Source organism: Lissotriton vulgaris, unplaced genomic scaffold, assembly GCF_964263255.1.
Source record: "Lissotriton vulgaris unplaced genomic scaffold, aLisVul1.2 SCAFFOLD_7927, whole genome shotgun sequence".
NCBI classification, from domain to species: Eukaryota; Metazoa; Chordata; class Amphibia; order Caudata; family Salamandridae; genus Lissotriton; species Lissotriton vulgaris.
Window position 1 is genome coordinate 1,021 of NW_028254615.1, and position 72,089 is coordinate 73,109.

General features: G+C 43.9%; 1 long non-coding RNA gene across 1 annotated transcript; it reads left to right on the top strand.

Annotated features, from left to right (window-relative positions):
* The first annotated feature begins 23,666 nt into the window (after positions 1-23,666).
* Positions 23,667-46,375, top strand: LOC147659492 (uncharacterized). Its single transcript, XR_015307227.1, has 2 exons — positions 23,667-23,912; positions 45,264-46,375. It is a non-coding gene; the product is annotated as an uncharacterized LOC147659492 (long non-coding RNA).
* The last annotated feature ends 25,714 nt before the right edge of the window (positions 46,376-72,089 follow it).

Below are 72,089 nucleotides of genomic sequence, written 5' to 3' on the forward strand. Positions count from 1 at the left end.
TGAGTACCACTATTGATAAATATTTGGGAGCATAGCATGAAAAGTCAAGATTCTTATCAACCTTTGAATGGAACACAGAATCAGTCATGGCTTGTGAATGGTAAGCCATACACACGTCACATATATCTTTGCAGTATGTAATTAGATCTATCTTACTCTTAATTATGGAAATCAAAATTGTTAAGCCTTTAAAGTTAGTACTTTGTGCACAGTTCCTGTTATTTTAAATTAGTTAGTTATTATTTGTTCTTTTGAAGATTCTAGCTCAGAGGACATAAGCAGTGCTGGCTATTTAGTGAGGCGAAGGCAGACAACAGGCAGAGAGTGCAGCAAAAATGTCAGACATCAAGTTGTGGTTGGGGCTAAAACTCCGCCGAATAATGCAGGAGAGAGTTCAGCAGGTGGGAAAAGGAAGTCATTAGAAGAAATCCACCAAAAGCAAAGGGAGTATGATCAAACAAAAAGATAGTGTTGTACAACAGAAACGGATTGAAGACTTTAAGTACAGTTAAGTGGGCAGTGATTGAAGAAAAGGAAACTAACGGAGCTGTCCTAGAAGAGACCAGTTTAAAAAAGTCTCAAGTTTTGTATTGTGGAGTTTGCAGGAGTTTCCTCATCTTGCAAGTCTTCCCTATATGTTGGTGTGACAGAAACATTCAAAAGGAAGACCTTAGAATGACACAACAAAAGCAAATCGCATGAAAATGCATATCCCATGTAGCTGCAATTCAAAACCCACATGTGACCTGCATAGTCAAATCGATCACAAAATGCATGAAAATACTATTGGGTACTTAAACACTAATTAATAAAGCCTAATATCGTGCAAAACAATGTGAGGCTTTTATTAAGTTCCCAAAACTCTGCACACTGCAGAAAAAGAACAATCCTGACTGGAATTTGGAAAATTATACCAATGATCATGCATGTCGTAACTTTGTAATAGCAATTTCAGAGATCATAAAAATGATAATCCGATGACAGATAGAAAATGCTAGGTTCCTCAGTGTTCTGCCAGACGGATCAACTGACAAATGAATACAGGAACTGATTTATCTACGATTAGTTTGTGAAGGCAACCTTATTACCCATCTGTGTGACATTGTCAGAATGAAAAGCTTCACTGCATCCGGAGTGAAATGTGCTATATTACTTGGCCTGTAAAGCATGGGCATATCTCTGGATATTCTGAGCCAGAAATGCATTGGTCTGAGTACAGATGGAGATGCTGTGAACCTTGGCAGTAAATCTAGTGCTGTGAAGGATGGAACAATTGCGATCACATTGCAGTTGTGCACTGTGTAGCTCACAATCCAAATTTGAAGAGGCGCTCAAAGGATGTTTCAAACTATATTATTATTCACCTAAGCAGAGAAGGGAACTTAAAGAGATAGCTGAGAATCTGGAAGAGCAGTTAAAACATGTTGGTGGCTTGTAGCAAATCAGATGGGTAGCAGGTCAGCACAGGGCAGTAACGGCACTTAAGACAAACTGGGAGTCTACAGTACTTCATCTTGAGCACCTTGCTACTGGTAGTGATGAATATTCAAACAAAGCCAAAGGGCTGCTTCATGACATGAAATCAGAGAAGTTTCTTTATTTCCTGCAATTCATGTTTGACTTCAAAGAGCTGCTTCTGCAAGTGTCTAAGGCATTTCAACAAGAAGACAGTATTATTTCTAGAGCTACAAGAAGGATCGAGGTGCTTCAACAGAAGCTAATACAGCTGCAAACAAAGCCAGGAAAAGCACTAACACATTTTCAATTGCTTTTTTTTTAAGAGAATAATTTTGCAGGATTCCCGTTAATAACACTGGCAAAACCTGCTAGAAAAGGCAGCTCTAATGAAACTAGTGTCAAGGAAGACACTACTGAGTTGATAAGAGTGCTGTTTCTTTTATAAATGGCGGGTTTCTGAAACATATCTCTGGCAAGCCGCATTCTTTGTAACATTTTTGATTTTACATTGTGGCCAGACTCTGTTGAAAAGATTAGAGGTTTTGGGGATCAAGAATTTGAGGAGCTTGTTACGTACTACAAAAAGGTACTTACTGATGATGAAATTCAGTCTGCCCTTGGAGAGGGGCTAGATTTCAAACTCTATGTCTTTCATCAGATGACGCATAAAATAAGACTGTATCCCTCTTCACTCACTATTGAAAAAACAGCGTGTTAGACCTGGCACTTCTTGGTGTGATTATCCCTGAATTTTGCCCCTACCTCCGCTATTTTTGACTGACTTAGATGCTTTGGACACTTTCCCACTGATAAACCGTGTCAAAGTGTAAGTGCTCCCTGTGTAAAGTGTAATGGTAATTGGTTGTCCATGATTGGTATGTTTGCCTTACTAAGTAAAGTCCCTAGTAAAGCGCACTATGTGTGCCAGGGCTGGTAATGCAACTGCTAGGCTTTGCAGTTCGGGCTGGACTGTTCCCATGAGGCACAGGGTCAAGGCTGATTTGCATATGGCCATGTCTGAACTGGGGTGGTGTGGTGAGCAAAAAAACGATGGATTTAGGCCAAGATTTCTGTACTGGGTTGAATGTATGACATTTTTCTGCATTCTGTCCATCAACTGTTGCCTTTGCACTAGTGGGCCTGCAGCACTATTTGTGCCACCCACACAAGTAGCCTTTAAAAGGGAACTCAGGCCTGCCATTGCAGGGCCTGTGCGCAGTTTGTTAAACTGCCATGTTATTCTGTCAAGTGCATTCACTTGCCAGACCTTACCCTTCCCTTTCTATGCCACTCTTTTAGAATTTTTCTGAGTTTTTGTACTCTTAACATTTTTGTGTGTCTCTGCCTGGCTGTGGATTGACTGTCTGGATTTGAAAGCGATAGGATCTGGGGAATGTCTTGATCCAGGGGAGGAGGTGAGACAGCAACAGGCTGACCTGCATCTGGAGTGTAGGGGGAGGAGAAGCCCTTAGAGTTGAAGAGACCTGGGTTGCTGCTATAAAACAATTGCCTCATCTCCTACTGAGTGATTGTCAATCCAGACCCCCCACTAATGAAAGGAAGAAAGGTGTCACTGGCAGGGAGGCTCCCAGAACTGGGTTGAACAGGGGTCAGTGCCCCCCAAAACACAAAAAATTCAAAGCCATTGAGGGGTATAACTATGAGAGCTGTAGCCCCTGAACTTTGGAGAATGGTTTGAGCAAGTGTGAACAAGACTGGAGCTACTTTGTGTTCAAGAGGACCTTTGCCAAGGAAGAAACAACTGAAGAGACTGTAGGATAGGACTGACCCTTGCTGTGTTTTCTGGGGCTGGCCTGCAGTTTGCTGCTTTAACCTAGGAAAGGTTAAAGGGACTTTGCTGTGTGTGTGTCCCTGCTTGAAGGACTTTACTGTGTACTGGGTCCTGAAGTAACTTATCCCTAAGGGCCTGAGGTGAGCTGGCTCCCTGTTTGGAAACACAGAATCACAAAGGTTTACAGGAGAGTCTCAGCGGTGCTGTGTGAGTGTGCCTGTTGCAGTCTAAGACCCTCGTACGAACTGCCCTGTGATCGTGGGCGCCTGGTGTCCAAGTGAGTCTCAGTGACGCTGTGTACTTTGTGCAGCCTGAGACCTTCATGAGGATCAGCCCATGATTGGGGGCATCTGGAATCCAATCAAGGATCAGAGACGCAGTGTGCGTGTGCTTTGTGCAACCTGAACCCCGTGGTGAGGATTTTCCAGTGATCGTGTGCACCGGAATTCAAGTGAGTCTCATTGCCGCTGTGTGCGGGTGCGTTGTGCACCAGGAGACCTTCGTGAGGATTTGCCTTGTTATCGTGTGCACCGGAATCCAAGTGAGTATCATCAACGCTGTGGGTGGAACCTTTGTGCAGCCTGAGACCTGTGTGTGGAGTGCCCAGTAATCGTGCACCCGGAGTGAAGGAAGACTCAGCGACACTGTGTGCATGAGCTTTGTGGCAGCCTGAGATCTTCGTAAGTGAAGCAGCCCATACCGGCAGTCCCGGAGGAGCTGAGTTGCCGGCTCGAGCCGCCGATGCCATTTCACAAAGCTGCATTGGAGTCCCAGCCACTGGACAAGGAGAGGAGAGTGGGTTCACGCCCCCCAGGTAATGTGTGTCAACTCGCGGGGCGCGGGCTCAGAGGGAGACGCACTCGGCCTCTCTCTCATGTTGGCAGCACGTACCTCTGCTTTCGCTCGTATCGCAGCCAATATTGCTGAGGGAGTGGTGTTACAGAGGCCGGAGTGCGAAGCTACACTTTGGGATTACATCGTACTGTGTTCAGGGCAACTGTGAGAGGCTGACTGAAGGTCAGAAGGAGAGGTGGAGAGACCGCCTAAGGCCCAGTGATCGGGCCTGAGTGTACAGCGAAGTATTCAATTTCTGCAGCACAGAGTACCTGACTGACGTATTACACATTGCATCATTTCCATATAACGAACTACCTGATTGTCGTATGACCCGTTGCCTAGTTTCTGCATAACGAACTATCTGATTAGCGTATTGTGCATTGCATTATTCCTGCATAACAAATTACCTGATTAGTGTATACTCATTGCCTTATTTTCGCAGAACAACATATCTGGTGGTTGTATTGCGCATTGCATTATTTTACCTTGCAAAGTACCTGATTGTTGCGTTACACATTGCATTCTTTTCATTGCAGAGTGTCTGATTTCTACGTTACGCATTACAGTATGTTTAAATTGCAACAGGGCATGATTCTAGCATTACGAACTGTATGATATGATATTAGAAGTACAGGAGAATGTTTAGAAGTGCTCATTGACATTGCCAGAACTTACAAGGGCTGGCTGGCCTAATAACCGGCCATGAGAAATATTACACAACCACATATGTTGGTTTTATATCGTGTGGTCATATTGTATATCTTTTTGCATACAGTTTATACTTGTTTTATAAAACTCATGTAGAGTCCATTTGTGGTGTCATCATTGGGTTATTGTGAGCGTGGTTGCGAATACTTTACACATTTGCCTTGAAGATAAACTGGCTGCTTTTGCCACGCTACCGAGGGGGTGAGCGGGGCTATCTAAGAAGGTGACCTTCCTTTCCCTGACGTTGAAACGCGGGTCCCTACTTGGCCTAAGGTACCAACCTCAGCCAACCAGGGATCCCGGAAGAAGTTAAACATGTCCTTCCAATTTTAGAAATCATGCTTTCAATCAGTCCAAAAACAGCAATATGTGAATGGGGGTTTAGCAGCATGAACCGAATAAAAGATTATCTCCGTACATCCCTCAAAAGTGACACCATATCTGCTTTAATGCGAATCCAAGCAGATGGGCTGGAGTTAGACACTTTTGATCCATCCTCAGCTGTTTTGCATTTCCTGTCAGCATGCCCAGGAAAGAGACATATTATGGGCCACAAACATCCTTGTCAAAAAAAGACTGTTACTGAGTCAGAAGATAGCAACTAGTTTATTGCTATACTCTTTGTTCAAATCAGCACCATTTTCCTTAACAGGTAAATGCTGTTGCGCTGTGTTATTTTACCATTCATTATTTGGTGTGTGATTTTGTGATACTTCTGACAATTTGCCTTAGTGGAGCTGTTTGTCTACTTTGGAGAGGACCACAACAGCTGTTTATTAATTCATACATAAGGAGATGATGGACGGGGCACTGAAACTTTTCAGACACTCACCCCCAGTCACAGATCTTGGTTGAATCCATCATCGTTCTTAAGCTCACTTCGCCACCCGAGTTCAAACCCTGCTATATGTAAATCAGTCTTGACTCTGTGCCTCATGGGAACAGTCCAGCCCGAACAGCCAAGCCATGTCTTCCCTGGACCGGAAACAACATACATTAAAAGTGGTTAATACCTGCCGCAAAAGTCATTCTTTTAGATTTAGGGGCCTGAAATAGTCGTCTGAATTGTCACACTGACTTGTAGGAGTGTGATGGTTAGTAGCTGTGTTGATACTGTAACTGCCAGTGCTGACAGTGGAAATGGACAGTGCAAGTTGAAGTGGACTCCTGACAAGGGCCCTGGTACTTCATTTTTTTTATTACAAATTAAGCCCTGCCACAGCTACAGCAATATAAAAGAAAACGTGAAGGACTTGGCAGCACAAACTGATTGATAAATTAACTACATCCTGCCTCAAAGCTGACATGTCAGCGTAATGCAAATACAAGTGGACAGCTCGAAAGTTGACACTTTCATCCAACCTGAGCTGTAGTGCTTTCGCTGAGAGCAAACCCAGGACAAAGACACATTACTGGACACAGCCTTCCAGGTACAATATGCAATACTGTCCTTATTTTGAAAGAACAAGGACTTGTTCTGGCTATACTGAAGTCTATTGGCTCAGTTTGTTTCAGCCTCTTCATTGATATGGTCCTGTTGCACAAAGACATTTCAAGACAGAAAGTATTCCAAAGACAGCAAGTATTGTTGCATCTGAAGAACGCAACCCTTACATCTATGGTTAGCTCAGAGCATCAACATCTTCACTAACAAGTAAGTGCCTGATATGTTGTTCATGGATGTTATTTCAGTGACATGTTGAAGTGTATGGGGTATTTCTTGCCATATTAAATATCTTCGCAAACATTCACCACCTCTAATACACGCATCTTAGGGAGGTATTTAAATGTGCTGTTTACAATTTGTTTGGCCAAAGTTTTCTTGGGTTGTTGGCGCTCCAAATGTTTTGAAGACAATGTGTATGCAACCAATTTGTGGGTCGAGTGCATTGATGTTAGTTCGAGTAGAAAATTCTAGTCACTAGACCTGCAGGTCAAGTAAGATTTTAGAGATTTGTCGAGCCCTGGTGATGTTCTCCCACTGCGCATAACTATTGCTGTATGGACAGCAGTGGTTCTGGCAATCTCAGACCATAGCTTCACCATGGGGACCATGTCAAAGGCTGCCCTCAGATCTACAAAAAACATGTACAGGTGCTCTTGCCTTAGCCAGACAGTCTTCCAAACGAATAAAGAGAAATGGAAGACTTGATCAGTCGTACTTGTATTCCCCCTACCCCCGCCTGCAAGTGGGATAAGACCCTGGCTTCTTGTATCCAGTCCTGTACTGTAATAATATTCTGCCCTCAAAAGATTTTTTGGGCAATGTCAATAAGACTGATCGGTCTATAGTTAGCTGGATTATCTCTAGTGCTTTTTTGAATATTGATATTATTTTGGTCCTACTCCAGTTGGTGGGAATATCTGAGTCAGCCGCAATCAAATTTGACAGTAAATTGATATAGGGCCCCATATCTAAGGCTCCAAATGATATAAATCTGCTGGAATGATATCCAACCTGTCCGCTTTTCTCACCTACATTGAATTGATGGCTGTCACCGTCTCTTCCAGAGTAAAAAAAACATGTAGTTTGGATTACGCCCCTCTCTAATCCATGGGACCCCCGGAATTCTATTGTGTTAATCAGATTCTTAATTGGTTGCCATCAAGGCCAGGCTGGGAACCAAAAGCAGACCTGGGAATTTGGTCAGACCACACCTCAGGTTGTATATGAAAATCCTGTATCTTGATGGGGCCTCTATTGCCATGAGCAAGGAGATGCCAAAATTAATTTTAACTTCTCTCACTCCCTCTTACTTATGGTTTGGACAAGATGTACTCTTTTCTGGTGGCTACTATTACATCTTTAGTACACCCCCCCCCAAACTGCCCTAATTAGTTTCAACTTAGCTTTCCTACACAAAGGATTGTATCAGCTGCTTTCTATGGCTGTGCATTTTTAGGACGATGTAAACCTAGTAAAATGGGCTTTTTAGCATTCAAATATAATACTAAGGATACATAATATAGGGGTCATGTCATGAAGACTGTTGGAGTAGAGTTCTAATATTTCAGCTACAGTTCCATATATGACAGCATGTTGTCTTGGGCAATCTATGATTCATAGCCATCTGACACTCATTCTGTTATTAAACTGAAATACCAGTGCAAGTGGTAGTTGATAAATTTTCTTGAAAGGGAATGCTTGTTAAGATTAGCAAATGGGCATTGTGGTCGCTATCTACTCTATCTACATCCCTCATTTCTCCCATGTTCGCCCAAGGATGTAAATCCAGCAGTTTGTAATCAATGTTGCTTGTTGTCGTGACCCTCTTAACCACGGCACACATTCTGCTGTGGTGCTGTGGAATTTGCCGCATGCGCAGATCGGACTGCCCCCGGCCATCTGACGCACACGCCCACCGTGACGTCGGATGTCCGGGGGCCGTCCGACGCATGGAATGGGTTCAAGTTGTCCTTGAGGATACGATCAGAGGGCTAGTAGCCTTTACAGGCCTGTAACCCGTGTCCAAGTACAAATGAAGTGAATTAGGAAGCAATCGGAGATATCTTCTTTATGTAAGGGGCTGTTATCGTCGGTATATTCCAAACTCCATATTCTTCTTTCATTAAATCATGTCTAGTCCTTTGGGGTTCAAAGGTTGTGTTAAAATCACCCGCTACTAACAAAAGATAACTAGCAACATCTTGATCTAAGTAATTCTCCAAAATGTGGATGATTTCAGAGTTCTTATTTATTTATAGAAGTTTTATATAGCGCAAACGTGAATCACAAGGGTATCAGAGCGCTTTACAGTACACAGTATAAAAACATAAATGGATGAGGTGGTATACAAGCATTCAAATGTGTCATTTCGTACAAAAGAGATATATGATATATGGATTACAAACATATGGGACCGGGAATCTGCAGGACATTGCCCAATATACAGTTATTGAGCATTAGGTGATTGTGCTAATAAACAAACATATAATATCCTCATTCGATTCAAAATGGGAATTAAGCATATAAATAATAAAGGGGACCCGGGTTCAACTAAGCTTTACACTACATTCAGTTATTGAGCATTAAGAGCTGTGGTATTAACCTTACATATAATAGTCTCGTACATTCCACCGTAGATAGGCAATGATATGCGGATCTTATAGGTGACTCGATGTCAGCCTAGAATTAAGACTTAGGACGTAAATGTATTCATCAGTAGTATTTTTACTTCTTTTTTGAATGCAGTAAAGGAAGAGATTCCACGCACGACTGGAGGTAAGGAGTTCCAAATCTTTGCTGCAATCCCTGAGAAAGCTCTGCAGCCAGTTCTCTTCTTATGAAAGGATTGAGGTTTCAGAAGGAAAGTACTCGCACTTCGAAGTTGTCTGCAACCTCCAGACCTTTCTGTATTGCTTTGTGGGCCATGCAGGCCACTGTTAGGTCTATTCTTGCCTCGTAAGGCAACCAGTTCAGGTCGATGTGACTATTTCTTTTGGTTCCTGATACCAGTCTAGCTGCAGCATTCAGTGATGCCCTCAGCAGAGCCAGCTTGTATTTGGGGAGACCCTAGAGAGTGGTGCTTCCGTAGTCTAATCTTAGCAGCACTAGGGCTTGCACTGCCATTTTTAGATCGGCCTGAGGGAGGAAGGGTTTGAGTTTCCTTAGTATACTCAACTTGTGATTATCTCCCTTGGTGGCATTATAGATGTGCGACTGCATGTTTAGATGTTTGTCTATGGTGATTCCTAGGGATTTTGCAGAGTCAATGATGAGGGGTACACAGTCAAAGGAGGTTAGGGGTTTTAACCATAGGTCTAAGTTAGGTGTGTGACTCGGTGGCGAGATGAGAATGAATTCCGTTTTTTGGGGTATTCAGCATGGGGTGGTTGTTAGTGAGCCAGCTTTGTGTGTTCAGTAGAATAGTGTTGAGGGCAATTAAGTCTTCTGGGGTGGAGATTTTCAGATACAGATGGGTGTCGTCCGCGTATAGGTGATATAGAATGTTCGCTGATTTCAGTGCATTCTTATTCCCTTTTGTGCAGCGATTGTATACATTAAAAAATGTCATATCTATTTACTTGGGATACTGACCAGGTAGCCTGGAATAGGCATATATGAAAGGAGTAGATAAAAGTGCCCCAACCTGGGTCCCCAAACTAGGATTTCAATCCTGTAACATTCCAAGAGAGTAGCCTAAATGCATTCAAATCCAATGTGTGCACAGTTGCAGTAATAGGATAAGAGTTCTGGGAAGCATACAATCTTGGGAAATGTACAATCTTGGCTCTATCAGCATAAGCCCATTGTAACTATTCTCCAAATTCCCAGGTTCCATACCCAACCTCCCAGGGAATAGGGAATCAACCTCACAATAATTGGCAAATGAAAAATCTGTAAATGGCTCTAGATATTTAGTAAGTCAATCTGCTGCCCTTAGTTCAGGATTTGAGAACCACCCCAACATTACATTCGAAGGCAGAGGCTCTGGAGGCCTGTTCCCCGACTGGGACACTCTAGGGGACTTAGTGAACCTCAAATCAGTTAACCAAACAGGTAGAGGTCCATGTTTGAATTGATTGCAGGAGCCATTACCGCATTACCGCTATTATTCCAGGACTTCCACATATTAGAGTTCAGGGCCGGCTAGCATTCTAAGGGCCGACTTAGGGCCCCGGTCGTCTCACGCTGTCCTCCCGGGTGCAAGCTTTTTAGGCGCCATCTTGGGGGTAGTTGGAGGCTCAGCGCTCTAGTGCTCGGGCTAATCTCGAACCGGCACTATAAATCCTTTCTGGTGCCTAACCTCCGGTTGACACTTATAGCTCCCTGGCACTCCCTCGGAGGCAGGAATCATTTTACACGCATATTTTAAAATTGTTTGTCTCGGATCTTTTATTGTTCGAAAATTGTGTGAATTATTGGTAAAATTGTTAGGCTTACTTTTGCACCGCTATTATTCCAGGACTTCCACATATTAGAGTTCAGGGCCGGCTAGCATTCTAAGGGCCGACTTAGGGCCCCGGTCGTCTCACGCTGTCCTCCCGGGTGCAAGCTTTTTAGGCGCCATCTTGGGGGTAGTTGGAGGCTCAGCGCTCTAGTGCTCGGGCTAATCTCGAACCGGCACTATAAATCCTTTCTGGTGCCTAACCTCCGGTTGACACTTATAGCTCCCTGGCACTCCCTCGGAGGCAGGAATCATTTTACACGCATATTTTAAAATTGTTTGTCTCGGATCTTTTATTGTTCGAAAATTGTGTGAATTATTGGTAAAATTGTTAGGCTTACTTTTGCACCGCTATTATTCCAGGACTTCCACATATTAGAGTTCAGGGCCGGCTAGCATTCTAAGGGCCGACTTAGGGCCCCGGTCGTCTCACGCTGTCCTCCCGGGTGCAAGCTTTTTAGGCGCCATCTTGGGGGTAGTTGGAGGCTCAGCGCTCTAGTGCTCGGGCTAATCTCGAACCGGCACTATAAATCCTTTCTGGTGCCTAACCTCCGGTTGACACTTATAGCTCCCTGGCACTCCCTCGGAGGCAGGAATCATTTTACACGCATATTTTAAAATTGTTTGTCTCGGATCTTTTATTGTTCGAAAATTGTGTGAATTATTGGTAAAATTGTTAGGCTTACTTTTGCACCGCTATTATTCCAGGACTTCCACATATTAGAGTTCAGGGCCGGCTAGCATTCTAAGGGCCGACTTAGGGCCCCGGTCGTCTCACGCTGTCCTCCCGGGTGCAAGCTTTTTAGGCGCCATCTTGGGGGTAGTTGGAGGCTCAGCGCTCTAGTGCTCGGGCTAATCTTGAACCGGCACTTCATTTATGGCAGCCAATTCCCGTCCGCGCAGCGGGCGGGCGCAGCGAGCGCGCCGATGGCGCGCCGGAGGCGCGCCAGAGGCAAGCCCGTCTGGGCCCGTCTGGGACAGTACGGACCTCGGGCCTACACCTCTGCCCGATTGTACCATATTAGCTACAGGTACATTGCTTCCTTCATCCTACTCTAGGGACGAGTTGCTGTCACTCCGTCCTGTTACCAATCAACACTGCCGGTACACAGTTATATCTGAGGCACCATACAAACGGTGTGCTCTCTGCCCCAAGCATGGTAATGGTGCCAAAAAGGGAGAGCTTATGACCTCTTCCCTGTCCTTTGCCCTATTGAACTGCCGTTCTCTGGTCAAGCATTCGGATGAAGTCAATCTAATGATCCAGGATCATAAAATTGATGTGCTGTTTCTTACAGAGACATGGCTCTCTGACAGCTCGGCGTTCGATATAGTGAATTCGATGCCCAAGGGCTATGCGATACAATGCCTGCATAGGCCTCGCGGCATAGGTGGAGGACTAGCTATAATTCATAAGGAGACACTAGCCTGTAGGATGGAAAATGGCAAGATCTCTGATGCAGAGAGCATTAGTTTTTCCATCCAACTCTCCCCTAATTATTCGCTGTCAGGGCTGCTGATCTATCGACCTCCAGGTGGGGTCAAGCAGTTCATTGGTTCCCTGATGGAGACAGCACTCACACAGGCAGCCTCAGCCCCCAACTTCCTTCTTTTAGGAGATTTGAATCTCCACTTGGAGGACCGGGGAGATAAGGTGGCTGCTGATTTGCTGGCTGACCTTGAAGCATGTAATCTGATCCTGCATAATAATGAACCCACGCATTTGAAGGGTCATTTATTGGACCCTTTGTTTTCCAATGTTTCACTCCTGAAGGCCTCACCGCCATGTCCCCTCCCCTGGTCAGACCACTTTCTTATTCCTTTTAATTTGACAATTAGGACGGATTCTAGATCTGAATGTAAAGGCTCTAGTCGTTCTTCCCATAGACCTTGGCCTAAACTGTCCTTTGACGATTTAACCACTGCCCTTGAACAATCTATTCCCGCCCCGATCTTGAACCCCCTTGAAGCAGACCGCAGTTTCCATAATTGGTTACTAAAAGCACTGGATTTGGTGCTTCCTAAGAAGTGTAGTACCAAGAAAAGTAATGGGTTTAAAAACCCCTGGTACACAACTGAACTGCGCAATCTTAGAAAAGTCTGCAAACGTCTGGAACGCGCTTGGCGGAAAGACTGGTCTACTAATAGTAAAACTACCTATCAGGAAGCCATGAGGGCATATAAGTTAGCCTGTAACCACACGAAAGCAACCTTCTATGAAGAGAGAATCAGGACTGCTTCCAGCTCCTCAAAAGAAACATTTATTATAGTTAAGGAACTCCTGAATACTCCCTCCCCTTCACTGCCACAAGCTACGAGCAAAGCTCGATGCAACGAGCTTGCACATTTCTTTGATGATAAGGTCAGGAAAATTTTACAAAGTATTCCTCTTAGTACTCCTCCCTCTGAGTCTCCCTCGCTGGTCGTGAGTGGTGTGAGCCCTTTGTGGGAAGTTATTACTCCCATAACTGAGGAAGACTTCCGTATAGAATTAGCTAATCTTAAAAGTGGTTCACCCTCTGACCCTATGCCCATCCATATTCTTAAGAGGATCGCACAGACCATCTCCTCACGGGCTACGGACCTCCTGAACGCCTCCTTCGGCGGTGGGGAAGTTCCCCCTAGCTGGAAGAAGGCGATGGTTAAGGCTCTCCCTAAAAAGCCGGGACTTGACCCTGACGACCTGGCAAATTTCCGCCCAATTTCTTTATTGCCTGGCCTGGGCAAAATTGCAGAAAAGGTTGTCAACCGCCAGCTGTCCACATTCCTAGAAGGTCATAACCTGCTCAAGCACTCGCAAACAGGCTTTCGCCCCGGGCAGGGTACTGACTCTGCCCTGATTGCAGTAGTGGAGGAAGCCAGACGCATTCTTGACGGAGGAGGTTCAGCAGCTGTGGTCCTCCTAGACCTCAGCGCGGCTTTTGATACCGTCAATCACGGTATCCTTATTCAGCGCCTTACTAGGGTGGGAATATCTGGCCAGGCTCTAAGCTGGATTACTTCCTTTCTGAACGACCGCTCTTACCAGGTCTGCGATGGCACCAACCTGTCTGAGCCGATCCCCCTCCAGTGTGGAGTCCCGCAGGGCTCCTCGTTGAGCCCTACGCTTTTTAATATCTATATGGCCCCACTGGAGGATGTGGTTTCACCCTTTGGGGTGAAAATAGTGACCTACGCGGATGACACCCAGCTTGTCGTCTCGCTATCCCATCATGAAAATGCGGCAGAAAGATTCGGGTGCTGTCTGACAGGTATCATGGCTTGGATGACAGAATCTCGGCTAAAACTCAATGGTTCCAAAACGGAACTTATGATGGTAGGCAACCTTTCCACCTCCCTTCCCAAAACCATGTGGCCCCCCTGTCTGGGTGAGGCGCCCCAACCCAAGAATGAGATTAAGAGCTTGGGAGTATGGTTAGAGCCCGACCTGACGTTCAGAGTACATACGAAGAAAGTGGCAGGGATCTGCTATGGTTTGTTACGCTCGGTCCGAAAGGTGCTGCCTCTCCTCCCTTTTAGTTCAAGGAAACTCCTGATTCAGGGGCTTATACTGTCAAGGCTGGACTACAGTAACGCCTTGCTGCTCGGTGCCCCTGAATCAGCCATCAACACCCTCCAGCGAGTACAAAATGCGGCGGCCAGGGTTTTGACAGGCACTGAAAAAAGAACTTCGGCCAAGCCTGCTCTTAGAGCTCTCCATTGGCTCCCCATCCGGGAGAGAGTTAAATTTAAGGCCCTTTCCATCGCCTTTAAGTCTCTCCAGGGAATGGGTCCCCCAATCCTCAGGGACCTTATATGCCCCTACAAGTCCTCTCGTCCCCTCCGCTCTGACGGGAGCAATTTACTGACTATTCCCAGAGTAAAGAGAGCTCGTTCAGGAGGCAGGAGGTTCTCTGTGAATGTAGCCAAGATCTGGAATGATCTTCCTGCTGCTCTCCGTCTGGAACCCTGTTTCCAGAGGTTTCGGAAATCCTTAAAGACATTCCTTTTTCCACGAGGAATATGAGTCCGCTGTCTGAGGATCTAGGAAGCTAGCTGTGTGTATCAGCGCTGGGACGCTCTCGGGCAGCCATGCGCTTAAGAAATCCAATTCATTCATTCATTCATTACTAGGATTATTTCATAAACCAAGGTCCACCAGCCACTCCACTATCTTGCCTCCCAAATTCTAATAACAATGTAGTCATATGGATCATTCTTGGGGAACACACACGCAACATAAAGATCTGACCTTATTACAGAGAGCCACTGACATAAATGTCTACTCCAATTGATTACTTTATTCTTCAAATAATCCTTATCCTCTCTTAAGGTAGAAGAAGTTCGTAGGACATTAATCTAACATGCATTGTGATGCAGTGGTATGGGACAGCACAGTTTGTTCGGCAGACCGTAAGTGGTTATCTTGAGGTGGCATCCCATTGCATTTCCCAGTCCCTTTGATAGGAACATGTACCAGACTATATATTTGAGTTTAGGACGACAACACCACTTTAGATAACCCAGTGACTCTGTAGACCCCATCAATTCCCACCTCACCGCAGGAGTTCCTCCCAACGGAGGTTTCCCCTCTCTTGCTAGCGATATTTTAAATTCCCTGACAAAATCAAAGATCACATGGTGTTCATCCTTATCCCCCTTCCATTTTGCATGATGTAATCTTAGATTCTAATAAGTCCACCTTCAAAGATAAATCCTGCACCTGAGCTCTTAAGCGTGTGATTTATTCCCTCAGCACATATAACATGTCCATGACTTCCTCTTTCCATATGGTGTCTTTACTATCAGTCGACCCAGGGGGCAGCAGTCCTGCAGAATTCTCCACCTCAGGAGGCCTAATGCTAGAAGCAATACAATAGGTGGTTCCAGTAACTCTTGTGGTTAGAATCTGTTATGACTCCACCAAAGCGACACTTCTTTTGGCTGAACATGCTGGGACTCCCTACAGAGGCTTTGCAGACTTTCCTGTTTATACAATCAGGGGTGCAACAAAGGCCCCGCAGCCCCAGCGGTGCAGGGGGCATCCAGGCTTACCCATACTAGAGAGGGCCCCCTCTGCCCCTACTGATGTGAGTTTGAGAGGCCCCTTCAGCACATCTTGCAGGGCGCAGTCCCACGTTTTGTTACACTACTGAGTACAATATTGTGTGAAACCCAACATGTAATGTTAGACAAGTGTACTATGCCAACGTCAGATCCTTGTACCTGAGTCTTCGTCAATGGGCCTTGGGGTTGCTTTCGGGCCACATTCTTAGGTTTCTCAGAAATTGCCAGGACCCTAGGACCAATGTGGGTAGTTAATACCTGCCTGGAAGGCTTTAAAAGTGATTCCACCTCTTCTATCAAATCTTCAATCGCATCACATGTACAATTGGACGCTGTGTGTCTCACAGATTTTTTTGATGTACCAGGCCGGGACTGTCAGCTGCTTTTCTTTCCCCATTATAAAAATACACTAGGGAGATTTAGCAGTTCAGTCAGTAAATCCTGAGATAAAATGCAATAATGTCTGTAAATGAAAGGAATAAATAGTAACCTTTACCAGAGAAACATAAAGGAGTTTTCAAACAGTACAACCAAGAGGGATGGTCCAGCCCAGACTCATCCGGGCGATGTTGGGTGAAAATTGTGCCTGCCCTTTGTCAGGGGTTTGTTTGCCCAGCTGCCAGGCAGATGGAGGTGCTTGCAGCATGGGATCCTGCATCCTCTCTCCGCCTCCAACAGGGATCCTGAGACTTGGGGTCCCCACCAACAAAGTTCTACTCCTGGGCTGCGGGGCATATGGTGGTGTTCTATATATCGCTTACAGTGTGGGGGCCTGCCTCCTTTCCACGCCTGCACCAACAGGGATCCTGGGACTTGGAGTCCCCACCAACAAAGATCCACTCCAGCGATGCAGGCCGATGGTGGCACTTTGTAGCGCCTACAGCGTGGGGGTCTGCCTCCATCAATAGGGATCCTGCCTCCATCAATAGGGATCCTGGGACTTGGAGTGCCCACCAACAAAGTCCCACTCTTGACGACTTTTGACTGTTTACGAGTGTAAAGTTACTTCAAAGTTTAGGCTTCAGGTCTCCATCGTAAGAAACAGAACGACAATGCCATATTTCTGAGTGTAAGTTGTTACTGCCTAAAAGGAGCAGTATTAAATCCAGCACAACACATGGCCAACAACTAATACTGCAACACCTTCTCATAGAAAATAATGAAGTAAGGGACTTACAGTAAATCCCCACAGGAGACAAATGAATTTAGATTAATTAATTTTGTTATTTCATATATATATATGTCACACACTCATATATATCTTGACAGCCTATAGAACGCTGGGGGTGCTCTGAGACTTTGCTGACACAGCACCTACATTGCTTCTCCTCTCCCCAACATCAAAGGAAAGAGCACAGCACTCCTGAAGCAGCTTGAGTCTTTTAATTTGCAAAAAGTGCAGAGGTACCGGCGCACAGCGTTAATGGTTTACCGTGAGATTCGCCTTGATCGTTTGAAACAAATAATATTTTTATTATGCATTTAAAATTATTGAAAGTGTTGTATATTTCAAAAAAACTAAAATGTTTCATTTTTAGATATTTTGTAAACGTTAAGATATATATAAGTATATGTTAAATAGTTTAAATAAGTTCCTACAGAGATTTGTTTTTAGCCCCTACCTCCATTATTTTTGCGGGCAGTCTGTTGCATTACAAGTGGTTAGCCATATATGGTTCTGCACTTACTACAACTCTGAACTAGAGCACAGTTTCTACTCTTTTGGGTGCTTTGGCCGTAGTAACTTTAGAAGTGCAGTTTGTGATTAGGAATCGAGTTACCTCTATTTGGGTGGCTGTCCTGTCCTAAATCCCTTCCTAAACCCCTCCTTGGCCACCCTAAACCCCTTCAATTTAGTGGCAAGTTTGCCCCTTTTTCCAGCTACTCCTCCTGCTCCCTTCCACATTTACTTCCACGTAGTAAACGTACAAGTGTGAGGATAGAAACGATAGGAGAGAAGGAGCTTGAATGGAAGTGGACATTTACACTCCTAGGATTGCATTTTATAGTACAGAAAGTAGTATTACAGTATTACTACAAACAGCAGTTGGTTAATCAGGCCCAGGAAAACAAACCAGCTATTATCAGATTCCAATATGGCTTCAGACCATACCGCAGCACAGAAATGGTATCCTAAACATCAGGGAATAAGTGCTTACGATCTGTGACAAAGGCTACACTACTTTTATTGGATCTTCCTGCAACCTTTGACACTGTTGACAACTTAATGCTAGCTTGAATGAATGAATGAATGATTACACATTTCTATAGCGCGTGGTTACCCTGAGGCATCTCAGCGCTTAAGTGGTCCATTCATCTCCGCTAATTTTAGCAAAACAGAAAGGTTTTCAATATTTTTCTGAACCTCAGGTGGTTCTCCTCCAAACGGATAGCATCCGGAAGATTGTTCCAAAGTTTTGCAGCATGTAAAGAAAAACGCCTGCCCCCGGTACGGATTCTCCTAGTCCTGGGGATTACCAGTAGGTTCTTATTACTGGATCTTAGGGTCCTACATGTTTGATAGGGACGGAACGGGGTAGAAGGAGGTCCGGTCCAGAATTAGACAGGGCTTTATGTACAATAGCCATTGCCTTAAATTAGATCCGTTGTTGTACAGGTAACCAGTGAAGTTGCCTCAGTGCTGGCTTGGCAGAGGTTCTTCGTGGGATGTCCATTAACATTCGGGCTGCACAATTTTGGATGGTCTGTAAGATCTCGATTGTCCCCTTGGGGGCCCCTAGATAGACTGCGTTGGAATAGTCTAGGCGTGATAAGATCAATGATTGTACTAAAATCCTCCTGGCCTCAAAGGGGAGTAGCCCTATAATTTTTCTAAGTGATCTCATTAGGGCATATCCAGTCCCTGCTACCTTCCGAGCTTGAACCTGAAAGTTAAGGGCTGGATCCATCCAAACTCCTAAGCTTTTAATTTGCTCTTTGGGGTGCGGGGGCTGTCCCAAAGAGTCCGGCCACCACTCATCCACAGAGGTAGGTGGTTTATGTCCCAGCATCATGACCTCTGTTTTAGCTCCATTCAGCTACAAAAAGGACTCATTCATCCACTCATGGACTTTGCTAAGACAGGAGGATAAGTTGTTCTGAGACGACCCCTGCCCGGACAGGGTGATGACTGGATGCTTGTTGTGGCATTCTTGACACCGCTCATGATTGGATATGGTCCCCTCTGGCAAACAGGAAACAAATTTTCAAACTAGTTCGATTCTCTTCCAAATATACAAAGTTCATTAATCGGGTCCCATAAGGCTTCTTCTCTTGTATACTGTTTAACATGTACATGCAACTCCTAGCTGATGTAATATTTTTTTTCATTCTGAGTTTTTCTGTATATACTGATGACACTCATATTCTAGTAAACCTCCACCAAAACATTCCCGATTCTTCAGCTGTTGGCTCTTGCCTAGTTTGCACTAAAACCTGGGTGAATAAAAATGCCCTTGGACAAACATGTACAAAACAGAAATACTGATGTTTTTGTTTAATATAAAACCCTCTGTGCTCCCTTTCAGTCGGCCAATAGAACTGGAACCATCTAGTGCTTCTGTTAAAAACAGCAAAAAATTGCGAATTACTTGCGACTCAAACCTCTTATTCACCCCGCAATTCCCAGAAAGTCAAATCATTGTCGCTATAAGATCGCTAAGCTCTTCCTTTTGCTGGGCATAGTTCAAAGGTCCTTCCACATTCAAACTGTAGCTGGATCCAGAGTACTGCTTGCCAGTCTTCCTCAACACACCAATGACCCTGACAAAACTGCAAATGACTCAAAACAAAGCAATAAGAATCATCTTTGTCCCAATAAAACACGTGAACGCATATCTTCCTACCGCTCCAAACTAAAGTGAGTGCCCATCATTCAACAAATCAGGCTAAAACCCTGTGGATTATCTAAAAAGCCACACACCTTAGCTCCCCCAAATATCTTGCAGATCTGTTCTCTCCAAAAGAAGCTTGAAAGTATTCTTGGGTCCGGGAAAGAATTGAAGCTCACCGCTGCCAAATAGAGAAGGAAATACCTCAAAGGGAAACAATTCTCACCATGGGTACTGAATTGAGGAACCCTGTCCTTCTTAAAAAGCCACGTCTCAGCACCTTCACACCTGAGCTTAAAACACACTTAACGACCTCAGCTTCATGTGCCTAGAAACACATCTTTTTCTGGTATGAGTTGCCACATAATACATAAATACAAATACTAATTGATTGTGTCCATTGAGTAAAAACTGTGTCTCTGTTTCACCTTAGACTGAAATGTAGGAATGTGGCTAGGAGCCTTAAAACCAGTCTGTCACTTTACAAACACAAATTAGTATATACCGGTTATAATACATACTCATGACAACTTTGCTTACCCTAACATTTAAGTGTTGACCCTAAAGAACATCCATTCTTGTGCATCATTTGCCAACATGTGTATGGCTACCTAAAAGAGTTTTAGACCCTACTTTAGTTGTGAAGTTGCACTTAATCTTTACCCCTCTCAGGAGAGATTATAGTGATTAAACTGTATCATTCCAGATCTGATTTAGGGGTGAATTAGGGGTGCCTATTGTGACCAAGTAGTGCAAACCAGAGGTGGTTGTACATCAGAATATCGTACAAAGAACGTTTGTTTGACATAATTATCATGTTCTAAATATCTTTTATAAAATACCATCTTATTGGATCTATTCTCTCTATTATTAACTCTAGTGGGGAATATTTTGGTTCATGGTACGTAGGACACCACAATAGTGAGGATCTCCTAGAGAGTGATGAAGTGGATGGTAGGAGTAACTAGAGTGAAACTTGATAGAAGACAATTGAAACCAGCCAAAGGTGCCCAGTAACATAAGCAGGAGCAGGCTGTTCACCGTTTAGAATACAGGGAGGGGGGGAAGAGAAGCATTGTAGAGATGGTACGCTCTAAGCAGAGCACAGATTAACAGTGGTAATCATGGCTGGGGAAGTTGTGCATGGTGCGATGGAAACAGAGTAAACAAAATGTGCGCAAATTTAGCAAAAAGAAATTGAGGCTCCATACTTGAGGCATAAAGAGATATAGGTAGGTGACTTCAGCAACGTACAGTTAAGTTCTTTCCACCAAAGACAGAAGTTCTACTGTGGGGTTTGCATACAAAGAAAATGTTATCTTCTTGGTCCCCCACATAATTCCTAGCTGAAACCTGTTACACAGATGTGCACTCCTATCAGCTCTGCCATTGGTTCTAGGACCAGTGTAGCGGTGAGAGAGGGCAACCCTGGCTGGTACCTTTTTATGTAGGACAGGAGGAACACAGCACACGGTTGAACCTGAGCTCAGTTCATAGTACTGTATATGGTATTTCAAACAGATGGAGAAAACGTGGGCCAAATTGCATCTTGCATTGGACTGCCAACATAAGAGAGCAGTGTACTTTATCAAAGGCATGTTCTAGATCCACCGACAGGAGGGCAGTGTTTTCCCTTAATTCCCCTGCATGAGCAAGAGCCACATGAAGGCAGCGTTGATTTAGCTGAATTCTTCCATTAGGCCATTAGACCATTTTGGTCTTTGTGGATCAGAAGGCACGTAACGTTTGCTGAGCGAGTGGCAAAACGTTATGTAAGAGTTTTTGAATCAATATTTATTAACACTTCTCAGGAGGTTTACCTGCTTTAAGGTTTACTGTACTAGTAGCCCCTCTCATCTCATGGGGTAGTGACATTTGATCTCTAAAAACGAGAGAGGGGCCCTTTACACACCAAAGAGGTGGGTCACCAATATAACAAAGGTCAAATAAATTCCTCTTTGGTTAACTCAATCAACCACCCACAATACATCCCATATCACCAAAATATAAAGGTAAAAAAAATTATATTCAATATTGCAGAAATAAGTCAATTTATTAAAACCAGTATATTATGTATGAAAAGTCTTGTATATGACATACAATACATAAATCAAGAATTCACACTTAAAAATATCAGTTCATAATTAAAAAATCCTTCCGGATAATCAAAAACAATTCATTACATACAAGTGAAACAATTCAACTTCATTAAAAATAACAATGAAAGACAACACAGTGGGAGAACAAATTGCACAACATATTGTGTCATTAAAACAGCACTAGTCAGTGTCGGATCATTTGTTGCTTGTTGAAAATTCGATATCTCTTTGCCTCACAAATGTCGCAAAGATCTAGCGTTCTAAAAAACAGTAGAGCATTGACGCGTTTCGGTGGGCCATACAAGATCACTACCATCTTCTTCAGGAAAAAGATATCTCCCAGCCACAGTTTGTTCACTTAGTAAAAGCATAAAGCAGCTTCAGCCAAATGTTGATAGGAATCTCCCTGATACGGGAATGGTACTGAAAATATACCTATTAATCGCCCTCAAATCTGTTTTAAATTTCTCCCTGACAGGGATCATGGTAAAAGATGGAATAAGAGCTGGATTAAAACCTCGATTAAAAAAACTCCAGTACCTTCTATTCGGGTTTATGATAATTCCTGCCGATATGTATACAATCCTGGAATTTGTGCAAATGTAGAGAAGGGATTTTCTCCTTCTAGGCGACCTCTCTTGCTTCACCTTCGAGTAACTTGTTGATAAAAAGTGGCTGGGAGATATCTTTTTCCTGAAGAAGGTGGCAGTGATATTGTATGACCCACCGAAACGCGTTATATGCTCTACTGTTTTTTTAGGATGCTAGATTCTGGCAGTGAGTGTACTCTGGAGCCAGACCTCCGTGTTGATAGAACATGGAGGTCTGGCCTCAGAGAACCCTGGATATCACACCGCAGCCCAAGAGTTTGAGAGGCAAACTTGGTAGCCATGATCCTGAAACCTGCATTAATGAGTACAGTATGGTGACATTCCAGCAACCCAGGCACATAGGACTAATATAAAATACAACTGAGACAACAAAGGGACCCTGAATCCTCAACTCCCCCAACCCACACTCCTGATAAAGAAACATCTGTCTCCCTAAACAAGTTAAACTTAGGACTCCGTCAGTTGGGAAAGGGAACCAAACTGTTGCCAACAACAGGAAAAAATAGTCAAAGAGGGAGGATAAAGCGGGCATAATTTAATGTCATTGTTCATCCAGTATCTACATAATAATATCCTCCACCCACAGGGCCGGACTAGCTGGAGCAGGCACCGGGCGTTCACCATAGCTGCAATATCAGCCCCCTGTAACAAAAGCATCTGCAGTATTTTCCACATCCCCCCTCCCCCCTCAGTGGCTAGTCAGACTCAATTGCCAGGACCAGTTTGCGTTCCCAGTCCAGCCATTGCCACTCACTATAGAAGATATTAGTCCACTGTCACCCACAAAGGCAACCAGCTTAAAATACAGACTGAAGTTCAAAGGAATGATGCATTAACTTCAAGGCGCTGCACTTCCAGGATTCAGCAATGCTGGTCCTGCCTCGCTCTGGCCTTCGGTCGGCGATGGGTCCTCTACTCCGGAGAGCAGAGGCCAATTCCATTTTTCTCTTGCTCATTCTCTGCCTTTCTGGAGAAGACACAGCCGTTCCTCAATACAAGACCAGGCCTGTTCAGGACATTCAAAGAAGTGGGATTTTTTTTCTTCAAAGAGTACCCACTCCCAGTTTCAAAACCTCTGATTGTGATAATTAGTTGTCAAAATCTTACCAGTAAGAGGGTAACCACATATACAGCATTGTACGAACGTTCTAGGCCAGTTGTGGGTAACCCTGCAACAGAATTTGTGATTGTATACGGTATATAAAAATTTAAAATCTAAAAAATAAAAAAAGAATGCCTTTTTAAGTTTTTGTTGTCTTTTCCACGAAAATAATGGTGAGTTGCTTTGAAGTAGAATCCAATGAGTGTTTTCTGTGTTCCATATTGTAATCAGAAATGACTTTTTATATTTGCAATGTACAGCTGTTTATAGTGATTCATATGTAGAATGCTAATACGACTAGTAAAGTGGAACATTTATCTACCCGTTGTAAATTGGATGTATCATGTAGTTTCCAGCACTGAGCCTACAGCTGTACCTGCCGGTGGTGCCAAGTCCAATTTGGGCAATTTCAATGCAGCCCTTTCCACGAGCACAAACAGTCTTGGAAGCGAGCGCTGTGGAACCATCAGTGCCACAGAGAGCCTCCCAGGGGATGCCCTTAATGAGGATTCTGACAGTGACATCAGCAAGAGTGCCCCCGGTGAGTGGATGGGTTCAGCCATTTTTAAACGCCGTCAATGTTACTTTATGTTAGAACATTTAGACATCAATTAACGTTTTCACTGCTAACATTTTCCATGATTTTCCACACAGAAAAAATGCATTGAGAGACGTTTTAAGAACAGCAGAGCATGAAGCACTTGATTATTTTAAACTGGTGTAAACTGAATTGCAAAAGTGTAAACTTGGTCATGAATTAAACAGGAAGTGAAATGGCCACTGGCAAAATCTGGCAGAAAAGCATATATACATGAAATTCAGATGATGCCAGTCAGTGCATTTCCCTCACTCACCACTGTAAACGTTCCTTCCATATTTACATTCTCATTTGAACTCCAAATGCCATCACATTTTAGCGTGACACAATTCACTAATATTGCAATTCACAATTTTGGCAAATGCGAGTAATCCGTATTTGCCGCATTAGCTTGTTTAATTTTGAATTCAAGGTAGGAAAGCGGAGGGAACACCTCGATTTTCAATGGGGGAGCACAGCCAGAGTTTCTACATTGGAAATATTTCCCCGAGGAGAACATAATATAAACAAGGACTCCCCGAATTTTTTGTGAATCCTTAAAGATGGAAAATTCTTCCAAACATATGAGTAACCCCATGGGAGAATATCTCTGAGTTTTCCACTTATTCTTTCTCAATAGGGCTGTATTAGAGCAGGAGAGACTTTTATTTAGCAGGTAAAGTAAATACAGTGTATGAATATATTTTGTGATCGATGCTCCGTGTTATTTACAAGCTCGACAGTTCTTTTTTGTTGAAACGTAGGCTTCTCTGGATTTAATAGTTTGTTGTTCAGCCTGAAGTTACTCTCTGAATCTACAGCAATTCTCTAAAGGTTGTGATCAAGTCTGTAAGGGCCCAATTCACAAAGGGTTTGTACACCACAGTGTCATTTAGAAGCACAAAAATACATGTCCAACTATAAATTACACACAGAATGTCTTATTGATTACTAAATAATACATGTAAAAGCACAATTATAAAACCGGTGCAGCCACCTACGCAACAATGGAGGGAGCTTCGCCAATGATCGACCAATTTTCAATTTAAAAAACTAGGATTTACAGTAACTTATACATTCCAAGCAGCTTTAGAAAGTGTTGTACTTAACATCTTTAGGAAATTAATTGCAGGTTTATGTTTTACATAGCTGTTATTCTCAAGAACATGTACTAAAACAGGTATTACAAATTTTCTGCCAAACTGTTTATAAAATGTGCAAAACAATGCAAAATACAAAGTGCAAAAGTAGTTTGGGGAGGATTGATCACATGGGCATATTGATATGGTTGTTGAGTCAAATTGTCCTAGGAGAAAGGAAAAAAGGCTACGGATAGAACCTAAATGAAATCTTGTACGCAGTGATCTCTCCCATGGGTTGTAACAAGATTCAAGTAGGGTTCCAAGCTCATTGTGATTTTGATAATGACATATTCCTGTATTTAAGCTTTCTTCATCTTCTCCGCCTCCTTGGATAGTATAGTGTGGGCACTGAACTTATCCCTAACCTCATTTTTTTCCCCCGTAACTTCCAGTGTGGCCTACCAAATAAATGCACTCGTCTGAGTATGTTGGCTAATGATTTTATATAGAGTAAACCCCTGGGTGGCATGCTTCATCATAGGGTTCATCCCTAACCTGCTACGGAAAGGGGCGTGCTACGACTGACGGATTCGTGGCAGCACTGATAGTATATTTTGCCTATACACCTACACTGATTGCAATGATATTTGGAGTGTTTTATTTTGTAAAAACTGGGTTAAAAATATCTGGATAGTGGGAAAAGGACTATTTTATTCAATCACCTAGTCTATATGATTAAAAAATGGGGATGACGAGAAACTTCTAGCTTAAATGACCTTAAGTTTCTCTGGTTAACTAGTTTCAAGCCCTACCCCAAGGTTTTTCATCAGGACCTAAGGGGTTTACTCCCTGTGTACCACTCCTACAGTCATCAAATCTCTTAATAGGTGAAAATATAGATATAATGAAAATAGAGGTATACTGCACCTATTTGGTCTGTTCTTATTTTTTCTACGAAGGTTGGGAAAGAAAAAGAGTAGTTAAAAATGTGCACGATCCGTAGGCCTCTTCATTGCATTGTGTTGTCCATCATGCACCAAAGTGAGTGGATGGTGATATATTTCTCATACTCTGAATATGTGAGCACACTGTGAAAAATTATTTCAATGCAAGGGCCAAGTTAGACACAAAATACAGACACACACACAGGACTTGCTCCTAAATAGAACAATACTGCACACAATACATTACATACATGTAAATATGCCTAGTTAGGCCTCATGAGCCCAAACAGGGAAGAAGGGACGCCTGTAGTCATACTCTGTTGATTTAAAACACAGTATTCCAAACCGGACAATCAGATGCAGCAAGCGATTTGGCAAACCTCCTATCGTTAAGAGGAGAGGTCCACTAAACCTTAAGTTCCGGAATTCTGATATTGTCATAGCAGGACTTACTTTCTCAAAGCTACTCCCTCTTTATGGGATTGCCTGTTCGCATGTGGCTCCGGAAATACTGGCGGGACATGGCTTGTCACGTAATATACAAGGAGGACGTGCTGCCGTCGGTGTCCCCGAGGCAGTGCGGCACTAGACGGCTAACTATCTTGAAGAGAAGAGCTGTCTCTTTGCCTAGACGAGGTGCATCCCATGTCCATGGGTTCATGTTTGGGCTACCCAGGGGAATTATTTTTTCTCTTCATGTTACTATATTAATAGTGCACAATGGGAAAGTACCAAACAATATGAAACAAACAAAGCATAACTTACTAAGATCATTTCCTTTTGAGCTTTAATAATCATCAGAAGTTATTGTCAAGAAATGACAGGGTAGCTGGGTGGTGGAGCGTCAACTTTGATGGGCTTACACCCAGATTCGTCTGGAGCAGAACCTGAAAAATTCGAATAAAATTCTAAAAGAAATTATGATGCAATACACCTTGTTTTTGTCTGGTGTCAGTTGGTGCTGGAGCCCCAATGCCGGATTATATGCAAGGTGGATGAATTTGTAGACATAGATGTGTCGATGTTTGTGCAGACATAAAAGCCTGATATATAGTTGCCCAGGTGGCCATCCATTGTTACTATCAGACTTATGAAAACACCATTGGGAAATGGTCACAATGCTAGAAAGCCTCTCAGGCGCTGAGGTGGTCACAAATGGATATAGGGTTAGTCATATAAACTGACCCCAGGCTTATGAAAGTATCATGGGTAAATGGTCACAATGCTAGAAAGCTTCTCAGGCGCTGAGGTGGTCATAGGTGTATTTAGGGTTAGTCATATAAACTGACTCCAGGAGATGTTTTTTTTCAGGCCTACCTCGTGTAATTTGAATCTATAGACCTATTGCTGTTCTTTTTCGCACAACTGGGACTCTTGGTTCACTTGTATGATTACTGCCCAACGTAAGATATGTTTCCGTGCCTTGAACTCTTTTTAAAAAAAAAAAATGTTAATACATTTTTTATTGCAGATTCACAGAAAGCTGCTAACAATCCATCGGGTATTCCAATTTTTCATCACAATGAGTACACCCCGCCGTGAATAGAAGGATACATGGCCGTTTAGCCCACATCCCGGAGGTTGGGCGGCAAGCATCGTGCGAGCTCTGTAGGTATAGACTCATACACAAATGTGAGCATAGAACAGGCATTCCGGACATCTGCTTTTTTCCTTTGTATTATATTTCTGAACCGTCCCCACCCCTCCTAACAAACAGTAAACACACTTAGCATATCTTCCTCAAAGCCTGAACGAAAAGTAGCAGCAATTACACATCTATCCCCTCCCTTTTCCCTCCAGCGCCAGCACAATCTTTCACAGTTCTGTGTCATGTGCCACTGGTGTCTCAGCGCATCACTCGAATTCCTTGTGTGTCATCATACCCTTCGTTCAAATGTCTCGTTCATCCCAGTACCCTGACCCATGCTCCCCCCCCCCAGGGGTCCCCCTCACAGCCCCCCATCCAACCCATGGTATCGTCGCCATTTGGACAAACTGCCATTGGCTGGTAGAACTTAGCAAACTACGAGGCTTCCAAAGGTGGGATGATATAGGCATCTCGACTATAGGAGATGTGATAGCCAAAGGGGAATTAAAATCCGTGGCTTGAACTCTTGAGTGTTTCAAGAATCAACCCTATGAGACAATGGAACATCCAAGTGGTAGGTGCAGACTTTTGAGTATTTTGGGAATAGTATAGAAATATGGGGTTACTGGATGTTTGTCGGTCAGGAAATCACTTTCTTTCCTGGAGATCAAGTCATTCACTAAGGTGAACAAAAGTGCCAGCAAACATTGGTGAATTCTGAATGGCAGCGATACGCCTGTACCGAAACAGATGTTCTCTCACTGGAGATGCCGAAGCCTTAGTGACATGTTGGTACACACCGAGCCACCCACACCTAGGGACAGGTCAGCGGGATAGAGTTTCATCACACCTCTCAGCGGACATGTGGCAACTGCAGTGTGTGCCATCTGACAAAAACCAGAAAACCATCACTTTCAATGATAACACAACATGGGAATTACAATGGTTCACCAAATTCAACACCAAATGGGTAATCTATATAATTACCTGCCCGTGTGACTTACACTATATAGGGATGACGTCATGTAAAATCAAGACCAGAATCTGTGAGCATCGTAGCAACCTCAGATGCCAACAAGCAACAACTAAAAAGGCCACTCATTACATGGAACACCACCATACTGCTATCGACTTACTTTAAGCAGTAATCTAACTAGTGAACCAAGAGTCCCAGTTGTTCGAGAAAGAACAGCGATGGGTTTGTAGACTCAAGTCACCCGACGTAGACCTGAATGAAAACATCCCCTGGGGTCAGTTTATATGACTAACCCTAGATCCACCTCAGCGCCAGAGAAGCTTTCTAGCAAAGCGACCATTTCCCAATGGTGTTTTCATAAGTCTGATCGTAACAATGGATGGCCCACCTGGGCGGCTATATATCAGGTTTTTATGTATGCACCAACATAATACACCTATGTCTACAAATTCATCCACCTTGTATATCCCGCCAGACAAAAACAAGGTGTATTGTATCATAATTCCTATTATAATTTATTCGAATTTTCCAGGTTATGCTCCAGATGAATCCCGGTGTGACCTCATTAAAGTGGATACTCCACCACCCAGCTACTCTCCCATTTATTGACTATAACTTCCGATGATTATTAAAACTCAAAAGGAAATGACCATATTAATTCCGCTGCTATGTTTTTTCTCATATTGTGTGGGTACTTTCCTATTGTGCATTAATAATATAGTAACACGAAAAAAATAATAATACCCCTAAGTACCCCAGATGCGAACCCATGGACCGGGGACGAAGAGAGAGCTCTTCTCTTCAAGATAGTTAGCGGTCTAGTGGCGCACCGCCCCAAAGACGCCGATGGCAGCACGTCCTCCCCGTATATTACAGGACACGCCATGCCCCTCCTGCATCTCTGGAGCCACGGGCGAACAGGCAATCCCATAACGAGGGAGTAGCCTTGACAAAGTAAGTCCTCCCATCACAATTTCAGAATTCCGGAACTTAATGTTTAGTGGACCTCTCCTTTTAACAATAGGAGGTTTTCCAAACCGCTTGCTGCATCTAATTGTCCCGTTTGGAATACTGTGTTTTATACCAACAGAGTATGTCTACAAGCATCCCTTCTTCCCCGTTTGCACTTATGAGGCCTAACTAGGTCATATTTACATGTATGTAATGTATTGTGTGCAGCATTGTTCTATTTGGGAGCAAGTCCTGTGTGTGTCTATGTATTGTGTGTCTAACTTAACCCTTGCATTGAAATACTTTTTCACAGTGTTCTCACGTATTCAGAGTATGAGAAATATATCACCATCCACTCACTTTAGTGCATGATGGACAACACATAATGCAATTACGAGGCCCACGTGCCGTGCATATTTTAAACAACTCTTTTTTTTCCCCAACCTTCGTAGAAAACATAACCGACCAAATAGATGCTGTATACCTTTATTTTCATGTATTTTCATTATATCTATATTTTTACTTTTTAAGAGATTTGATGACTGTATGAGTGGTAACAGAGAATAACCCCCTTCGGTCCTGATGAAAAGGCTTGAGGTAGGGCTTGTAACCAGTCAGCCAGAGTAATTAAGGGTAATTTACCCTAAAAGTTTCTCGTCATCTCAATTTTTCTATAATATCGGCTAGGGGATTGAATAAAATCGACCTTTTCCCACTAGCCAGATATTTTTAAACCAGTGTTTACAAAACAAAACACTCCAAATATCCTTGCAATCAGTGTAGGTGTATAGGCAAAACATACTATCAGTGCTCCCACGTATCCGTCGGTCGTAGCACTCCCCTTTCCGTAGCAGGGTGGGGATGAACCCTATGATGAAGCATGCCACCAAGGGGTAACCCTGGTGGGTGAGGGTTACTTAAAAGAAAGCGTTTTTCCTTTCACCTACGAGGTTGACATTGTTTCCGTTTTTCTAGTAGTGACTCCTTTTGGTTATTTGATAATAGTTTGGAGGAAGAGTCCTCTCCTTTTTCCTCTATCTCCCTTTTTTGTTGTTTAGATTTATATATAGTAACCATGGTATCTTAAGGCCATGGTTTCCAAGGTAAAAAGAGTAAGGATTTCAATTCTAAAAACAAAAATATATCCTAAAAATAAAGGACATGTTTACCCTTCTATCAGTATTTTCCCTTTTGCCATTTTGGTGTTTGGCTTCCTATCATCCCACATAGTGGCAGGACAGCATTGGTTTGTTTTGTCTTATCTAATATTGACTTCTAGAAGCAGAATCCTTACCTTAGAAATATCTCCAGACATCAGATGAGATCTAGAAATTTTTCGTGAGTAGTACCCCTGCTCGATGTTAGATGGCATCATTCAGCTCCAAGTGGCGTTTTTCAGTGTTGTCTTTACCAGAGGTGATATACGCGGTGCCTATATAAGCACCACCTCAACACACTGACGTCTGTTCTTTTCTTTTCACAGAAATCAGCGCAGATAGCTACCTGTGTAAATTTGTGACTGATCTTTTTCGAATTTTTGTTGAGTCTTTTGAGATTTTTTTCCTGTGTTGCAGGATGTCAAGTAAGAAGGGTGTCTTCAAACCCTGCGGTGCTTGTCACTGATAGATGTCGAAGACGTGCCTGCACCTTGTTAGCCTTTGGTGCCTCGAGCGCGACTGTGACACGAAGACATACGTCAAATGCTGTGCAGTGCACTCTCAAGCTTCTTGTTACCCCATGTGCTCCCCGTGATGGTCTGGACCCGGGTCGAGAATGAGGTCCCGGATTCGGTCGTGGAGCCCAAGATGCTCGCCCACTCTAAGTCATCCTTGGATAAGTCCCACAAGCGGAAGAAGAGTAAGAAATCAAAGAGGTCTTTGACTGCGCCCCGTCCATCGAAGTCCCCCGACGATATGAGGATGCGTAATCATTCAAGGTCCAGTGGCTAGGCTGGCGTCGCTTCTCAACAAGTTTCTGGGAGCCGGAGCGACCCCCTGCTGAACTTTGAGAGTTCTCTGAGGCCATGTACCCCCTATTTGAGTAGACTGTCCCCGCTGGTGCACCTTCAGGCCCCACAGGTTCTGGAGGGGCCTCCACTGGTTCTCCGCCTGCTTTTCGGCCCCGGCTCCAGTCTTGTTCCTTGGATCCATGGATGGATCCTGACCGGCTCTGGTCGGTAAACCTCAACCTTGCCCTCGGGCGGCCCATCCCCATTCTCAGCCCCGAGGCAGAGGGGCTTCTTCCGACGCGGACTCGAGCCATGTCCTCCAGGCCAGAGCCCTAGTCTTATGGACTGGGACTTGGAGGGGATTGGGATGGGTCTCTGGACCCTGAAGAATACCAGCCCCTAGACCCAAAAATTTACTGGTGCGAGAAATTGGCAGAATCCAGCGGACTGGACACCTCTCCAGATACTCTCCTCCCACCATGGCTACAGAGGAGGGGGCGTCTTCTGTGATGGTGGTGAGAAGAGCGACTGAGGTCCTGGACCTTGACCTACCCTCCGTGGCAGCCATGTCTATCATGTAGGTGACCACCTTAGAACCACTTCTCTCTTTTAATGAAGCCCTTACGGACGTCCTGTTGGGAATCGGTCCAAACCCTGCACAGGGACTCCTGTGAACAGGATGATTGTCCACCACCACCGCCCCACCCTAGGAGACCCTACCTTCCTCACCCAACACCCTACCCATGAGAGCTTAGTGATCCGAGCTTCCATCTCCTGTGTACATCCTGGTGCTACCCTTACCACTCCACCAGATAGGGAATTCAAGAGGTTGGACTCTTTAGAAAATATAATTTTTAGCACTGCGATCCGTGAACACCACATGACTTTTGGGCCATCACTCCCTTGCCCAGTGGGATTCGGTTGCGTAGTTGCTGCCCATGGTCCAGAGGGGTCCTGGGCCATATTTATTTTTTTATTTTATGAGTTTTATATAGCGCTGCCCTGACCTGGGGGCATCGGAGCGCTTTACAACAGTGTTTTATAAAAGATACTTAATGAAGCAATATTAAACGTTCAGTCCACGGGTGCTGCGTGTTCTTGAGATAGTAGTAGAGTCTTGAGGTGTCCTCGTTGTATGCTTAGTTGAGGTAGTTCAAAGGACCTGAGGAAACCTCGGTTATTGGCTGAGGTGAATCAGTCGGTTGGGAGCCAGAGCGTAACGGGGATAGGGTTTGGCTTAGGGGCGGGGGTTATCCCTTCGGGATGGAGCGGTTGAGGAGGCGGGCTTTAAGGTACTGAATTTTGTGAAGGACGGGATCGTTCTGATGACTGCTGAAATGGAGTTCCAGATTTTGGGCACTTTTCCCATGAATGACCTGGCCATGGTTGATTGTTTGCGTGTTCTCGTGGGGATGAGAAGGAGGGAGTTGGAGCTCCTGAGGTTCCTTGTCTGACCTGCCCTCTTGAGCTTGGTGGCCAGGTAGTCCAGTTTCCCTGTGTGTAAGGCTTTGTGCGTGAGGCAGGCTGTTCTGAAGTACGCACGCTGATCAATTGGGAGCCATTTTAGTTCTTTTAGTGCAGGAGAAATGTGATCATATTTCCTGATTCCAGTGACCATTATGGCTGCTGTGTTGCGAATTGTTTTGAGGGGAGCTAGGTGGGTTTTAGCGGTACCGGTTAAGGTTGCGGTACCGTAGTCGAGTATGGGTAGCGCCAGTGCTTGGGTGGCTTGTTTGAGGTCTTTGTTAGGAATGAATGGTTTAATCTTGTAGAGAAGCTTCAGGTTGAGGAAGGCGGTCTTTGCAGAATTTTTGATGTGTTTGGTCATGTCCAGTTTGGGGTACTTTTCCAAGCTATTTCTGATGGGAGAGATGCAGCAAAGTTCATGATTCGATGTGGGCTGGACATGACTGACTTTCCATGGCCCCTCGCCAACCCCAGTCCACCTTTCGTTCCTTTCCATGGCCCCTCGCCAACCCTATTTTGCCTTTCACTCCTTTCAGGGCCACGGAAGGAGCTTCCTGCCACATCTTTACCCCATCCCCCCCAGCCACCACAAAGCACAAGCTTTCCAGCCTCTGTGCGGCCGAGTGGGTCGAGAAGCTAGAGGTCAGGCCAGTTCACCATTCCCCCAGCAGCCATAGCTTCGAAACCCCTTTAGTTTGCCCTCTTACCATAATAGTCGCCCAGTGAGAGGCAGGATACCCCATCACCTTTCCTACTGTAGGTCTATAACATCAGAACAATGGGTTCTTCAGATTGCTTAAAGGGACTACTCCCTCCCGTTCCTAATCACCCCTCTACCTATGCCACCCACTTGTGACAGTCTGAGGGAGGACAATCTCACTTTGACAGGACGTGATGTGTCTCTTAGCTTAGGAAGCCATAGAGAGGGTACCAGTCTCAGAAGTAGGTATTGGTTGTTATTTCTACCACTTTCTGTTGCTCAGGATGGACTGAAGCCTTCATCCTAGCCTAGACTTGCAGAGAACTTCAAAATGGTCACGCACCCTCAAGTCCTGTCTGCCCTGGACCCGGGAGACTGGATGGTGCTGTTGGACTTGCAGGGTGCATGCTTCTACATTCCCCTCCTGGCTGCTTACAGGCATTAGCTGTGGATCCAGCAGGCTATGAGCACTTTCAGTTCACCATGTTCAATTTAGGAATGACCAGCGCCCATTGGGTTTTCTCCAAGGGGATGATGGTGGCAGCCCATCCATGGAGACCAGGGGTGCCAGTTTTCCCCTATCTCGACGACTGGGTGTGGAAGGCGGACTCGTCCCAGGATGTCATCTCCCTCCTCCAGACTTCTGCTTGTCGGGAGCCCCACAAGACTCACCTGGGCTTGTGAAGCTATTCCGCAGAGACGACAAGGACCACCGCCCCTGTACCCACCTAACCCGTGCAGGAGTGGTCCCAGCAAGGACGAGATGGAACCAGGGAAGGAAGCCAACAGGGAACGGAGGAGCCTTGGTGGAAGAGGAGTAGGTTTAGGGTCTGGGCACGTCTGAGGAAACAAGAAAAAGACCCAATTAGAATAAACCCCTACTCCTATTACAGAGAACAACCACGAAACACATGCAGGAATGAGCCCCTGTTCTCTGACTCACTATGGCGTGCTGCACGGGCAGGACCAATGAGAAGGTCGTCAAGTTAAGTGTCCATGCGCTTCTGCAACCCACCAAAAGAAAGCGCTCCTGCGCAAAGCAAAGAAAGCAAGAAAAACCACCAATGTTCAAAGGCTCCTGTGAGTAAAAAGAAAAACCAAGGGATAGTGCTCCTGCGCGGTGAATGTAAACCAATGTGAAAGCGCTCCTGCGCTGTGTGTCCCTAATAACAGGCTCCAGGGTAAGCGCTATAGCGCGGCCCAGTCTCTAGTCAATAGTGCTCCTGTGCACCATAAACATGAGCAGCAGCGCTCCTGCGCGGCTGCAAGAACAAAGGATCATCTGGCCAATAGTGCTCCTGTGCACTAGAAACATGAGAAGCAGCGCTCCTGTGCGGCTGCGAGAAGAAAGTATAATCTGGCCAATACAAAAGGGTTCAGTACAGCGCTCCTGCGTGGCATGAAAACCCCCAGGGGAAACAGGACGTGAAACGCCAGAAGCGGCGAAAGGAAAAAGCACCAACAGCGTAGCTGCGCTCGTTACCGGTCTCGCTTGCAGACGGGAGCTGTCAGGTCGTCACGAAGCGCAGCAGGAATCAGACCTCTGTGGTCTGCTGGGCTCAAAACGGGTTCCGCAAAGTATCAGAAGCACCGAGCCGGCGGGAAAGTATGCGTTTAAGCGTTTTCCCCTGGAAGTGCTTTTGGTGGCTGAGAACTAGACCGGGACTTCACTTCCACCCGGAATTGAGGATTTCCGATGCCTGCATGTGTTTTTCAAACACAACAGGTGATGGACCGAATGTGGATCAATGTCACACACTCACCCCAGTCCAAAGATCTGGGCCCAAATCCATCGTTTTTTTGCACTCCACACCACCCTGGGTAGACAATGGCGATATGCAAATCAGCTCTGACCCTGTGCCCCATGGGAACAGTCCAGTCCGAACTACAAAAGCCATGTCCTTCCCAGAACGGAATCAAGCATCCGAGGACCGGACCGGTTTCGAGGTAACACCTCATCAGCCCGGCTAGCTTGACTCCAGTGGTGTGGAATGCCTGGGACCCACATCTGGGCATCCCCAGCGCACTTAGGGCGGAATATGCAAACACAACAGGTGATGGACCGAATGTGGATCAATGTCACACACTCACCCCAGTCCAAAGATCTGGGCCCAAATCCATCGTTTTTTTGCACTCCACACCACCCTGAGTTAGACAATGGCGATATGCAAATCAGCTCTGACCCTGTGCCTCATGGGAACAGTCCAGTCCGAACTACAAAAGCCATGTCCTTCCCAGAACGGAATCAAGCATCCGAGGACCGGACCGGTTTCGAGGTAACACCTCTCATCAGCCCGGCTAGCTTGACTCCAGTGGTGTGGAGTGCCTGGGACCCACGTCTGGGCATCCCCAGCGCACTTAGGGCGGAATATGCAAACACAACAGGTGATGGACCGAATGTGGATCAATGTCACACACTCACCCCAGTCCAAAGATCTGGGCCCAAATCCATCGTTTTTTTGCACTCCACACCACCCTGGGTTAGACAATGGCGATATGCAAATCAGCTCTGACCCTGTGCCCCATGGGAACAGTCCAGTCCGAACTACAAAAGCCATGTCCTTCCCAGAACGGAATCAAGCATCCGAGGACCGGACCGGTTTCGAGGTAACACCTCTCATCAGCCCGGCTAGCTTGACTCCAGTGGTGTGGAGTGCCTGGGACCCACGTCTGGGCATCCCCAGCGCACTTAGGACGGAATATGCAAACACAACAGGTGATGGACCGAATGTGGATCAATGTCACACACTCACCCCAGTCCAAAGATCTGGGCCCAAATCCATCGTTTTTTTGCACTCCACACCACCCTGGGTTAGACAATGGCGATATGCAAATCAGCTCTGACCCTGTGCCCCATGGGAACAGTCCAGTCCGAACTACAAAAGCCATGTCCTTCCCAGAACGGAATCAAGCATCCGAGGACCGGACCGGTTTCGAGGTAACACCTCATCAGCCCGGCTAGCTTGACTCCAGTGGTGTGGAGTGCCTGGGACCCACGTCTGGGCATCCCCAGCGCACTTAGGGCGGAATATGCAAACACAACAGGTGATGGACCGAATGTGGATCAATATCACACACTCACCCCAGTCCAAAGATCTGGGCCCAAATCCATCGTTTTTTTGCACTCCACACCACCCTGGGTTAGATAATGGCGATATGCAAATCAGCTCTGACCCTGTGCCCCATGGGAACAGTCCAGTCCGAACTACAAAAGCCATGTCCTTCCCAGAACGGAATCAAGCATCCGAGGACTGGACCGGTTTCGAGGTAACACCTCTCATCAGCCCGGCTAGCTTGACTCCAGTGGTGTGGAGGGCCTGGGACCCACGTCTGGGCATCCCCAGCGCACTTATCAACCTATCAAACCTATACTTTTACCCCCTTCTCGTGTGGAAGCACTCTATTTTTGTATTACCCCTTCTCCCTCAATTTCTTTCTCTGGGATACTTATCTACAGACCTCCTGGTACCAGGACCAGCTTTCCTTCTGAACTCATGACTATTCTTGAACCGTATATTGGAAAAACAGCCTTTACCATCTTGGGTGATTTTAATTTTCACTTAGATGAGACCAACTCTAAAAACACTATCTCTCTCGTCGAATCCCTTAAAGCGTGTGACTTCATCCAGCACGTAAATAGTCCTACACATAAGGCAGGACATATTCTTGATGGTCTATTTTCCAACGACGACAGGCTTTCCACTGGTGCTCCATTACAGGTGGTCTGGTCCGATCATTTTGCTGTACCATTTGATCTTGACATCTCCGGCACCTGTTCCTCCAATCACAATACTACTCCCTTTATTCTCAGGAGAAACTTAAGGAATATCTCAGATGACACTATTGCCCCTCTGATCTCCACTTCCGAACTTCTATCTGTCACGGATGCTTCAGAGGCAGCCCAGTCTCTGACTGACTCCATCTCCAAAGCAGTTGATAAGCTTGCCCCCTCATCCCTGTGCTATGTAGCACGCCTTAAACCTACTGCACCCTGGTTCTCTGACCAACTCAGACTTATGAGACAGGGTTGCAGGAGTAGTGAAAGGAAGTGGAGGAAATCCTGGGACTTAAAAGATAGAGAGGACCATAAATCCGCACTACGTGCCTACAAATACCAAGTGACAATCAAGAAACAGGAATATTTTTCAAATCTGACCAGCTCTCTTTCTTCTTCAAGAGATCTTTTCAAAATCGCTGACTCTTTATGTTCCCTGCAACTTCCCGACCCAGTAGTCAGTTCCCAACAACTCTGTAACGATATTTCAGACTTCTTTCATAGTAAAATACATGACATTCACGTCGCTCTCGAATCCCACCGTCTTGCTCTTGATCATAACACTCCCCCTCTCATATCCAATCTGGATGCTCTAGGCAAGGACCCCCCCTGCCTATTCACATCTTTTCCTTCCCTATCCCTTGAATCTCTTAATTCTCTTCTTGACAAAATTAAATCGGCCTCCCCCCTTGATCCAATACCCCTTAAGAAACTGAAAGAGTGCAGAATTCACCTTTCTCCTCTTTTGCTTGACGTCTTAAATAAGGCCATCGCGCAAGGCTCTTTCCCTTCTATTTGGAAGAAGGCTATAGTCAAGCCGCTACTTAAGAAGCCGACTCTGGACCCGGCCATGCTGAAAAATTTTAGGCCCATTTCGCTTCTTCCTGCACCCGCGAAGTTGCTTGAGTCGCATTTGAATTTCCATCTATCTGCCTTTCTCGAATCTTCTGAATACCTGGATAACACTCAGCACGGTTTCAGAAAACACCACAGCACAGAGTCCGCCCTTACCTATGTGGTCGATAACATCCGACGCAAGGTGGACTCTGGCCAAACCACTGTACTAGTTCTGCTGGACCTCACGGCCGCTTTCGACACCCTCTCCCCCGCCATCTTGTCATCTCGGCTAAGGGAGGCGGGTGTCACTGGATCGGCCCTGAGTCTCCTAATTTCCTTCCTGACCGAAAGGGAACAGAGAGTGATGCTTGGGAACCACCTCTCCCCTGCCAAGTCTCTGCAATGTGGGGTGCCACAAGGGTCGGCCTTAAGTCCGACCCTTTTTAACATCTATGTGGCCCCCCTTGCAAGACTTATTAAATCTCAGGGGATGGAGGTGGTATCCTATGCAGACGACACGCAGATTATGGTCTCCCTTGCTCACACCTCGGTTAGTACATCTGCCGCCAGCTTCAGGGTCTGCATGCAGTATGTGGCAGACTGGATGACTATAAATTCCCTGAAGCTGAATGGTGAAAAAACCGAGGTGTTAATATTTGGGAAGAACCAGAATCTGTGGTCGAGCGAGTGGTGGCCTTCTTCTCTTGGCATCTGCCCCACTCCCTCCCTTTCTGCCAAAAATCTGGGAGTGATATTTGACACCTCACTCTCTATGTCCCTGCAAGTCAACAGGACCGTTGCTACCTGCTGTGGTGTGATCCGGGTACTCAACAAAATCCGTGGGTACCTTTCCCCCCAGGCGCGTAAACAGGTTGCAGTCGCCCTGGTGGGTTCAAGACTGGACTACTGCAACTCCCTCTATATGGAAGTCAACAAAGGGTTGATCCACCGTTTGCAGACTCTTCAGAACTCTGCAGCACGCTTTGTTTTGAATCTCCCCAAAGCTTCCTCTGCCACCTTAGCCAGGAAGGAGCTTCATTGGCTTCCGGTACAGCACAGAATCGCCTTCAAAATTCTCTGCCTCACCCACAGAGCATTGATGGATGGTCCTGCTAGTGCCATTGGCTCACTCCTCTCGCGCTATGTCCCCACAAGAAATCTGCGCTCTGCGGGACTCTGCCAACTAGCTGTTCCCCGCATCAAATCTGTCAGATGGGGAGCCAGAGCCTTTTCCGTCGTCGCTCCTCAATTGTGGAACTCCCTCCCCATGGAGATAAAAACTCTCCCCTCCATCGACTCTTTCAAGAAGGCCCTAAAAACTTTTTTCTTTAAGAAGGCCTACTCATGATTAACTATCACTAGGTAGGGTCTTAAGTTGCTGTATTTAATCTAGGCGCCTTGACGCCCACTGGGCTAAGTTTGCGCGATACAAGAAACCCCTCATTCATTCCATTCATTCACTTAGGGCGGAATATGCAAACACAACAGGTGATGGACCGAATGTGGATCAATGTCACACACTCACCCCAGTCCAAAGATCTGGGCCCAAATCCATCGTTTTTTTGCACACTTGTGTTTTTCGGCGCTTCGGTACGGTGGAACGGCTGCGACATGACACTGCTTACCTCCTGCACTGCTATCAGTGTAGTTTCCGGCCTATCCTCCTGAAGGTGAGTTCAGTCTTATCTGGCTGTGAAACCGAGGTTTCTGTCTTTATCCTGGATTTTGATGAGACTGACTCTGAGGCTGCTGGGCCTCTTGGCTTCCTGCATCCTGCTTTTGACACATGCCTGCTGGGGTTTGCGGGCTATGCATTGGAACCTAAAGTTCCAGTGGGAGAATTTCTCTGACATGGTTCATATCTCAAAGGGAACTGCAAATGATCTGCAGTGGTTGCTACCGAACTGCGATAGGGTCAGCGGCAGACCCCGCCCCCTTCCCCAACCAGATCTCACAGTGGTGAAATATGCTTCACTCCTGGTATAGGACGGCCATCTGGAAGATCGGAGGCCTCTGCTCTTTGGCAGAATCCGGACTCCACATCAACCTACTGGAGCTCCGGGCGATCCAGCAGGCCTTGCTACCCTCCATCAAGGGAAGGCTAGTGCAGGTGTTCATGGACAACACTACCGTTGTGTGGTAGTGCAGCTAATAGGTCATGGACCCTTTGTCAAGAGGCCCTTCTTGTCTGAACATGGCTGGAATGTCAGAGCATTTCCCTGGTAGTTCAACACCTGGCGGGCACTCTGAATGCCAGGAGGGACTAACTCAGCCTAAGATGCCTAGCTGATCTCGAAAGGCATCTTCCTCCGGAGGTTGTGTAAGGTCACTTTCAACCATGGGGAGAGCCTTTGTTAGATTTATTTGTCTCTGCCGGGAATGCACAAAGTCTGCAGTTTTGTACGCTGAAGTTTCCAAGGTGGCTTTTGCTCAGAGACGCTTTTTGTTTCAAATGGAGCCCTGGCCTCCGGTACGCCTTTCCGCCCATACTGCTGCTGCCCAGAGTTCTCAACAAGACCAGGAATGACCAGGCCCAAGTCATCCTTGTGGCTCCTGACTGCGCTTGGAGAGTTTGGTATCCCACCCTGTTCAGCATGGCCATCTGTTCTCCGCTCAGGCTGCCCCTTCAGGAGGATCTTTTGTTGCTGCAGCAAGAGAGGGCTCTCCACCCAAACATGCCGACGCTCCTCCTTCATGCAAGGACATTGAGCAGTGACAGTTGACAGCTTTCGACCTTCCGTTACAAAGTCTGCAATGTTATCTTGGCAGCCAGGCTTCCCTCTACCAAGGATGTACATGCCTGCCTTTGGGGCAAGTTTGTGACATGATGTGCAAAGAAATAGGTTGACCCAAACTCTCCTCCCCCTCTCTTAGGTCCTTCTCTTTATTCTTTCTCTCGCCCAGCAGAGCTCTGCTCTGAGCAGCCTCAAGGGCTCTGTTTGCCCTCTTATCCTTTCTGTGGTTGCTAGATCAGCCATCCCTCTTCAAATTCCCTGTTGTAAATAGATTCCTGAAAGGGCTGCAACATATGTTTCCACCGTTGCCCTTCATCATGCCTCAGTGGGGCCTTAATCTTATCCTAACGTTTCTGATATGGCCTCCCTTTAAGTCATTGCATAATTGTCTCCTCAGGCTTCTTACCATTAAGGCGCCCTTCCTGGTGGCAATAACATCTGCCTAGAGGGTCAGTGAGCTTCAGTCTTTGTTATCCATACCAGAACTACTACCCAGACAAACTGGTCCTACGCAATAGATTTTATTTTCTGCCAAAAGTAGTCACTCGCTTTCATGTAGGACAATCCATCACTCTATCTATTTTTTAGGCTCCATATTTTAAATAAACAACGTTCCCTATGACCAACAATCACGCATTCAATAATGCATGAAGTTTGAACCAGGCGCAATGTTTATGGAGGCAAGTAAAACCAAATTTATTAACAACTAGCTCAAGTGGTGGGGGAGACAAGGAAGACAAAAAACATAAAAGCCATATAAAGTTACTCAGGCACAATGAGCATTAGCAGCAATTAGAAAAAGCGGATTAGTTGCTAACCTACTGATAAAACATAATACATGTAGTAAGGGGCACACACAACAATTGTTCCTGAATACCCTAGGAAAGGCAAAGGGCCTGTAGGTGGGGTGCGTGTGTTTTGTTGCCTAGGGCTTCAATGCCAAGCGAAAGCCTAAAACATACCTGTGATGGGGGGAACTACTGGAGCGTCAGGAAAGTAGCTGGTGACTGTAGTCCAAGAGTAGTAAATAGGGACCAATCCCACCAAAAGCAATAATTAGAATAAATGGGAAGAAATGACTAAACCCAGAATGTTATTACACAAAATAGCCGCCTGCTTACTGTGGGGAAATACAGCCAAGACTTTGCAGCTTAACAATGCCCAAAAGTAGAGGAATTGCATGATCCACAGTGAATTCACTAGAAAACTGACCAAGGAACTGGGGGATGTAGATCTAAAACCAAGGACATCAATAAGTAAGCAGAGACAGCTAAAGGAAATTATCAAATTAACAATGCAACAATGTGTGTTGCTTTTATCTTGGGCTGTTGTCCGAACCAATACAGAGCGTGTCCCCAGTCCGGGAACGGGTGAGAGAGGCACATGAAGAATGCGATCCCTTTGGAGCCACTGTAGGAGTCGGGAAGCTGAGGGACACGCAAGAGTTGACTGTATCTTCAGGTATTTGAATAAGGAAAGTGGGCTTGTTAAACCAGCACGCTAAATAGCAATAGCAGCAGGTGCATGAACATGAAAGGAGGGCTACGGAAGAAGGTCTGGTGTTTAACAACATTCATCCATAATGGCGGCTATATTGGGAATTGTAACAATTCAGTTGCAGAAGTATACCCACCTACAAACCCACAGGGGTGAAAACCAGGAGGCTCACTAAGATATGGTTAGAGAGTAGAGAAATAAAGCAACATGAGATGAGCAGAAGAATTATTTGAGAAAAAGACATTTTATATATACATGAAAAAAATAAAAAAATTGCAAAATTCTATCTATACATGAAAGAAATCACACACAAGTAAAACAATTATTGTTGGACTCTATGTAATAGAGATCGTGACCCTAGAGAATTTCCTGGTGTGCATAGTGAGGGCAACAAAGAGGACAGAAGAAACGTGTAAATTACTGCATAGAGGCAAAGGCAACATATATACACCAAAAAATATTTATAGTCTGATACAGAAGTGAGTCCAGCAAGTACAAGGCCAGGTCGCTTGTCCAGCAAGTTCATAATCCGGCAAGAATCGTTGCCACAGAATTCCATTGGTAAACAAGTACATTTCTGATTTTTGCTAACTGTTGTAATTGGAGGAACCAGGCATTACAGCAAGGATGTTCAGTCCTCCATTTTATTTAGTCCTGTGTGTAGGCTGTCTATGCGCAAAATCCATTTCAATTCCTCCTTGTTCAATATGGAGGAAACAATACTGCATCTGTCGGGTTACTTCGCCATAGCAATGATTTGCCAACGTAGGTCGTTCTCATTATGATTATGCTCCAACAAATGTGGTAGTCATGACCTGATACCTAAGGTCTCTCCTATGTTGGCATATTCTGACCCAATTTATTTGCATCGTCTGTCCTATTTCTAGCAAGTCACATGGGCAGGTAAAGGCATCGACCACATTGGTATTATTGCAGGCCCTCCCATTTTTGTGGATGAATTCCTTGGTTTCAGCTGTGAATTCAGAAACACTGCAGTTACAGCATTTAATCCGCCACATTCCTCCAAGTAAAAGGAGCAACTTCACCATTAGGACCAAAAAAGAGTGTTGTCATTATCCCTTGACCCCTCAAGAGAGATTTCCAGGTGGATGACCAATTTTCATGTGGTATGTAGGAGCAAAGAAAGAAAAGGCTGTGCAGAAACAGACCATCTCCTGATGGATCGTGCTCTGCATTAACCCCTTCGAGGCTGATGACGAGCTGGGCTCGTCATGGTGTAGCCTCCTCAAACACTGATGACGAGCCCAGCTCGTCATGAACAATGGGTTTTTTTAAAAGTCAGCATACCAGCAGAATCAGAGCAGCGCGCATGTGGTTAAGTTCTAGTCATGGACATCTGCCAGGCAGCAATGTTGGCCTCGCTACTCATGATTACAAAACACTACTTCCTGGACAGTTGGTTCCGTCGGGGCGTACAATTTCGATCCTGTAGGACCTTTTAGGGTGAAAGTTTTGCATACCCACCTCTGAGGAGGTATTGCGTGGGTATCTATTCTAAAGTAAGGAATCCGCAGCTAGAAGTCTGGGTCAGATAAACAAGTACTTTCAGTAACGCATTGTTTGGCAGATACTCGATCTAGCCATAGATCCCTTACTGATCCACCCATCCTCCCGGCTCTGCCAACAGATTTCTAGGAATAGGGTTGTTCTCCTTTCAAGGGCCCTAGTGTTCTTCGTGGCTTTGTGCTCCTGGCATGGAAAGCCATGTAATGAAACAAACATCAGCGTGCTAGGGTGGCTTCTATATAGGCACCGTGCATGTCACTTATGGCATGGTCAAAGCCATGAGGAGTCAAACAATGCCACCTACAAGCGCACATAGGTACTGCTCACAAATAAATTCAGTCTGACGCCTGGGGGTAATTCCAAGGTATGGAATATGGAGATAGATTGAGTCTCTACCAGATACGATGTTACGGAAGACTAGTAACTTGTTTATTATGAGTTCTCTTCTGAAGTCACTAGTCGTTTCTAAGCTTGTACACAAATAGACTTTCTGGCCAGAGTTGTACATTTCCTGCTAAAGTAACTGCTCAAACATAAACACAAGTTGAGAGAGAGACACATGTAAGTATTTTTTTAAAGAATAGATTGTAAAACTCCTATAATGAATCAAAAATACATTTTACACATTAAATATAAACAATAAATCGATATTCGGCTTCGATCCGTGTCCTGAATTTAAGCATCTCCCTAACAAAATCCTTGCCAAAACTTTGGCTCTGAGCCTGTCCCTAACACTAACCTACATCCACCCTTAAACTATACTCTAAACACGCCTTGTACTCTTAGCACAATCCTGACTGCACACCTATTTCTGTGCCTTTTGTTTTCAATGTTTTTCAACCATTTCACCTGACAGGTGACAGACTATATAATTTGAATGTACAGAATTCTGTGTGGCGTACTTGCCAGGTTATAGGTGACATGTATAAATGAGTGGTAATGGATAAAGACATGTGCTGGTCACAAAGACAAGTTTACAACCATGGAACTTGAAATTTCTCTGGTATATTGTATTGGCTCTCTTTATTCTATTAATATTGAGAATGATTGACATTGATCACTGCTAATGTGTTTTAATATTAAGACTTTCTCTTCATATACCCTTGTACTGTTATATGTCTGGTTTCCTTCTTTGAGAGCATTGTGGAATTAAATTTTGAACAATAATTTATTACTGTTTTGTCAAATAAAGTACTTTAACCTCTGTTAAAAATGTGAATATGTTTAAAAAACATTTGTAATGCATTAAAGGTAAAGCACAGTTAATGTTATTGGTTTGTTTTTAAAGAACACCATCCCCGGAAGCTTTTGCGTAAGGGAAGATTGCCTGCAAGAATGAAGCATCGTCGGATGTAAACCCTGCTTCCGTGAAAACATTTGAGAGGATATGGACCTTATAGTTAATTTTATTTGTTATAAAAACATGCTTCGACTGCCTATTTGAGCACAGCATCTACATCTCGAGTACACTTTCAGAGGGTGACATTGAAGGGGGTGGAGCTAAAGTGGACCCTTGTGTCTTTGGGTAAAATGGTAATATACTATAACAATTTTGAATTCCTTTCTTACTGCTGGGGCCTGTTTCCAACACTAACACTCAGCTATAAGCCTCCATTCAATGAGATGACCAGATTCCGTTCTAGCAGACTGATCACTTTGTAGCTAACTTTGTCGTCAGTAAGCACCATTTAATGTTTAAGGGTGCACAATCACTTTGTAGCTCATTGTTCTCATAAGGCGCCAGTTAATGTTGAAGGATGCTTGATCACTTTGCAACTAATGTTGTTGTCATTAGGGGCCAGCTAATATTGAAGGGTGCACATTCACTTTGTAGCTCATGCAATCTTGGGGGCTCTCTCGGAACTTGTGTTTGTACAAAATTGCTCAGTCACTTTGTAGTTCATGTAGAACTTGTTTCTCATTAAGTAGATAGTTGATATAATGGGCACAGTTTTCTGGTCCATTATACAACTCCACCAAATAAGAATTGTATTTCCTCTTAAATCAGGCATGATAATGATGCACTGAGGGAAAATATTCTCTTCTTCTCTTCATACTGTAACACCAAATGGCCTTGTGTGACTTTCTGTTCTTTTGATTTAAATAGGTTTCAATAGTTTAATGTTAGACTCAGAGATGGGGGCCTAAGTTGTTTTTTAAGGCAGATTTGTCATGGTAGGTTACAGAAAATGTCTTTTTCACAAGGAGACAGTTGTTAATTCGACCACTTAGTGGCAGGAATAATATGCAGGTTATATCAAGGCACATCTGATTTATACTTTTTGTGAATGTGATGTCTACATTTTCTATTCCACTAGATTGTTTAAGATTACTGTTTTATGGTTTTGTATGTGTATATTTTATGTTAAACTAAATAAAACTGTTACAAATAATACCCACTTCCTGTATCTAAGCTGTCCTGTTGTCAGTGTTTATTTTTTGTGGATTTCAGAGATGTTCTCTCTGTGTTTACCACATCTTTTCAAATCAGAGCTTTTCAGTGTTTGTTCGATTTCTTAACGCCCAAAATAGACAAAAACAGGGTTTATCCAGTGTTTACAAAACATGTTGTTTTTGCAGTGCTTGTTGTAAAGCACATATTTAATTTACAGGAGAAGTAATATAGGCTATGTAGTGTCTTCTCATTGTCAGTGTATCCTGTGGATTTATGTAAGACTAGAATGTCTGTGTATTGTACTCTCACTCACACTCACATCTGATAACCCTCTCTCACATCTCGTTAACTCTCACTCACTCTGTCAGAAGGACTGTTGTCTGGGTTGCAAGACTATTTATGGATTACAAAAGTAAGAGTGCTATATTCAAATGTTTTAATAAACACATTTCTGAAGACAGTTGGAGAACAATCACATACTTCTAACTGAATATCATAACATGGTAGGGGTGGTCAACCTTGCCAACAGCATATTACCTTGTGAAACATTTAAAAATTGAAATCACACCAAATGAATATGTAGTCCTGCATTATAAAGCACCAGAAACTTGATGCTTTAAGCATGCTCACCACTGCTTTTCTGCACTCTTGGCCTGACTACATTAAGGTGATGCTGCTGTTGTGTACATATTCATTGCTGGCAAGTGTCCCCAGGGCAAATGTTTCACTTTAAGTCATCCCTGACCTTTTAACTGACAACAATCAAATTATATTGTGAGACTTGAAATTTTGCAGTAAAACTTGCACCTATAGTCTTAAAAACCAGCAGTAAAGTGTAATTGGGTAAAAATACAGAATTAGCAGTAGTAATGGGTCATCTTGAGCTTTGAATTTTATTGGTATGTGGAAAACGTTATGCCGTGTTTTCATCTGTATCCCATGTGCGTGTTGACAGTACTCTTTTAATAGGTACTTCTCACTACACGTGTATTGAATTTTTAAAGCATGGGGTGTTTGGTACTTGACCTACCATCAATACTGTTTTGTTAGAAAAGCCATTCTGTGTCGGTGGCTTAGTGTGATAGTACATACTGGCAATGATTCTGATCAGCCAGCTATTTCCCCAATCAGTGAAAGATGAACACTGTTTTTATTATTCCCTGATTCTATACAGTGTATAAAATAATCAGATTAGACCTAAAACTTGCTACTAAATCTTTCACCTTTAATTGAAGCTCACAAAACTGGAGGAAACAAAAGGAAGAAGAAAGAAAATTCTAGTGACATCCCTAAACAACAAAATTGAAGCAAAATCATTTTAGAACAGTCTTTTCTTATTGCTACCTTGTTTAACAAAGTCACATAGTGTTGGCCCATTCACATAGAAATAAAATGACTCATTCTCTCTCACTTTCCTTTCCTCAAATGACATTTTATTTTGTGGTTATGTCGTTGTTTATCAGTGTTTGTCTACTCTGATGAAGGCAGCTTATCTTTGTGAGGTTTTATCAGTTATTATAGGTTTAAACCTAAAACAGAATAGCCTGTATTTATCTAATTTGCAAAAGGGTAAGTGGAAGATACAACATATCTATGGTACATATTCTCCCTGATAATATTTTTGACTATTTGTATGCACATTTCTATATTGGGGCATCTGGCAAGAGATTGGGATAGCCTCTTATTGATCCATCCCTAGGTGTGCCCACTGAGGAGGACCAGCATTGGTTAATACCCGACCCACAGATCACACCGATTAAAGCATGGACACCACTGCTTATGCAACTCAACTTGCTCACTTTGGCCCTCTCACTGAGGGCTTGCAATTGGAGGACCAAATGTGCCAGGCCGGGCCAGCTCACGTTCAATAGAGAGGGGCACGCCTCCTTGCTTGACTATATTCTGGTAGAGACTAGAACCTGGGATAGGGTCCTCGACTTTTATGTCCACCATAGGCAGGACAGCGACCACAATGCTCTGAAAGTAGGGAGTATGGACATGTCCAACCCTCCACCAGTGCCTACAAGAGAGCTTAATGCACTAACGCTATCTAACAATAGGCGGAGAGTTAGATGGAGTCACATTCAGCAACCCCTGCCTAATTAGCTAACATATATCAGTTAGCACTACCATTGCTAAGTGAAATGTGGGAGGTACGACGAGGTGAGTCCCAAGCAGGGCCACAGGACAGGCCACTAAAAATTCATGAGCAGCTAACGGCAAAATTGTTTGATGCTTTTTATCCGGTGACAAAACCAAGAGAAAATAATTGCCCCAAATGTCCCTGGTTTAACGCAAGCTGTCGCAAAGCCAAACAGGATCTTATAAATGCAGTGAAGGCAAAGGATTGGTCAGTAATCAAACAGCTAAGGGTGAGGTATAGGGGGATTACTCAAGCAGAGAAGAAAAACTGGGAAGCGGAGAAGTGGGAAGCCCTTAGTATTGCTCTGATAGACAAAGACTTGAAATCATTTTGGGCAATAGTAAGTTCTGGGGACTGGGGAGGGCGACCCGCCTTAGAACCCAATATAGCGCCCGAAGTTTGGGAAACACACTTTGGGGCACTGTATGATGAGCAGAATGAAGTGGGTGTTTTTATAGATTCTCCAAAGCCTTCCCAGGAGTTTCAACTGGAAGGGCCGTGTGAGATTACCCTAGCCGAAATGGAGCATGCCATTATTAAATTGCAGCCCAATAAAGCACCCGGCCTAGATAAATTACCCGGAGATCTCTTCCAGACGGAACCTAAATTTGGGCCCCCTACTTGTGTGCTCTGTTTAACGCCATCCTGAAGCGTATGGATCCCCCGGACACTTGGCGTGGGACTGAGATAGTCCCCACACATAAAAAAGGTTGCCCACTCCAACCCTCAAATTATAGGCCCATCAGTCTAATAGACACCACCCAAAAACTGATGGGACGGGTCCTTTTGGACCGAATACAGGGTGGATTCAGGAGACGGAGATACTAAGTCCATATGAGCCCGACTTCAGGGCGAGTACGTCAACTGTCGACCAGATATTTAGACTACAACTACTTTTCTGGAAGACGGTGAGTATAGAGGGTGGCAGCCTCTATCTCATATTCGTCGACCTGAAGTCGGCCTTTGACTTAGTTCCCAGGGAAAAACTCTGGAAAGTACTACACGACCTTAGGATTCCACCTTACCTCCTTGACGTGTTAGTGAGGCTTCACGCGGGAAACTATGCACAAGTAAGATGTGGAAAATATGGGGAACTATCTGCACGCTTCCCTGTCAAAAAGGGGGTACTCCAGAGATGTGTGCTTGCCCCCACTCTATTTTGTCTTTACATTAATGGGCTCATCGAACATCTAAATAGCTTTAAAGACAACGACGCACACCAAGGTTAGTCTCGGGGAAGGTTCCTGTGTTGATGTTCGCGGATGATACTCTGTTGTTGTCCAAAACACCAACGGGTATACAGTGCACCCTGGATGGTTTTGCAGGGTTCTGCAATTTGAGGGGCTTGGAGATCAATTTAACCAAGACCAAATTCATGATCTTCAATCCTCCCAAAACCACCTGCTTAAACCCCTCCCTAGAGGGTACACCCCTGGAAAGAGTGAGGACATTCGAGTATCTGGGCATTACATTATCAGAACATCTTGAGTGGGAAACCTAACGGGCTAAGGCAAGTCTCAAGCTAACACAGACGGTGGGGGTATCATGGAAATGCACAGAACCTCCATGTTCAAGCCAGCTGCCCCTGTTGTTGAACTATACAAAGCTCAAGCCAGGGGGGCCACCCTATACGGGGCTGAACTGTGGGGGCACTGTAGGTCCTCCAACCTCATGAAAATAGAGCACAACTTCATGAGGCAACTATTGGGCCTTCCTCGTCGTACCCCTTTAGTCCCCCTCCGCATGGACTTAGGCTTGCAGCCCATTGATGAAGAGATTGCCCTTAGGCCCATTATATTCTGGCGTAGGGTATGGGCGACACCGGAGTTGTCCTGCTATAGAGCCGAGCTCAGGGAGGTCCTAACTTATTTAACCAACAAGACAATACCGTGGCTTGCCCACATAAGGGATCTCTGCGCTAGGCTAGGCAGGCAGGACCTCTGGAAAGCGCCTGAGGTAGCGTGCCCACTAATATCTAGGTTAGACCTTGTGCTGCATTACAGGCACTACAACTTATCTACCCTCCAGGAAAGGGCCACCGGTGGCCGGTTGACAGTAGAGTTCCTCCAAGTAAAGGCTGAATACAGAAAAGAATCCTGCCTGGATGTGATCGACCCCCCCACTGGCCAGGAAACTGTACATGCTATTTAGAATGGGGACTCTCTCACTAATGAGCTTTTCCAGCAAATGGGCTACAGAGAACAAGGAAGAATGCCCGGCATGTAAATATAGGGTAGAGTCTTAAACTCACGTGCTGTTCGTCTGCCCTGCATATTATTTGCCACACAAACGATGGCTAGCCCCAATATGCAGAAACCTAGGGTTTAGGCACTGTCAAGAGGCCTATAAAATATTAAAATATGACACCCACCCTCCAATTGTTTTTGCCGTATTGCGTTTTATAAACAGTATGTGGCACAGGCGCAGGGGCTTTCTTAAGTGACTCTATGGAGTGTTTTATGTATCTTATTTTAACAAACCACTGTGGGTCCAGCCAACTGGGAACTTTGCCCTAGTTCTCTGTTTTACCCTCTGCTTTATCTTAATAATCACTAGTTTTAAATGAATTTGACGACTGTTTCTATTCGATTTTATGATAATGGTTCTCCATTATTTTTATACTGTAATGACTGTAGATATATGATTGTATAGTTTACTGCTATTTATTTCTTCTTTGTTGGCTGATAATTGTAACAATGCACTTTTATGGTCCCAGTTGGCCGAAATAAAGTTAATGACTGACTGACTGATTGGGATAGCAGTAGTTGCTTTTTCTCAACATACCCTTGTAAAAATATTCTTAACAACTCTATGTGCATGATGTGATCTTGCAGAAACATTCGGTGTCAGTGGTTAAACTGTTTAAGTTTGGTAAATTGGTGGCTGCAGCCAATATGGCTGAACGGCGAAGTCATTGAGCGCCCTGTCTGTTCTATCAACCTGTCTTTCACTCATGATCTGAAAGTGTGCCCATTACTCAACTACCACAACCACAGGCACATATGTAGGATTCATGCCCAAGGACAGCTGTCACTTCATGTGCCATATGGGCTGAACTAAATTTAGGGCATATATTCAGAGAAGACTGAGGTTTATGTGGAGCCCTGGGTAAAACTGTTGGTGCTGTTCCCTTTTGCACAGTGTAGTGGGGAAGTGCTATTAATTGTTGTACAATATCAGTTAATTCTTAAGGATTTACATGTGCCAGCCATCATCATGCTCCACTATGTTCCCTTCCTCTTCAGTGATCCTCTTCCATCTCCCCTGCACTTGCACTTTCACCCCTTTCTCTTTTCCCTGCACCTCCAAATCTCACATTGATATCAAATCACTCTGTCATCTACCTGACCTCTCTAGTTGTCCCCTGTGCTGGACCGATCAGAGCAGTAGGCAGCAACAGAAGCCTAAAGATGTCCCACTGTGGGCCGCTAGGGTGCCATGCCTTATTCAGATGTCAGTCTCTGATCGATCTTTCGATGAGGGAGAAGTGCATACACCTGCATGAGAGTATGCTCAATGCCTACCACCTTTTTTTGCTGATAGGAACCTCCATTTATCCGAAATTTGTTTAGTTTTTTTGTGATTTTTTTTATTGTTGTGGCACTTCAGGTTTGCAGTATTTATATTTTGTCATTTACATCTGTATTGATCTACGTATTTTCATTTCCTCTGTATACATTATCCTCGATTTTGTTTGGTATAAAAATTAAGCAAAAACTCGGAAAATGTGGAATGCACTTGACACGTACCTAGACTCTTATGAACCTCCGTGTACACAACCTGATACCCCCTATGAACGCTCCCAGCCAATCGTACTTAACTGGTCTCTTCCCAGGCCAGCCACAAGTTGGGAGCCCCACGATCACCAGCCTGCATGAATGCCAAGACCCCCACAGAATGTCATATGTAATTGTTAAGAAATGTTACCCTCCTTGCCTGTCTCCTGCCTCCTCTTCCCCCCTTCTTTCTATCCCCTTTCTCTTCCTGTCGCTTTCTCTTCTTTTCGAACTATCGTCAGATGGGGTTAGCTAAACATAAGGGACATAAACTTTTCAACATATTGACGTTTAAGCTGTACTTGATACAACTCTGCTAACCCTGTAACAGAACGGCCAATAATAATAATAATAATAATAATAATAATAATAATAATAATAATGAGTCTTGTAAGAGCGCGAACAGCTACCTCACATGGAGGTGTCCCGGCGCTATGAGAACATACTAGCCATAAGTCAGGTGGCAGATCTTAGCATAGTGTAGTAAATAGCCAGGTTTTTAGCAGTTGTTTAAAACAAGTTTCAGAAGGGGCCTGTTGTAATGCAGGAGGGAGAGAGTTCCATAGCCCCGCCACATTGGCCGAGAAGTTTCTTCCACCCAGCCGCACTCTTCGTGCTCGGGGGACCACAAGCTGCACCCGCCCATTGGAGCGGAGGGTCCTCGACTGGTGATACCTAGGAAGCCTGGCTCTCAGATAATTAGGACAGATGCCATACAGGGACCTGAAGGCCAGCGTCCAGGTTTTAAACTTGATCCTACTGGCCACTGGAAGCCAGTGCAGTGCCCGAAGATGCGGAGAGACAGGGTGCTTGAAGGGAATACACCTCAACAGTCTAGCAGCCGCATTCTGCACCAACTGTAGGCGCTGGATTGAATATCAGGGAAGACCTAGATAGAGTCCGTTGGCGTAGTCCAGCCTCAATGTAACTGTGGCATGGACTACAGTCTTACAACACTCTTCTGGTAGAAGTCTCAGGATCTTGCGCAAATTCCTCAACTTGGATAGACAGCATCCTGCTACCTGCCGAATATGAGAATCAAAAGAGATACTGCTATCCCAGCGGACTCCCAAGTTTTTTACGCTCTGGCTCGGCGCCGGGGACATCCACATTTCCACCGGCCACCAAAACTCTGCAGGGGGGGGGCGATCCCTTGCCAAAGAAAATGACCTGTCTTCTCAGCATTCAATTTAAGTTTATTAGCGTTCATCCAGCTGGCCACATCTCGGAGGCACCCCTTAAAAGTTGCGAAGGCTTCTTCCGACACCTCCGAGTATGGAAACACCAGCTGGGTGTCATCCGCATAAGATATTGCCTTGACCCCCCCAGTTTGAGATGAGTGTGAACAGAGGTGCCAAGTAAATATTAAATAGAAGCCGGCTCAGGGCCGACCCCTGAGGAACGCCACATTTTATCTTGGTGGGTTTAGATACCATGCGACCCAATGCCACCTTCTGTGTTCTCAGCGATAGGTATGACTGAACCCATCCAAGTGCTTGATCTTTTAGCCCTATCTCTGCCAGGCATTGTATGAGCCTATCATGATCCACCGTATCGAAGGCGGCCGACAGGTCCAGGAGAACCAGCATAGCTGATTCCCCTGCATCCATCGACCACCTCACAGATTCTGCCACTTCAATGAGTGCAGTCTCCGAGCTAAAGCCCGGTCTAAAGCCTGATTGAGTCTCATGTAGGACGTCATTGTCCTCAATAAATTTGTTAAGCTGGCGCTGGATTAACTTCTCGAGCATTTTTCCTGGGGCCGCCAAAAGAGAAATTGGGCGCAGGTTACCCAGGTCCAGCGGATCCCCATTTGCTTTTTTCTTTAGTGGAAGAAGAGTGGCATGCTTCCAAGCGTCCGGGTATACTCCTGAAGTAATGGACCCATTCCAGATGGACTGAAGGGTGGGAGCCACAAATTCAGTTATAGATTTCCAAAGTTTAGGCGGGCAGGGATCATCGGGAGAGCCCGATTGACATTTTTGGAGCTCCTTGGTGACTGAGTCCAAATCTATCTGAAGGAACTGCTCGAGTGCTACCCCTGGCATTGTTTTTTTTACTGTATCCGATTTCTCCGTCCTAACCTCCGGGCCAAAGGAGTCGTACACTTTTTGAATCTTACCCTCAAAAAACTCTGAGATACTGTTGCACAATGATAAGGATGGGGAAACCTCCCTTTCTATGCAGCTAGGTTTAAAAAAGGACTGTACCACTTTAAAAACGTCCTTACTAGAGTGCTCAGCTTCTCGAATAGAGGTTGCAAAGAAGGCTTTCTTGGCCCTTCTCACTGACTTCTGCAGATTTTTTAGTGCCTCCTTATAAAGGTCCCTTTCTGACTCTCCATACCTTACTCTCCATAGCCTCTCTAATTTTTTACATGCCTTCTTTTCGGCTCTGAGATCACTCGAGAACCAGGGGGCCGATGGGGACTCCCTTTGTGAGGTTGCATGTTTGGCGGGTGCAACTGAGTCCACCATGTTCTTGATCCAATTATTGAATAATTGCGCATCAGTGTTACTGTCAGCCGTTAAAACAGGTTTTTTCAGGCCTAGGGCCGGGCCCATTGCCGCAGGGACTAGCTTGTTCCACTGCCTTTTAATAAAAGTACATTTACTCATAGCCGGTCTGGACGTAACTACTTCCACCGTAAAGGGAATAAGGAAATGATCAGACCAAGTCAGCGACATGGCCGGCTCAACCTTTACAATATCCCCATTATTAATAATAAGGTCTAACGTGTGACCAGCGTTATGTGTACGGCCCTCATTACAAAGCGTCAAATTAGCAGTCAACAAAGTGGACAGTAAAGTTTCAGCTAGGATACAATTATCCGTATCCACATGAACATTAAAATCCCCTAGAAGAAGAAAATGGGAGTATAAGAGTGAACTCTGAATAATCATATCCAGCAATGATTCCAAGCTGGAGATAGAACCTCCCGGGGGCGATATACTAATACTAGTGTGACCTGTGCGCCCATCTGGATACCAAAATGTAGGCCTTCAGCTCCTGATATCTGTATAGGGGTAGATGAGGTAAGCGTAAAGACTGCCTTAATTATCACTGCTACTCCTCCTCCTTTCTTGTCCTCACCTCGATTAGCAAAACACATTTTATAGCCCGTAGGTATAGCAAGTGCAATAGCCGTCATATTATCCTCCCTGAGCCAGGTCTCTGTTAAAAACAGAGCGTCCCACTCATGATCCTCAAGTAGCAACCAAATGTCGTCCGCGTGCCTAGGCAGCGATCTGCAATTTAAAAGGGCTGCTTTAAAGCAAACGGACCTTGGCGCTATTATTTTTGCAGGTATCTCACCAGCCACCTTACCGTAGGCCCCTAGGGTAAACCCGCAGCGCTCACATGTCTTGGGTGAAGACTTTGCTTCCAACATCATCATATGAGCTCTGCGCCTTGGTCGATGTTTAACGCACACAGGTCTGCGGATGACCAGGCAATCCGGCCCCCAACAGGCACCTCCCGAGCAGCATGGCTGGCCGCGGTCGCAGTCCGATCGCGGACGGGCGCAGACGGGCTTTCCTTTGGCGCGCCTTCGGCGCGCTGACGGCGCGCCCGCTGCGCCCGTCCGCTGCGCGTACGGGGAAAGTGCATGATTTATAAAAGGGGGTGTGGCCTGTTTAAAAGGGGGCGTGGTCAGTATCCGCTGGCCAATGGCGACAGCGCAAATAGTATGTTCCCGCTGCAGCTCTTCCAATCAGCTGCGCGAGACTGCCAAAGTTCCCCAAAAGTCTTCCCAAACCAGTGCCCAGAAGGGAGAGCAAGTAAGTTAAAAGCAATTCAAAATACACAATTTATAAAAAGCACTAATAAAGCTATCTCCCGGCTTTCCGCCTCAGGAGTTTAGTGTGTCTCTGCTGCGCGCTCGCTTTCAGCGCGATTTGAAGGTTCGGCGGGGGCGTGGCCTGTTTAAAAGGGGGCGTGGTCAGTATCCGCTGGCCAATGGCGACAGTGCAAATAGTATGTTCCCGCTGCAGCTCTTCCAATCAGCTGCGCGAGACTGCCAAAGTTTCCCAAAAGCCAAGATGTTCATGTACAAAAATGTAATAAAATATGTTGAAAAAAAAAAAAGAAAAAAGCTCCAACCTTCACATTAAAATTCAAAATTACCTTTCCAATACGCCAGCTTGAGAAGTAGCAAGCATGCACACAAGGGATGATTTCGGTTTTTATCACAAAATGGCCTTCCTTTGACCCTAGTTTACAACACACAAAAGAAGCATGTACCCCTATGGGTAAAAAAGGAAGTGTTGTTGGTCAGACTGCTAATAAAGAATAACATATAAGTATATATTTATTTACTTAATTATTTTGCTGTTTCATTAAGCGTAAACATGACCGGCAAAAACTAGGATCCTAGACCTTGACAAATGCAAAAGTTGAAAATATACGACCGCTAGCACAACTCAGTCATTACACCACCCAGTATAGTCACAAAGGTGCACAGTCAAAATATCGATTCCCTATTATCGACCTACAGTAATATCGAGTCAAAAATATCGAGGGTGAAGAATATCGAGGTCAAGAATAATGTTGGACAGTATATCGACCCTAAGGTAAGTAATATCGATTTTTTTTTATATCGATATAGGTAATATCGAAGTTAGTAATATCGATTTCACTAATTTCGATATTACTAATATCAATATTTGTTTGTTATATATTTTATTATGTATGTATTATGTATTTTATATGTATGTGTTATATGTTTTTTGTTAAGTATTTTATTTGTTTTAAATTATATGTGTACTATTTTTTATATATTAAAAATGTTATTTTTAATTTAATTTTATGTTTTAGTACTAGAGCGGGTTGTGGGTTTATAGGGAAATAGGGTGGGAAGTAATTTAATTATAGTAAATTAATTATTACATTTTAGTAATTGTAAATTAATTTTAATTAAATGTTGTGTTTAAGGTCTGTAGCGGGTTGTGGGTTTATAGGGGAATTAAGTGGGAAGTAATTTAATTGTAATTAAGTAATTATTTTTTAATGGTATTTATAATTATTTTATTTCTAATTAATTATTAATTGGTAATTCATTATTTTAATTGGTAATTAATTTTTGTAATTGGTAATTAAGGTGTGTAATTAGTAATTACATTTTTTAATTGGCAAATAATTGTTTTAATTGGTAATTAAGGTTTGTAATTGGCTATTACATTTTTTAATTGGTTATTACTTTTTGAATTGGCAATTAATTGTTTTAAATTGGTAATTGATAATTGTAATTGTTAATTATTTTGATTAATTGGAAATTTATTTTATTCATTGGTAAATATTTTGCCATAAAAACATATTTTTTAAAATAAATGTATTGTTTATTATTTTCTAATTGTTAAACAATTTTTTATTAATATGTTTTTTCTTTTGAAAAATATTTTAGTGTTCAATATGTATTATTTGGTAATTTATATTTATTAATTTATATGTATTGATATTTATTGTTATTTTATTGTTAATTAATTATTGAATAGCAATTATGTTTTTAGTAATTATTAATGGGTATTTGCAAATGATGTAGAGTTATTTAAAAAGAAAATTTTTAAATATTTTATTTACAACAATTATTTATAAGTATGTTATATTTAACTTCTACGCAATCCAACGCTTTCCCTACTCTTGCACTTTCTGGAGTGGGAATAGTCATTTTCACCCCTACGCTATTCAACGCGTTCCCCACTGTTGCACTCCCTGGAGTGGGAATAGTAATTTTCAACCCTATGCAATCCAACGCTTTCTCTACTGTTGCACTCTCTGGAGTGGGAATAGTAATTTTTAGCCCTACGCTATCCAACGCTTTCCTTACTGTTGCACTCTCTGGAGTGGGAATAGTAATTTTTACCCCTACGCTATCCAACGCTTTCCCTACTCATGCACTCTCTGGAGTGGGAATAGTAATTTTTACCCCTACGCTATCTAACGCTTTCTGTACTCTTGCACTCTCTGGAGTGGGAATAGTAATTTTCACCCCTATGCAATCCAACGCTTTCTCTACTGTTGCACTCTCTGGAGTGGGAATAGTAATTTTTACCCCTATGCTATCCAACGCTTTCCCTACTGCTGCATTCTCTGGAGTTGGAATTGTAATTTTTACCTCTACGCTATCCAACGCTTTCCCTACTGTTGCACTGTTTGGAGTTGGAATAGTAATTTTTACCCCTACGCTATCCAACGCTTTCCCTACTCTTGCACTCTCTGGAGTGGGAATAGTAATTTTTACCCCTACGCTATCTAACGCTTTCCCTACTCTTGCACTCTCTGGAGTGGGAATAGTAATTTTCACCCCTATGCAATCCAACGCTTTCTCTACTGTTGTACTCTCTGGAGTGGGAATAGTAATTTTTACCTCTACGCTATCCAACGCTTTCCCTACTGTTGCACTCTCTGGAGTTGGAATTGTAATTTTTACCTCTACGCTATCCAACGCTTTCCCTACTGTTGCACTGTTTGGAGTTCGAATAGTAATTTTTACCTCTACGCTATCCAACGTTTTCCCTACTGTTTCACTCTCTGGAGTTGGAATAGCAATTTTTACCCCTACGCTATCCAACGCTTTCCCTACTGTTGCACTCTCCGGAGTTGGAATAGTAATTTTTACCCCTACGCTATCCAATGCTTTCCTTACTGTTGCAATCTTTGGAGTTGGAATAGTAATTTTTACCTCTACGCTATCCAACGTTTTCCCTACTGTTGCACTCTCTCGAGTGGGAATAGTAATTTTGACCTCTACGCTATCCAACGTTTTCCCTACTGTTGCACTCTCTGGATTTGGAATAGTAATTTTTACCCCTACGCTATTCAACACTTTCTACTGTTGTACTCTCTGGAGTTGGAATAGTAATTTTTACCCCTACGCTATCCAACGCTTTCTCTACTGTTGCACTCTCTGGAGTGGGAATAGTAATTTTTACCCCTACGCTATCCAACGCTTTCCCTACTGTTGCATTCTCTGGAGTTGGAATTGTAATTTTTACCTCTACGCTATCCAACGCTTTCCCTACTGTTGCACTGTTTGGAGTTGGAATAGTAATTTTTACCTCTACGCTATCCAATGCTTTCCTTACTGTTGCACTCTTTGGAGTTGGAATAGTATTTTTTACCTCTACGCTATCCAACGTTTTCCCTACTGTTGTGGGAATAGTAATTTTTACCTCTACGCTATCCAACGTTTTCCCTACTGTTGCACACCCTGGATTTGGAATAGTAATTTTTACCCCTACGCTATTCAACGCTTTTTCTACTGTTGTATTCTCTGGAGTTGGAACAGTAATTTTTACCCCTACGCTATCCAACGCTTTCCCTACTGTTGCACTCTCTGGAGTTGGAATAGTAAGTTTTTACCCATACGCTATCCAACGCTTTCCCTACTGTTGCACTCTTTGGAGTTGGAATGGTAATTTTTACCTCTACGCTATCCAACGTTTTCCCTACTGTTGCCCTCTCTGGAGATGGAATAGTATTTTAACCCTACGCTATCCAACGCTTTCCTTACGGTTGCACTCTCTGGAGTGGGAATAGTAATTCTTCCCCCTACGCTATCCAACACTTTCCCTACTCTTGCACTCTCTGGAGTGGGAATAGTAATTTTTACCCCTACGCTATCTAACGCTTTCCCTACTCTTGCACTCTCTGGAGTGGGAATAGTAATTTTCACCCCTATGCAATCCAACGCTTTCTCTACTGTTGCACTCTCTGGAGTTGGAATTGTAATTTTTACCTCTACGCTATCCAACGCTTTCCCTACTGTTGCACTGTTTGGAGTTTGAATAGTAATTTTTACCTCTACGCTATCCAACGTTTTCCCTACTGTTTCACTCTCTGGAGTTGGAATAGCAATTTTTACCCCTACGCTATCCAACGCTTTCCCTACTGTTGCACTCTCCGGAGTTGGAATAGTAATTTTTACCCCTACGCTATCCAATGCTTTTCTTACTGTTGCAATCTTTGGAGTTGGAATAGTAATTTTTACCTCTACGCTATCCAACGTTTTCCCTACTGTTGCACTCTCTGGAGTGAGAATAGTAATTTTGACCTCTACGCTATCCAACGTTTTCCCTACTGTTGCATTCTCTGGATTTGGAATAGTAATTTTTACCCCTACGCTATTCAACACTTTCTACTGTTGTACTCTCTGGAGTTGGAATAATAATTTTTACCCCTACGCTATCCAATGCTTTCCCTACAGTTGCACTCTCTGGAGTTGGAATAGTAATTTTTACCCATACACTATCCAACGCTTTCCCTACTGTTGCACTCTTTGGAGTTGGAATAGTAATTTTTACTTCCACGCTATCCAACGTTTACCCTACTGTTGCACTCTCTGGAGTTGGAATTGTAATTTTTACCCCTACGCTGTCCAGCGCTTTCCCTACTGTTGCACTCTTTGGAGTTGGAATAGTAATTTTTACCTCTACGCTATCCAATGTTTTCCCTACTGTTGCCCTCTCTGGAGATGGAATAGTATTTTAACCCTACGCTATCCAACCGTTTCTCTACTGTTGGGCTCTGTGGAGTGGGAATCGTAATTTTTACCCCTACGCTATCCAACACTTTCCCTTCTGTTGCACTCTCTGGAGTTGGAATTGTAATTTTTACCTCTACGCTATCCAACGCTTTCCCTACTGTTGCACTCTCTGGAGTTGGAATTGTAATTTTGACCTCTACGCTATCCAACGTTTTCCCTACTGTTGCACTCTCTGGAGTTGGAATAGCAATATTTACCTCTACGCTATCCAACGCTTTCCCTACTGTTGCACTCTCTGGAGTTGGAATAGTAATTTGTACCCCTACGCTATCCAATGCTTTCCTTACTGTTGCACTCTTTGGAGTTGGAATAGTAATTTTTACCTCTACGCTATCCAATGTTTTCCCTACTGTTGCACTCTCTGGAGTGGGAATAGTAATTTTTACCTCTACGCTATCCAACGTTTTCCATACTGTTGCACTCTCTGGATTTGGAATAGTAATTTTTACCCCTACGCTATCCAGCTCTCTCCCTACTGTTGCACTCTTTGGAGTTGGAATAGTAATTTTTACCTCTACGCTATCCAACGTTTTCCCTACTGTTGCCATCTCTGGAGATGGAATAGTATTTTAACCCTACGCTATCCAACCGTTTCTCTACTGTTGGGCTCTGTGGAGTGGGAATGGTAATTTTAAGTTCTATGCTATCAGACATTTTTATTACTGTATTTTTTTTACTCATGGAGTTTGAATAGTATTTTTATTTATTTAGCTATTTAATATTTTTTGTATGAATTTAGATAATGTAGTATATAATTAATTTTAAAAATATTTAAAGTGCATTTAATTTTTTAAATTTATTAAACATTCTTTATTTTTTTGTTTTTTTTGTTTTATGTTTGTAAAGGTATTTGTAATTTATAATATTTTTTATTAATTTATAAATTATTAAAATAATTATAACTTATTGTTAAGTATGTATATATTATATATTATCTGTATATGTTTAATTATTGTATTATTATTATATATGTATTATTTATTAATTTTAAACATTATTAGATATTTTTAACTGTTTATTTTATTTATTAGTGTTATTTACTTTATTTTACATTTATATTTTTTTCAGAAAAAAAACTATATTTTTAACATCTATATTTTTTTTTCGATATTTTTGTACTTACCATGTTGTAGATAGGATGTCGATATTCTTGCCTTCGATATTTCTGCATCAATATTCCTGTAGGTCGATTTTTTTCTTGGTCGATATTTTGTCAGTGATTCAGTCACGAAAATGTTCCACAACAACAATATTGCCCACTTTAGCAACATTTTAAAGTCCAGTATCCGTTCAGATATTCTTTTTTTAAATTTCTTCTTTCTTTTTTTCTCAATTTCGACAGTGTTCCATGTGGACACAGCCAATGTGTTTCACCCAAGACAAAGGCTTCTTCAGGGGAGTTAAAGCCAAAGGCTTGAGGGCAATAAGTTAAATGAGCAACAAAAACGCTACCAAGGTCCAAAGTCTTTTTGTGTGTAGACCTATAGTTCAAATAATCTGCAGCATAAATCAAACCAAATGTATCTTGAGGCGTATGCTTAAATAGCACTAGGAGTGAATTTTCCAATTTGATCAGTACATTGTTCGTCCGCACCATCCAGCAAGCTTTGTCCATGTCCATGCTAAACCAAACAGTTTAGCGCAGACACGGACGCGGCAAGAGGCAAATTCAGCAAGTGGAGCAAATGAAAAGCCCTGCCTTACCAACTCTAACACATCTCTGCCAGTTTATGAGAAACTGATCTACCAATTCTGAAGTAGCTTTACCAGTGTACCATAAACTAGGCTAACAATGCTAATGTCACTCTACTAGTGTTCCACAACCTGCTCTACTAGTGGTATTGCAGCTCTATCTGTAAACTACATGTTCTACCAGTTCTAATATAGCTCTAACAGTGTAACAAAAACCTCAGTCACGGCAACCATACTATCACATTACTGGCATCAACTCGCAGCCACCAAAACACCTCAATTTTAAGTTATACCTAGTATTCACATACTCAGGGGCAACAGCTCCGAGTAGTCATCTACATACTGCTACCGTGCACTGACAGCACAACTTTCGAATATTAGTCTCACAGTAGAAATAAGCTAATCCAGGCACCTGTGAGGACCCTTTGTAACCCCACATTTTGGACGTTCATCGGACCCTAGGAATTAAACCGAATACTTGGTGCTCTATCAAGAACCAAACAAGGGTAATTTTAACCAGTTAGCAGATTGAAAGTTCTAAATGCACTTTAACTGGTTTACAGTATTCGTATTTTAACTACGCTAAAGTAGAGTTGTTGGTTTATTGTGTATATTGATGTTTTTGTAATCACCTATTACTGTTTATAGGGAAATTAGTGATGGGACCCATGGTCGTGTATTTTATATCTTATGTTTTATCTGTAGTAAGGGACGTTTTTTCTCATGTAATGGTTTTAACTAACTGTGTGTGATTAATTGTTTTTGACGTGATACTGCTAGCCTCCATCAGCAACTGCTATTCTGGTATTTTCATCCCTATGTAGCTCTTCCAGTGCACATTAGCCTAGAACAGAAACAAACTTTGCTGTCTCTTTGCCCCACATACAACTCAAATACTGCACCGCACTAATGACCAGTAAAGACCCATGTTATTGAAGCACCCAGAATAGCACACAGTTCTTCCAAAGCGCTTCTGTCCTAACATTCCAAATCCGAGATCCGAACAGAGCAGTTTTTCCAGTCCCCCTCAGTCTCTTTGAGGAGTTAATGTCCTCAGTGACTCTATTGTCAAATATTTGCTTAAAATGGGAGTTTAAAGAATAATCCTCACAATCCTTGCTTTGCAAATGATTGTCCACACAACCCATTTTCCAACTTAACCCCTTCGATGCTCATGACGAGCATCGAAGGGGTCATGCTCAGCTCGTCATGCAGTACAGTGCTCCTGTGCTCATGACGAGCTGAGCTCGTCATAACCACACCCGTTTTTATTATGGCCCAGCACAGGAAGGGAATAAGACCAGCATCGATGGTGATAAAGCCCAGTTTACCTTGAAGTCTCCAGCCATGACATTTCACCATTTACACTACGGTGCACTGTTACAAGAATGTTTCCATTCTCAAAAGAAACTGTAGTAATATTCTAATATGTGTATAGTACCACCTTTCTAGGCAGAGGGTTTAAGATTGTTCTCTTCCAAATGTTTCTTTCACTTTCAGTATGGCCGCCACACGGCTTCACATCATGTTGCATCACTCAGTGTGCCAGCTATCTTGAAAGTATGAAAACATTATTTTCTGTGCTTTTGAGATGGCTGCTGTATTGCATTACTTCACATTGCGCTACAAAACATGGCGGCTGTCTAAAGAAAAGTGCACTTAAAAGATGGCTTGTTGCTGCCATGTCACCATATTTTAAAAGCAACTGACAGCCAATAAAACACAACAGTAAATAAGAAATGCTAAAGCGACATGATAAACACAAGAATAAGGTGGAAAGCTGTCCAAAAATGAAACAGGGACCTAAAGTAGGAAAGAGCAAGGGGACATCCCACAATTCAGTGTATGTCTGCAGGGAAACACCAAACAGCCACAATGAATAAGAACCTGCAAGAGTGAGCTAAAAACATACGAAGTGTATGGTGGTGGAAGAATAAGACGAGATATACTCAAGACCATGCAGCATTGATTCTTGGAAACCCAGATCTTGGCTACAGGTTCCTAAGAAAATCACTGAGCCCCTCCACTTACTTTATTACGATTTAAACATTGTTTACGGGCCTTAAGGTATGATTCCAATTTTCATTGTTGATAGTTTTAATTATGAATGTTATCATCCTTCTGTTTCTCATCCTCATTGAAAGCCTTTCAGTGGTGCAGGGCTGATGGCAGTTGTAACTTTGTAGGTATTCGCAAATCAACATATGTTTACACTCTCAAACCTGTCTCTGAATAATCTAGTTGTAAGTGGTGCAGGAAGCTTGGAAAAATGAAACAATAGTCCATATTTTGTCTAGGGGGTGAGTTGGAAAGAAATTATTACACTTTAAATATTATCAAGGGTTCCTGAAACTCAAAGACAGCTGTGGCCCCAATGCACCACACAGGTCAGTACCTTATTTTTTATAGATAATACCCACTCCGTGAGTTCCTACTGCCATTCAACCTCAAGCCACATGGAATTACAAATCTAAGAAATGGAAAGGCTACCAGAGTCTTAAACTAAGAAAGCAAGTTCATCCAAAGTCAACATAGATGGTCAGGAGTCACCCCATGAGACAGTTTGTTTCAAGAAGTAGAATGTTGAAGCACAGGACCATTTCCACTTCTTTATTCATTTACTTTGTAATTTCTTCAATCTATGTTCCGAAATGAATGGCCCAACCAACGTGTTTCATACATGAATTGGGACTTCATCCTACATACACAAGAGAATCTAACATTATTTACAATAAAAACATTAAAAGCAGTGTCCTACTCCCAACACGCATCAAATTGACAGTACTGTCAACAATTTAGCAGCAACAGTACATGAACGACCACTTGACCATCACTGAACAACAATAAACTTAAATAGGTCCCCATTTTAATCGCTTTCTTTATCCCAAAATACAATAAAGTGTTAATATAATATTATCTCAAATGTACTGTCATGAATTACATTAGGCTCATTATCATCATTGTTGAATGCTCTCACAGTGCTTATATTCGAAATCTCAATATCACCACGCAACTCCACACAATTCTGTGGTGTCAGAATATATTAAAACTGCTGATAAGACAATCTATTACCATATAACATAGCATTATTCAATCTTGAATCACCATTGCAAATTATTTCATCTTCAGACAACACAAAGATTTCTAGCACATCCCAAGTATCACCCACCAATCAAATAGTGTATGTTCCAAAAACGTGCATATCAATCATGGTCACTACTCATGGTACCCCATGGTACAGCACTGGGGTCCAGGTTTGTTCCCTCTTATGTGGACCTCTTCATTGGGTGGTTCGAGAGGGTACATGCCTGGGCCTCATCAGTGAAGGAATGGACACCCCACGTCTATTTTTGGGGATGTTTCATCGATGATAGTCAAAATATTGGGAATGGTTCTATCTCTCAGTTGAATGATAATTTTTTGCATCTCAATCAGACTCCAAAACATGTGCAATTCATCATGAGTTACAGCAGTAGTTCTATCTCCCTCTTAGATGTTGTACTATATGAATCAGACAATAGGATCTGCAGTAGTCTGTTTCGGAAAGCCACTTACTGCTGCTGTGAATGCTTTCAAAAATAGCACCCCTTTACCGAAGGGCTTTCCTTCAAATATTCTTATAATTTAAATGACCAGAATGTTCCCAACGCAGACCGCAGACATGATCTGATTTTAGCCGCACATGAAGGTGTGGCTTTCGCTCATGCGAGAGTGGCTGGCACTATTTCGCTCTTACAACAGACGTTATTGGTGGCAGGGTTTGAACCAAGAAACTACAAAATATGTTCTCTGTTGTGATATCTGACAACAGAATACAAGTTCTAATGTGCCTCGTCCACCGCAAACACATTTTTTTTTCTAATAAACCTTTGGGCTGCATTTACCTGAATCATTGTGGTCAATTGATTACACATTCTGCATTTACATTTGTTTTGGTTGTAGTTGATTTTTGCTCCAGATTCCTCTAGGTTAGGCCACAGCGCTGGGCTGACTCTTGTACTGTTATTAAAGACTTTCAAGTCTTCATTGGAACTTATGCCTGCTGTGCATTCCATTCAGACCCATGTCCAGCTTTCGCTACTAAAGTGTACCATGATTTGATGTAGTCCATGGGTGTACAAGTGCATTATTCTTTACCATATAGGCCAGAGGGCATTTCTGTTTTGGAAATAATGAACCGTGATTTAAAGCAGTCCTGAATGACAAGGGTATTGGGTACAGGGTGTGACTGTTTGTACCATCTCTGTATAGTACAACAAGCATTAAATAACCTCCCTAAAAGATCGCTGGGTGGGTGGATCTCGTATGAAGTGCTTTTTGGCATCAATATGTATGTTGCAGACCTTCACAGTCCAGACATTGTGGCGGAAGCCACATCCTTTGACATAGATAACAATTGTGCAGTCTTACAGGAGACTCAACTTCACAGGTACTTGCTGCATCTCTCTCTTCAAGTACTGACGAGTGACTTCCAATTCCCGGCTGCCTTCCGAAAGTTGGGGATCTCGTTTGAGAAAAGGATTATGGCCCTACTTACCGGGTTTCTGTTCCAGTACTTGACATACAAGGTATAATAACTGTGATTTTACAACCACTTCCAGTATACAAAGACAAATACTTTGTCTCCATTGAACATGCCAAACTACACCATGTGACCGATTCTCCATAGTATGCTACAAAGTGTAGCTACCATTCCACAAGACTTTCCATTACAGCCCGTGAGCACCACTGATGCGGATTCTCCCCAACTGGGGAGGCTAAGACCTCCGCCGTCAATTTAACCAACACAATTCCTATTTCTACTATTATGTCTTCTACAACGGATGTCATTTATATAGATCCACCATTAGTGAATCCTTTCCGAATTTGATTTTTCAGGCCAGACTGCTGAGTCACAGCCTCCTGGTTTCCAGCTGAGTAGTTCCGGGTACTATATGGCTCAAGAGGATTTTTCTTCAGACCGTTCTTCTGCATTGCATCTGCCTACAGTATGGATTTGTGTTTTTATTTCATGGTTAAAACACATTTATCTAATCCCGCCTTGGATCTATGTGTGGATCGTACTCTCCTTTGGTGTTTCTGTTCATGTGGATTGGGTTTGTGATTGTTTTTTTCTTGTTAATCAATGCCCAATACCTCCCGTAACGTTCTGCAATAGAACTAATCGATGGAGTTTTGCCCTCCTATTCCTCCTCACATTAACTGGAAAGAGACTTGTCTCTCGTCAACATTTCAGCTGTTCCAGTGACTGATGAAATTGTCTGAGATAAGGTTTTTTGAAATCGATTTGGGGTACAAAATCTTGGCAGGTTCATTATACAGAAACCTTATTTCGAGCCTGTTCAATTCCCACACAAATGATTTTCTTGAATGAAACGATCCAAGACTACCTGTCTCAGATTGGCAAAAATGTAAGAAATGTACGCCACAACCATTCCCTCTATTGGCTGCTATGATAATTGGCTGAGTTTGGCAAGCTACACTGAAGACCAAATAAATAGCTTTGTGCAGAATGGTACATTTATATCTTCATTTTCCAGTCCTGGCTGGTGGTTGTGTTGGCCAGTGGACACACATGATTGTCATGCTTGTTTTCTTAATTTCACACCTGGATTTCTGACCTGATCCCCGATATTCAAAGTCAACACATTCTAGTATTGTTAACACCTATTCGGTGGGAAAGTTGTGTTAACAATGGTTGGAACATTCCACATTGTAAGCAGTGAAACAACATCTTTCTCTCCTGTCCGAATACATGAATTTATCAGATGTTCTTTTAGGTTCCAAATCCCAACGTTCTAAATGATTTATATATGCTACTTAAAATAATAAAATAAGACAAATTTACCAGGATAGTTTCAATAAAGTGCATGCTGTTGTTGATAATAGTATTAATACATTGTCATCTCGTATTTACAGTTTAAACAACATTGTATCATCTGTATTGGATTTTATGGGCAAAGTTAGCTTAGATCTATCATGCAGTTTAGCTGGATGCTTCAAACAATCAAAAATGTGTGCATTCCATGGCATTATTTAAATTGCAGGGATTTATTTCTGCCTTTTAATTTAACACATAAACAACAACTGATGGCCATGAAAGACGTAACCTACACTATAGCCGAGATACCCGCCACCCCCTCTCAACACAATCCCCAAAAGGAGTGAAACCGGAAACAGTTCTTGAAGTTTTTGGAAGTGGGATGGAGTGACCATCCCGGCCGTATTTATTAAAACAAAATTAAAACATTAAACGTTTCATGTTATGTACAATTTCATTACCATATTGCGATGTTTGGCTAACCTTAACAGATTCTCTAATACAGAGGTTCTCCTAGCCGAACTAGCAACCTACAAAACATTTCTTGACATATTGAAATTGTACAACCTAACGTTTAAGGGCCAACGGCAAGGTCATAACCGGTGTCAAGATCCCTAACCGGACTTACCCCTCCCACTTGGGATGGGCGACAGCACGGAGGCGTACCTCAAGTGCAACTACTACCAATTTCCCTTGACTTGACGGGGGCACCTAAAACTCGACGCCAGTTAAAGGTCGTTCGAATACTCGTGTGAGGTATCTAGAAGGTATCGTGGCCCTTATCCCAACCCCACACAACTTACCGCATCTGCCGTCGCAGATGTCACTGGCCCCGGGAAATTCCCCAGGAGGGGGCTGTAACCCCTCCTACAAAGGAAGGGGCCTTGACCGCCTTTCCTTTACTTCCGGCGACCCATCCTTAGAAGGGACCGCCTCCCCATTGAGGGGCCAATGGCCACCTCTCCCGAGCGCTCCCATCCGTGTTGGGTGACGCCCACTCATAGGGATCTACTAATTAGTGCTCACCGATCATGACCTTACCGCCTACCAAAATAAATACGACAGTGCAAATTAACCTAAGAATACATTGGCCACTATGACTGAAAGAGCATACATCAAAATTCGACACTAACTGGATATCTTTAATGGCAAACATACTCAAAACGAACATTCTTTATTAACTCAAAATCAACATGGCACTACAACCTGGAAACGAAAACAAAACAAAATTAATCAACTTTATTATACACAACTGGCTGTCTTCAGGGGCTGGTGGGTGGGTCAAAATTGGCTCTTCGTTCTGTCCCGAGCTCACGTGCAGCGAGGAGGTGCAGCTTCAGAGCACAAGAACAAGAGGATGTCTTCTGGTCTTGCGCCCCTTTTTATCCGTCTTCAGGGCGGGCGTATACCCGCCCCTGCCTGCCCCTGAGGGCGTGGCTGGCTGCGTCGGTGTCTAGGCCAGCCCACTCTAGGGCGGGAACGAGCGCGCCCCAGCTACGCCGCTTCGGGCATACCAGCTGAGACGCGCCTCCCGCCCAAAATGGCTTCCCGGGGGGATCGAGGCACTCGGCCATAAGTTCGGGGGGACCGATTCGGTCGCCCCTTTCCATATAGCCGAGATACCCGCCACCCCCTCTCAACACAATCCCCAAAAGGAGTGAAACCGGAAACAGTTCTTGAAGTTTTTGGAAGTGGGATGGAGTGACCATCCCGGCCGTATTTATTAAAACAAAATTAAAACATTAAACGTTTCATGTTATGTACAATTTCATTACCATATTGCGATGTTTGGCTAACCTTAACAGATTCTCTAATACAGAGGTTCTCCTAGCCGAACTAGCAACCTACAAAACATTTCTTGACATATTGAAATTGTACAACCTAACGTTTAAGGGCCAACGGCAAGGTCATAACCGGTGTCAAGATCCCTAACCGGACTTACCCCTCCCACTTGGGATGGGCGACAGCACGGAGGCGTACCTCAAGTGCAACTACTACCAATTTCCCTTGACTTGACGGGGGCACCTAAAACTCGACGCCAGTTAAAGGTCGTTCGAATACTCGTGTGAGGTATCTAGAAGGTATCGTGGCCCTTATCCCAACCCCACACAACTTACCGCATCTGCCGTCGCAGATGTCACTGGCCCCGGGAAATTCCCCAGGAGGGGGCTGTAACCCCTCCTACAAAGGAAGGGGCCTTGACCGCCTTTCCTTTACTTCCGGCGACCCATCCTTAGAAGGGACCGCCTCCCCATTGAGGGGCCAATGGCCACCTCTCCCGAGCGCTCCCATCCGTGTTGGGTGACGCCCACTCATAGGGATCTACTAATTAGTGCTCACCGATCATGACCTTACCGCCACAGGCCCGGATAGTTGACCGGCTATCCGGGCCCCCCACCAAAACTCCTAGCTAAAGGTCATGTTCCAACGTTTTTAACCATGCTAAGAAGTCTCCTATGAGTAACTCATTTCCCACCCGAGACAAATGCACACCATCCCCCATATACATACTGTCATCATTAATACAACCGTGCGAGATAGAATGCAATGTCCTGGAACGGAACAACCTACTCATTTTGTTATTAAGTTTCCTAACAGAATGGTTCAAAGCAGGGATCGAAATAGCCCCCCGCCACACTTTCCGTGGGATCATATGAGACCACGCAATTATGCACCCCGGAACTTTCCTCGCCAACCAACTTACGGTGGAAAGCATTGCTTCCAGGAGAAGTCGTCTACCGGTGGTGACCAAATCATTGCCCCCTAAATGTACTATGACTATAGACGGCGGTGACCTCATCCGCCCTAACAAACCCTCAAAGTAAGCTTGAAACTGGTCAATACAGAGACCGCCCCTTCCGTAGAAGGACATCCTGTACCCGTATTCCCCAGCTACGTGAATCATGTCACCTGCTTTGAATACGTCTGCGGCACGCCTCACGTATGAGTGGCCCACGACCCACACCTCCTTTCTCACAGCCGGTGATGTCTGACCGCTGGCCCGGTGTTGGGTCGACTGCATAGTCCGCCCCGCCTCGAAGGCTTGCGTAACTGAAAACCAAACAAAAGACAAGAAGCGTGAGTACATTGTTACAGCTTCACAACATGTGCAACCGCACATACCTCTTATAACAATTGGAGGACCAACGCCCCACTCGTTTTACTTGTTCCACATTAAGACCCCTGGCTGCAGCTTCAGTGGCAGCCCCTATCCGAAAGGAATGGGTCCCAAACTCACCCGGGTCCAAGCCTGCTGCGGTAATTGACATCGCGAGCACCCGCTGAAACTGAAACTTTGTCAGTGGGGTGGCGTCCGCGTGTCTCAACATTGTCCCCCCCCATGATGCCACCCTTTGTGCTAGGTAGTCCTCTAAACACCTCACCGGACACATGGAGGACCCTGGAATCCTGCGAATGACTATGCAGTCTCCCACCCCACTTTGATCGGTTTTTGACTTGACAAAGGATACCGTCATAGTCTCACCCCTGATCTGAACGTGTTCCCGGCACAAACCCCCCGCCACATCCCGCTTGCTCCTTGCCACCAGCTCACTTATCCTCATAGCCCCGTGAAATGCAAGCGTAAAAGCGGCTCGGAACAAACAGGCCTCGAACTGAGACGAGCATATGTCGGGGAGTGTGGCCAGCAACTGGGACAACCTATCCAGACCTATCGGGCGCCTCTCATCTACTCTGCGACCCTCAAGGCGTTGCCACCCACGCAGCGCTTTCTGTACAGCAAAAG